The sequence below is a fragment of the Nicotiana tomentosiformis genome, chromosome 9 (assembly GCF_000390325.3).
Source record: "Nicotiana tomentosiformis chromosome 9, ASM39032v3, whole genome shotgun sequence".
Taxonomy (NCBI): domain Eukaryota; kingdom Viridiplantae; phylum Streptophyta; class Magnoliopsida; order Solanales; family Solanaceae; genus Nicotiana; species Nicotiana tomentosiformis.
Genome location: NC_090820.1, coordinates 20,428,388 through 20,500,476, shown reverse-complemented (window position 1 = coordinate 20,500,476; position 72,089 = coordinate 20,428,388). Strand labels below are relative to the sequence as shown.

The 72,089-nt window shown below is 38.4% G+C and overlaps 4 protein-coding genes across 5 annotated transcripts; 1 reads left to right on the top strand and 3 right to left on the bottom strand.

Moving 5' to 3' along the window:
• Positions 1 to 26,945: 26,945 nt before the first annotated feature.
• LOC104087735 (uncharacterized) lies at positions 26,946 to 29,991 on the bottom strand. Its single transcript, XM_009592292.4, has 2 exons — positions 29,384 to 29,991; positions 26,946 to 28,425 (listed from the first exon to the last, which is right to left on the bottom strand). Exons 1-2 carry the CDS (start codon positions 29,750 to 29,752, stop codon positions 27,187 to 27,189), a joined length of 1,608 nt encoding a protein of 535 aa, XP_009590587.1. The 5' UTR covers positions 29,753 to 29,991; the 3' UTR covers positions 26,946 to 27,186.
• Positions 29,992 to 48,337: 18,346 nt separating this feature from the next.
• Positions 48,338 to 51,760, top strand: LOC104087736 (uncharacterized). The gene is made up of 6 exons (XM_009592293.4): positions 48,338 to 49,027; positions 49,861 to 50,033; positions 50,112 to 50,202; positions 50,286 to 50,540; positions 51,003 to 51,175; positions 51,378 to 51,760. Exons 1-6 carry the CDS (start codon positions 48,587 to 48,589, stop codon positions 51,499 to 51,501), a joined length of 1,257 nt encoding a protein of 418 aa, XP_009590588.1. The 5' UTR covers positions 48,338 to 48,586; the 3' UTR covers positions 51,502 to 51,760.
• A 539-nt stretch (positions 51,761 to 52,299) lies between these two features.
• LOC104087737 (nuclear transport factor 2-like) lies at positions 52,300 to 61,183 on the bottom strand. Of its 2 annotated transcripts, none has more exons than XM_009592295.4 (9): positions 60,774 to 61,183; positions 59,008 to 59,142; positions 57,479 to 57,785; positions 55,892 to 56,157; positions 55,599 to 55,782; positions 55,354 to 55,475; positions 55,204 to 55,269; positions 53,737 to 53,815; positions 52,300 to 52,763 (listed from the first exon to the last, which is right to left on the bottom strand). In XM_009592295.4, exons 1-9 carry the CDS (start codon positions 60,810 to 60,812, stop codon positions 52,555 to 52,557), a joined length of 1,407 nt encoding a protein of 468 aa, XP_009590590.1. In that variant the 5' UTR covers positions 60,813 to 61,183; the 3' UTR covers positions 52,300 to 52,554. The 2 variants fall into 2 exon arrangements, with proteins under 2 accessions (XP_009590590.1, XP_009590589.1); XM_009592294.4 differs by having other exon boundaries at positions 55,599 to 55,788; positions 60,774 to 61,155.
• A 2,026-nt stretch (positions 61,184 to 63,209) lies between these two features.
• On the bottom strand, positions 63,210 to 66,465 carry LOC104087738 (28 kDa ribonucleoprotein, chloroplastic). Its single transcript, XM_009592296.4, has 4 exons — positions 65,812 to 66,465; positions 64,504 to 64,605; positions 64,120 to 64,392; positions 63,210 to 63,473 (listed from the first exon to the last, which is right to left on the bottom strand). Exons 1-4 carry the CDS (start codon positions 66,274 to 66,276, stop codon positions 63,420 to 63,422), a joined length of 894 nt encoding a protein of 297 aa, XP_009590591.1. The 5' UTR covers positions 66,277 to 66,465; the 3' UTR covers positions 63,210 to 63,419.
• Between the last annotated feature and the right edge of the window lie 5,624 nt (positions 66,466 to 72,089).

Sequence of the window (72,089 nt, the reverse complement as noted above, 5' to 3'; positions counted from 1 at the left end):
ATGAAGAAAAAGTATCCTTATTTGTTTGAATAGCCACGTATTTATAAAGTTGTGATCTATGAAAATTCTAAGAGTTACTTTCTATGAATTATGTATTATTTGTACAGTTGATGTTAAGGGTGTTCCTTTTCTGGTAATATATTGCTTATGAGGCCACTGTTGGTGTTGTTCTTGTTTTATATTGTATCGACGGTTATGTATATATTGTTAGGATTGGTTTCTGGGATTCTCTGATAGGTGGATAGGCCCAGTTACAGCGGAGACTCTAGCGAAATTTTGGAAATCTAGGGAGTTAGCCAAATTTTGAAACTACTGGTGTGTGTAAATTAACAGTCGGGCCACATTGAATGCTAATGACAGATTTTGACGCTCATTCGAGGACGAATGATCCTAAGTGGGGGGAGAATGTAAGGCCCCGTAGAATTTCGTAAAGGAATTTTAGGTTTTGTGGTGCCACTATGCGGTCGCAGAATCACTATGCGGACCGCAAAATGACCGCAGAGAGAGGCAGATGCGGGGAAAGATTTGGAGGAAGTCTGCGGTACATTATGCAACCACAGACCAGTTATGCGGTGCATTATGCGACCGCAGAACAGGTCTGCGGGCCGCATAATCACCGCAGACCCAGGCAGGTGACATCAGCTTTGGGGGCCAAATTGTGCGGTCAATATGCGGACCGCATATCCATTCTGCGATCACATATGCGACCGCATATCCTGTTCTGGAGCTTTATTTTTGGGTTTTTATAACCCGACCCTATTTCGTTAAATAGATGATTTGTACCATCCTTTGAGCAAAAAATTGATATTTTGAGGATTAGAGAGTGGGAGAGAGTTCTTCAACAATTTATTCTTCAATAATTTCTCGAATCTTGGATGATTAATAAGGAAAACTCGTTAGGTATTCATCCTAGAGGTAAGATTCTACACCCTAACCCTTCATTTGGAAAGATAACTAGAAATGGGTAATTAGTAAGATAAATTTTGGGTATGTGAGTTGGTTATTTTTGCATGCATGTGTTATCAAGGGGTGTAGGAAGATTGTTGAGCTATAAATGGTAAAGAATGGGTTATGGGATGATGGAATCCTCCATAAAAGGACCTTGAAACCTTAATGAACACCTAGTGTTTGATAAAATGCTCAAATGAGCTAGAACCATGATCATCTTCCTAATTTTGATTCAATTTGTTACATTTCTAAAATAGATTGAAGTTACTAACATTTACGAAACATTTTAGAGTTTAAAGAAGATCAATTGAGGTATGTTGGCTAAACTCTTCTTTAAGAATTGTAACCCCCAATATCCTTGTAAGTTCCAAGATATTTATTACAAAGCATATATTGGGGTGAGGTGGCATGACCGCTTTGTGTAGGTTTTTGGTGCTGTGATTATATGTCCACCCGCATACATTGGGGTGAAGCGGCAGGGCCGCTTGAGAAGAGTTTTGGTATTGTGCTTACACCTCCACCTGCATACATTGGGGTGAGGCGACGAGGCCTCTTTGTGTGAAAATGGTTACAGGGGATCTCATCTTAAATTCTATAAATGTTAATGGCAGCTCTTGATAAGCTTGCTTTTGTTTAAACGGCTATCTGTGCTATTCTATTGTCGCCTTGGTTCATCATATTCATATTGTATTTTCGAATTCTTAAATTGGTGTTTGTTTTTCATACTACTACTATTCGACATGTACTAACGTCTCTTTTTGCTTGGGGGGGGGTGCTGCATCTTTAATGGATGCAGGTGGTTCCACAGCGGAGGATATTGACCAGTGATAGCGGTGCTCATTCTTCCTAGCTGACTTGGTGAGCCTCATCTCATTCCGGGGTTGTGCATTTTTTTGTTTCATATGTGTTATCGTATTTTGAGGTATAGCCAGAGCCTTGTTATTGGCACTATCATTGTACTCTTTGGTATTTTTAGAGGCTCTGTAGACTTAGTGTGGGTTGTATATGGGTGTTGGGAATGATAAACAAGTTGTGTTGTGATTAAATCACTTGTTCCACTTTGAACCATGGAGGCGTGTGTGTGTTTTGAGACTTATTAAATGAAGTAACTAATGATAATGAATTGGTGTTGTAGACATGATCACCTTATTGTCTAATTGACAAAAATATGTATTCTCTTTATTCATGGATGAGTTTGGGTAGAAGGAAATCTAATAGGCTTGTTCGGCCGGGTTCACTAGGTTGAGCGCCGGTCGCGCTCCTTGAGTTTGGGGCATGACAGCATCGTAGTCTCAAATGTAAATACACGACAAGGGAGCTCTCGAGGTACTGTCTCGTTGTCCAAAAAATAAATATGTAACAGGGGAGCTCCCGAGGTGGCACCTCGTAGTCTCAAAGGTAAATATGCAACAGGGGAGCTCCCGAGGTACCGCCTCGTAGTCCTAAAAGTAAATATACAATAGGGGAGCTCCCGAGGTACCGTCTCGTAGTCCCAAAAGTAAATATGCAACATGGGAGCTCCTGAGGTACCGCCTCATAGTTCCAAAAGTAAATATGCAACATGGGAGCTCCCGAGGTACCGCTTTGTAGTCCCAAAAGTAAATATGCAACTCGTAACCGATGGAACAACAAATTTACAACAAGAAATCCTACAGTTAAAGACTGAATACAAATCAAGGAAGCAGGTAACTCAGCTAAGCATGTTGCACAGATTGCAAGTAAGAGTTAAGATACGTAGACATGCGATATTAGGCTAAACATGATAATTACACATGCTAAGACAACTCAGTTAAGGAATTAAAGAAGACTACTCAGCAAGAACCAGATATTTCAACATTTAACCCGAGTACGCACTCGTCACCTCGCGTACACGGCATTCACGTATTTCAAATATCATAACAATACCAAAACTTAAGGGGAATTTCCCCCATACAAGGTTAGACAAGTCACTTACCTCAAACCAAACTCAATCTGTCACTAAGAATGATTTCCCTCAATTTTTCAACTCTGATCTGCTCGAATCTAGACAAAAAATGTGACCGTAGAAGCGATTTCGCTGGGAAGAAAAGGGCCAATTACGAGGGTCTAAGTTCATTCTCCATTTTTTAACCTAGAAAGCTCGTATTGAGGCAAAATTTCGAGGGTGTTTAAGGGGAAACATTTGGGGTAAGGATTATTGACTTGTTTTTGATTAATTTCCACTAAGATATCATTTATTCTTCATTTAATTTAGGATTTAGGTTGAGAAATTTGTGAAAAAGGGGGAAAGAATCTTAGGCCAAATTTTGAGGTTTTGATCGGGAATTTTGTATCAGAATTGAGTAATTTTGGTGTGGGTGAACTCGATATTGAATGGGTGTTCATATTTTGTGACTTTTACCCGATTCCTAGACATGGGCTCGTGTCACGACCCAAACCGATAGGCCGCGTCGGGCACTCGGTACCCTACTCAACCGAGTACCAATGTAACGTATCTTTCATATCATACTATCATAGGTAAATGAGTCGGAGAGTCTGTCGTGAGACAAGTAGAATAAAACATGAGGAAGTACTCGACATGGGATGACCCAACATGTAATACAAACTTATACATACGACATACGGTATAAGACCAAAATGATCACTCGTATACTGAACATAGACCGACAAGGCCATACAATCTTTCACGTACATGACATATGTCTACAAGCCTCTAAGAGTAGATAAGTACCATAAAGGTTGGGACAATTCCCTACCATACTAATCATTACATGTCCAAATCATACTGACCAAATAAGCAACTCCGGAGTAAATGGAGCGCACTAACACCTTCCGCTGAGCTAATAGCCTACTTGGAGGACTCTCAACCTATCTATCGGGACCTGCGGGCATGAAACACAGTGTCCCCAGGTAAAAGGGACGTCAGTACAAATAATGTACCGAGTATGTAAGGAATAAAAATCAATAAATAATAAGACATATAGAAACATGGAGTAAATGACTCAACATGTAAGTCTGAATAGCTCTGTGAATCATTTCATATTTATAATGTCATGCATATGCGTATAAATGTCATACCATGCATAGGTGTATGCGTACATAACATCATCAACCCTCTTAGGGCATCCTATCATATCATCTCGGCCATTGTGGGCAAATCAAAAATGTATACCAGCTGATTAGGTGGTGATGCGTATATAACGCCGTAACCTTTTCCCAAATCCCATATACATATAATATACGCGTATATAACGCCATCTGGTCATGGGTCAATGTACATGTATAAATGCATGAAATGCATAAGAAGTGTGTTAATAAGATTTCTCGGAATGTCATAAAATCAATATGCCTTTCGGATAAACTTTATCAACTACGTATTTTTCTGAGACCCATGAACAAAAGATATAATAATAATTCACATGGGGAATCAAGAATATAGACACCCCTAGTACTTCTATGAATAGAGTCATTTATGAAAGTTGTGCGTTTACTCGTTTCGTTTGTATCGTATGGATCATGCCAAAATGAAATAAGGGATAGATTTAACATACCTGAACCGATTCTCTTGACAATCCCTCTAACACACGTCAATCATGACAAAACACGTAACAACGAGATTGAAGTAGGGAAAAATCCATATGATATTCTTGAGAAAGGTTATACCGGCCTCCCTTAGAATTGCAAATCCCGTTGCTATTATATTATGTAGTCTCATTTGAATTCCCAAATCCCCTCACCTTTTCGTTCTTGCCTTTTCCCTTTCTACGACTCCCCCAAATGAAATTATGGTATGGATTGAAGATAAGGTATAAGGATGACTCATATGCTGGTGATAATTCATGAATTCATGACTAATAAAGTGTAAGGATGACTAAAATAAACTTCCCTTTCTACATGTTTGCCATGTGCATATATGAATTGTCACCAAAGGATGACTAAGGATATTGTCCATGTGCCACCTAATTACCTAAAATTAAAGAGTTATCATGTAGTCTTGATCCATTTCCACTTGCTGCCACGTTATGTTTCCACCAAACTTATCCAAAGATCTTAACTACTTAATTAATCTCCCACTAAAAATCCATAATTACCCAATTATCCACATAATTAAGAATTATCTCAAATTACTTAAAATACTGCTCACTTTCAACACACTTTATACATCTTACTATAATGGTCGTGTGGTACCTTATATGGCACTAGTCCATAAATACGAGGTATTATATCTTGGACCGTATTTTATCTCAAAATAACAAACTTCGACGAAATTCATTTTCTTCGATTCGTTGACCCCCTCACCTTCACGAATTTACTTATCACTTGTTTGAAATAGAATAATAGTTATAATCTCAAAATAATCTCATTCCTGAGTTTACGTCGATTAACTTACGATAAAACTTTAACGTACGAAAATGCCGGATGTAACATCTCATTTCCGAACTTTCATCAATTTACTTATGGCGTACTTTCACGTATGAAAACATGGGGTGTAACATCATTCCCCCATTTGAAACATTCATCCTCGAATGGTGACTGATGCACTTATCATTTTCATAACCTATGTCTTCCGAATACTTTAGCACTCTCCCTGCCATATAGGCAATTGTTCTGTGAATAAATCCAAAGGCCAGGGCATTCCCCCCTTTAGGCCTCTTCTCACACCACGACTTGTGATCGGAATTATTCCAATTTCGTAACTAATGCTACCTTTTATCATGCAGTCTGTACGACTTTGTCCTTGTATGTGCTCCTATGCGACTCTTCCCTCCAGTTTTTAGCCAATCTCTAGGCCTCACTTTGTGAACATATACAGAATTTTGACAAGCTATCCCTCTGGGTGTCATTAGCTTTACTACATCTAAGTAGGCCATACTATACCATAACTCTTACTTCGATTTATCGTTACTGAGGTCTGCTACCAATCTCCAGGTTACTCTCGTTGCTTATCCTATATGCATAAAGTTAAGTCTTTTAACGCTTCTTCATTACTGTTCATCTTAAGACTGATGGCCTAATCTCATCTCATACTTTGTAACTTTTATCCATCCATTGTTGATTTACATTCTACCACTAATAACTTGAAACTTCTTACGTAATACATTGCCACTAGGGCTTACGTCTCATCGAGGGATATCTGAAGTGGCTTGCCTAATCCTCTTAGGGGCGATACTATATTTCAATGACCGTATTTCATAGCATGCCAACATGATTCATCTAATGGGTTGGGGTATTCTAATTCCGTGTCGTCCATGAAATCCTTTTTTTCTTCAAATCATTACTCAATCGAAGGACCAAACATCATCCTTTATCTATCACAATTACACCCTCATTCTACTATCAGGGCAGCATTCCATCTCTTCTAATTATTATTAGTCTTAGACTCCTTTGAGTTCATTCAAGCTATACTGAGCTTTTTATAACTTAAAGAAACCATTAGCCCTCTTGTTTTCATAGGCTTAATCTTGAGCACTTATCCATTCTCGTCACCTTCTCACTCGCCTTTTCTTATCCTTACTCCTGTTGTCCTAAAACCTTGTCGCTTTACCATACTTTAGCTTGCGACCTACACATATCTATTTATATTATTCACAACCTTCCTTCAACTTGCTTGGACCATAGATTTCCTTGTGTTATTTTGGAATTTCAAGCGAGACATCACCTCATCTCTAACTCTTCTTTGCTCTCTTAACTAGACCTCTTAGTACCTAGAAACCATGGGCTGGAATATATGCCACTGACGGTGCCGCTATCATTCGTGGATACTGAATCCCAGTGCTTCTAGCCTTCTATCCGAAGTATGGACTATTCACCACCTTCTGCATTTGAGTATCTCGTACGTTGTTCACCTTTACCTTACTTACCTTAAAATCTCGCATCACATCTTCTATCTCTTTCATGACCTCCCTTCCACATAAGTATAATTCACATTCACAACTTGAAGATCTATTATAATACTTGCACCTCTGGTGCATACACAATCCGGTGGGAGCTTCATACTGACTTCTTATGAGGCTGGTACTCTTCTAACTGGCTTTCTTGTAGAGCCGTTACAGAATATGGTTGATGTACTATTTCTCTTGTACCTCTAATATTAAGAGTGATTCTGTAATGTTCTCAATCACGATTTCTAATTTTCTGGGTCCAATAATCAGACTCCTGATTTACTTAGTTGATGTAACTCTTTAGTTTCCTCTTCCCTCTAACTTTATGTAGGCTTAAGCTATCTTCCAATCTGCGGCTCATGGTATTAGTTATTACTTTAGCCTTTCATGAATACTATGGAATATCCATGATACAATCTTCTAACAATTCAATCCTTTGTCTATGACCTGGACTCAATTCTTTCTTTTAACTTATACCGGAGTCTTCTACGGCTGTATGATTGTCAACATATATGTTGCATGGATAATACTCCAAAATCTTAAGTGCATTCATAACGTAACTAACTCTGGATCATTGATCGAATAATTCCTTTCGTACCTTCTCATATTTCTTTAAATGTAAGCTATTACTTTTCTTGGTCTTTCTGCCCCTTTGTTGTGTGCATACTTAGCTTATCTTAGTTCCCACGCACGCCGAAATTTTCATGCAACTCATATGATCTCGAGTATTACTTTTGATTTTACTTCTCGTTCACTAGCCACAGTAGGTGCCACTTTCTTATGGAGTGCATATAATGTTGTAGTGAGACTGTTGTTACAAGACCATTTCCTCTTTAGGTCACTGTGCTTAGGTTGAAGCCTTCTTCCTTATTTCCTCAGCTAGTCTTTCATTGTAGTAGTTAGGGAGGACCTTCTGACTCTTGTAAAGCTACGAGCTCATTACATCGTATACTCAACGGAATTTTTGATGTCCTTCCTCGCCTATAATTATCCGTAGTTACTTACCTCCATGCCCTTGTGCTTGTAGGGTTGCTTCTGAGCTGATATTTTGACTGTCTTCCCAGTGGCACTCTCTTTTGTTTCTGTAACACTCATACGGTTCCTTTAACTACCCCAACTCCTATCTGAATATTTCTCAAGGGTCACGATGTCATATTCGCGAGACAGAATTCCTCATGTTGGGGTTTACTATGTTTATCTTGCATGATCTGTTGATTTGTCTGTATCCTCTTGTCTAGCCATAACTAGGCTCTTCCTGAATCAACTTCTAACTATTCGTTGGCCCATTCTCATATCAATATTCTGTGTAATCTTTCTTGGTTTATTTCCTTTGTCTTAACTTACGTCTCGCATTGGCTCCTTATTTATCGATAACATCTCAGGCAGGAACCCTTACTTCCTCTCCTTGACGTCTAGTTTGCATAATGTTCTGGAATCGTAGCATATCTGTAGGATTTGGATAAGTGCAATCTCATTCATTTCTTATTATTATTTCATTCTTTCTTTATCATTCCATAGTTACTAGAACCACTTAATTCTGACTTAATGCCACATCACTCCATATTCCCCCCTCTAAGAGAGTACTAAGATTTAGTGCTACGATGATCTACGTATAAATATTTTACCTCTTCATCTTTGGCATCTTTTCGCATCATCGATGACCCTTACTCGCCTTACGGTGATCCTTCTGTACCAAGGAAAACAAAATCCCTTACTCACAAGGGTGACACCTAGTGTAACTAGCGCACATAATCCCTTAAGCTTAACTTTGCTCACATTGCTTACTTTAGGGAAGCGTCTTCCTGAATGACCTTTAAAGGTTATTCTTCTGCCGTCCATTCTATTATCGCTAGAACGCAATCTCTGAATTTCTCATGATGACGACTATTATCAAATCACTCAGTCCATAATTCATGTTTAGTTTATCTTGTTCACCAGTCCATACAGATTTCTATTACTCTAGGTCTAACTTTTTCTTTTGGTAATCGGGTTAGATCACGAACTTGTTTGTCGAAATGAGGATATGACTTTATGGCCTATACTCTTTTGTTGTCTCAAGGCTTATCACCTCTCGTCTTTTCTTTCCCTCGACTATAGACTCTGTAATACTGTCATTTTTTTTATCTACCGTTGTCATCCATGTATCACATCTTACTCATAATGCTTTATTATCTCTCTTCTTATTTCCCTACTAATATACTTTATTCTGAAAACTTCAACAAGACATTCTTTTGCTTTTAGCTCCCCTTGCTCCATCCACTGGCTCTTCGGGTTGCCTAACATTCTCTCTCTACTAGGGACGGGAGCTACACTAAGGTAATATTTATCCCTTCCAGGCTTCCAATGCTTGTCTTTGTAATAATCATATCTAGACGTACTATTTTAGAGTGCACCATTTGGGTGTCTCACAAGGAGATCTATTAGCACATTTGCAATATTCTTCGGAAATGTCAACTAACGCAAAAAATCCAACCACCATTTTGGGTTACTCTATCCCAGCTCGATCATGATATCCCATCCTTCTCTTAAGATCTGTCAGCTCTCATAGGCATAATTGAGATGGGTGTGGCTAATTGTACATATCTCTGTTACTTTTGAAAGTAACTCGGAATGCTTATATTTCTCTGCTTGAATTGTAAATACTGACAATCTTCATTAACTGGACCCTTCTTCACCTTGCTTCTTTTACTTGTTGAAACTTGTATCTACCTTCTAAATCTCTCATTTCTTTTTACCATATGGATGGATAGATATTCTTGCCTTAAGGCTCCTTATCAAGAAGCTTTACATGTCTTAGTACATACATGTTTTGTTGAAGACCTCACATTTATTCATCATAAGCATCAGGTAAAATCAAATTCCTCTAACTCAACTCTTCCACATCCCCATGCACTCTCTTACCAACTGTCTTTCTGGATGTATGTATCATTGTATTATGAATAAAATAGAGTTTAAGAGTTTGAATTCTTATAACCGAGCTCTACCACGCGATCTAGAGAAATAAGAAAGAGTGACAGTCCTAAATGCCCTGTAGCCTCCTGCTTATAAGTGTGATGCATGCCACATCCATAAACAAGACTCTACTAGACACGACTTGTAGACTCCCTAGGACAGAACTGCTCTGATACCACTTTTTTCACGACCCAAACCAATGGGCCGTAACGGGCACCCGGTACCCTACTCAACCGAGTACCAACGTAACGTATCTTTCATATCATACTATCATAGGTAAATGAGCCGGAGAGGCTATCGTGAGATAAGTAGAATAAAACATGAGGAAGTACTCGACATGGGACGACCCAACATGTAATACAAACTTATACATATGACATGCAGTATAAGACCAAAATGATCACTCGTTTACTGAACATAGGCCGACAAGGCCATACAATATTTCACGTACATAACATATGTCTACAAGCCTCTAAGAGTAGATAAGTACCATAAAGGTCGGGACAGCGCCCCGCCATACTAATCATTACATGTCCAAATCATACTGACCAAATAAGCAACTCCGAAGTAAATGGAGCGCACCAACACCTGTTGTTGAGTTGATAGCCTACTTGGAGGACTCTCAATCTGTCTATCGGGACCTACGGGCATGAAATACAGCGTCCCCAGGCAAAAGGAACGTCAGTACAAATAATGTACCGAGTATGTAAGGAATAAAAATCAATAAATAAAAGACATATAGAAACATGGAGTAAAAGACTCAACATGTAAGTCTGAATAGCTCTGTGAATCATTTCATATTTATAATGTCATGCATACAAACAAACAACAACAATAACAACCCAGTATAATCCCACTAGTGGGGTCTAGGGAGGGTAGTGTATACGCTGACCTTACCCCTACCCTGGGGTAGAGAGGCTGTTTCCGATAGACCCTCGGCTCCCTCCATCTAAAAACTCCCACCTTGTTCTTGGGGTGACTCGAACTCACAACCTCTTGGTTGGAAGTGGAGGGTGCTTATAACTAGAGCAACCCACTCTTGTCCATTTAAAATGTCATGCATATGCGTACAAAAGTCATACCATGCATAGGTGTATGCGTGCATAACATCATCAAGCCTCTGAGGGCATCCTATCATATCATCTCGGCCACTGTGGGCAAATCATCAACGTATATCAGCTGATCAGGTGGTGGTGCGTATATAATGCCGTAACCTTTTCCCATATCCCATATACATATAATATACGCATATATAATGCCATCTGGTCATGGGTCAATGTACATGTATAAATGTATGAAATGCATAAGAAGTGCATTAATAAGATTTCTCAGAATGTCATAAAATCAATATACCTTTCGGATAAACTTTATCAACTACGTATTTTTCTGAGACCCATGAACAGAAGATATAATAATAATTCATATGGGGAATCAAGAATATAGACACCCCTAATACTTCTATGAATAAAGTCATTTATGAAAGTTGTGCGTTTACTCATTTCGTTTGTATAGTATGTATCATGCCAAAAATAAAGAAGGGATAGCCTTAACATACCTGAACCGATTCTCTTGACAATCCCTCTAACACACGTCAATCGCGACAAAACACGTAATAGCGAGATTGAAGTAGGGAAAAATTTGTATGATATTCTTGAGAAAGGTTATACCGACCTCCCTTAGAATTGCAAATTCCGTTGCTATTATATTATGTAGTCTTGTATAAATTCCCAAATCCCCTCACCTTTTTCTTCTTGCCTTTTCCCTTTCTATAACTCCCCCAAATAAAATTATGGTATGGATTGAAGATAAGGTGTAAGGATAACTAATATGCTGGTGATAATTCATGAATTCATGACTAATAAAGTGTAAGGATAACTAAAATAAACTTCCCTTTCTACATGTTTGCCATGTGCATATATGAATTGTCACCAAAGGATGACTAAGGATATTGTCCATGTGCCACCTAATTACCTAAAATTAAAGAGTTATCATTTAGTTTTGATCCATTTCCACTTGCTTCCACGATATGTTTCCACCAAACTTATCCAAAGATCTTAACTACTTAATTAATCTCTCGCTAAAAATCCATAATTACCCAATTATCCACATAATTAAGAATTATCTCAAATTGCTCAAAATACTACTCACTTTTAACACACTTTATACATCTTATTATAATGGTCGTGTGGTACCTTGTATGGCACTAGTCCATAAATATGAGGTATTATAGCTTGGACCGTATTTTATCTCAAAATGACAAACTTCTACGAAACTCATTTATTCGTTCATCCTCTCACCTTCACGAATTTACTTATAATCTCAAAATAATCTCATTCCCGAGTTTACGTCGATTAACTTACGACAAAACTTTAACGTACGAAAATGAGGGATGTAACATCTCATTTTCGAGTTTTCATCAATTTACTTATGGCTTACTTTCACGTATGAAAACATGGGGTGTAACAACTCGGGTAGACTTTTTGGGCCGAATTTTCAATTCTTTGCTAATATCGTAGTTTCATTATTTAAATTAGTTTCTTGTAGTTATATTTATAGTATGTAATTGGCTACTTCTGTGGCACCGCATTTGCGGTCCACCCTTCGCATCTGCAGAGGCCACTAAGCCGTCCAACCGCTTTTACGGTCAAGTCCTCGCTTCTGTGGGCGCGCATCTGCGCAACCCAGTCTGCTTCTTCGGACCGGCCTCATCACCCATGCTTCTGCTTTTGCGACTCTCCAAGCGCAGGTGCGAGTCCGCACCTGCAGATTTCCTTCCGCATCTGTGCTCCACAGTCACCAGTCCAATCCTACACATCTGCGCCCAATTGCTCGCTTCTGCGAACTCGCACCTAAGGTCAATCTTGCGCAGGTGTTATTGCACCAGAACTGGTGCCTTCAGTCATTCTCATAAGTCTAAATTTAATTCGTTAACCATCCGGAATCCACCCAAGTCCCTCAGGACCTCTACCAAATATACCAACCAGTCCTAAAACATTATACGAACTTAGTCAAGCCTTTAAATCACATCAAAAGATGATAAAATAAGAATTGCACATCGATTCAAGCCTAATGAACTTTAAAATTTCAAACTTCTACATCTGATGCCGAAACCTATCAAATCAAGTCTGATTGACCTCAAATTTTGCACACAAGTCATAATTGACATTACAAACCTACTCCAACTTCCAGAATCGGAATCCAACCCCGATATCAAAAAGTCCACTTCCGGGCAAACTTTCCAAAAAAATCCAAATTTCGTCATTTCAAGCCTAATTCAACTACGAACCTCCAAATTACAGTCCGGACACGCTCCTAAGTCCAAAATCACCAACAGAGCTAACGGAACCCTCAAAACTCCATTCCGAAATCATTTACACATAAGTAAACATCTGGTCAACCATTTCAACTTAAGCTTTCAACCGTGAGACTAAGTGTCTCAATTCCTTCCGAAATCTCTTCGGACCCGAACCGACTACCCTGGCAAGTCACATAACAACTATAAATTACAAAATGAGTAGTAAATAGGGGAATAAGGCTCCCCCTCTTAAATAAATGTTCGTCCTGGAATGACAATAGAGACTTACCCGAAGTGGTGAAAAGATGAGGATAACAGCTATGCATACCATGCTCTGTCTCCCAAGTCGCCTCCTTGACCGGATGATCCCTCACAGAACTTTTACTGAAGCAATGTTCTTTGACCTCAACTTTCGAACATGTCTGTCCATGATGGCCACTGGCTCCTCAACATAAGATAGATCCTTGTCCAACTGGAATGAGTTGAAGTCTAACACATGAGACGGGTCACCGTGATACTTCCGGAGCATGAAAACGTGGAACACTGGATGAACTGCAGTTAGACTAGGTGGTAATGCAAGTCTGTAAGCCACCTCTCCTAGGGCTCAACTTGCCCTTTTTTTTCGAACCTCATAATACCCTTCATGGGCGAAACCCGGAGCAAGACCCGCTCCCTAACCATGAATGCAACATCGCGAGCCTTCCATTCCGCATAACTCTTCTATCTGGATTGGGCTGTACGGAGTTGATCCTGAATCAATTTAACCTTTTCCAAAGTATCCTGAACCAAATCTGTACCCAATAGCCTAGCCTCGCCCGGCTCGAAACAACCCACTGGAGACCGGCACCGTCTACCTTACAAAGCCTCATATGGCGTCATCAGAATGCTCTACTGATAACTGTTGTTGTAGGCAAACTCCGCAAGTGGCAAGAACTGATCCCAAGCACCCCCAAAATCCATCCCATAAGCACGAAGCATATCGTCCAATATCTGAATAGTGCACTCGGACTGTCCGTCTGTCTGAGGGTGAAATGTTATACTCAACTCCACCCGAGTACCCAACTCACATTGTACAGCTCTCCAAAACCGTGTTATAAACCGCGTATCCCGATCAGAGATGATATATACCGGTATGCCATGAAGCCTGAAAATCTCGCGAATGTAAACCTGAACCAGCTTCTCCGAGGAGTAAGTAGTATCCACAGGATTGAAATGAGCTGACTTGGTCAATCTATCCATAATCACCCAAACTGCATCGAACTTCCTCTGAGTCCGTGGGAGCCCAACAACAAAATCCATAGTGATCCGCTCCCATTTCCACTCTAGAATGTCTAACTTCTGGAGCAATCCACCCGGTTGCTGATGCTCATACTTCACATGCTGACAATTTAGGCACCGAGCTACATATTCCACTATGTCTTTCTTCATCCGCCTCTACCAATAGTGCTGCCTCAAGTCCTGATACATCTTCGCGGTACCTAGGTGAATGGAGTACCGCGAACTGTGAGCCTCCTGGAGAATCAACTCACGTAAACCATCTACATTGAGCATACATAGTCCGCATTGCATCCGTAATACACCGTCATCTCCAATAGTGACCTCCTTGGCATCATCGTGCTGAACCGTGTCCTTAAGGACAAGAATATAGGGGTCATCATACTGATCATAAAGAGAAGACTGAGAAACAACACAAGCTAAAACTCGGCTCGGCTCGGAAACATCCAACCTGACAAATTGGTTAGACAAGGCCTGAACATCTAAGGCTAAAGGCTTCTTTACTACCAGTAGATATGCTAAGCTGCCCAAACTCTCCGCCTTGCGACTCAAGGCATCATCCACTACATTGGCCTTCCCGAGATGATAGAGAATGGTGATATCATAATCTTTAAGTAACTCCAACCACCTCCACTGCCACAAGTTAAGATCCTTCTATATAAACAGATGATGTAGACTCTGTTGATCGGTGTAGACCTCACAAGGGACACCATACAAATAGTGCCGCTAGATCTTCAAGGCATGAACAATAGCTGCTAACTCAAGATCGTGGGCAGGATAGTTCTTCTCATGAACCTTGAGTTGTCTAGATGCGTAGGCAATCACCCTACCATCCTGCATCAACACTGCGTCGAGACCAATGTGCGACATATGACAATACACCGTCTAAGACCCCGAACTAGTAGGCAACACCAGCACTGGGGTTGTAGTCAAAGCAGTCCTGAGCTATTGAAAGCTCTCCTCACACTGCTCGATCCACCTAAACGGAGCACTCTTCTGGGTCAATATGGTCATAGGTGCTGCAATAGACGAGAAATCCTCTACAAATCAACGGTAATACCCTGCCAAGTAAACTCCGGATCTCCGTAGCTGAGGACGGTCTGGACCAACTCTGGACTCCCTTAATCTTCTTCGAATCTACCTTGATCCCCTCACTCGATACTATATGACCCAAGAATGCCACTGAATCTAGCTAGAATTCGCACTTTGAAAATTTTGCATATAACTTCTTTTCTCTCAAGGTTTGAAGCACAGTCCTCAGGTGTTGCTCATGATCCTCCCGACTTCGGGAGTACACCAAAATGTCGTCAATGAACACAATGACAAAGGAGTCAAGATAGGGTTGGAATACACTGTTCATCAAGTGCATGAATACTGCTGGGGCGTTGGTCAGCTCAAAAGATATCACAAGGAACTCGTAATGACCGTACCGAGTCCTGAAAACAGTTTTCGGGATATCTGGCTCCCAAAACTTCAACTGATGATAGCCTGAACGCAAGTCAATCTTAGAGAACACTCTGGCAGCCTGAAACTGATCAAATAGGTCACCAATACGTGGTAATGGATACTTGTTCTTCAATGTAACCTTGTTCAGCTGGCGATAATCAATACACATCCGCATAGAACCATCCTTCTTCTTTACAAATAACACTGGAGCACCCCAAGGCGACACACTGGGCCTAATGAATCCCTTATCAAGTAACTCCTACAATTGTTCCATTAACTCTTTCAACTCTGCTAGGGCCATACGATAGGGTGGAATAGAAATAGGTTGCGTGCCCGGTAACAGATCAATGCCAAAGCCGATATCTCTATCGGGCGGCATGTCCGAATGATCTGCCAGGAATACATCTGGAAAATCCCTTACTATTGGAACTGACTCAACGGTAGGAGTATTAATACTGACATCCCTCACATAAGCTATATACGCATCACACCACTTCTCAACCATTCGCTAAGCCTTTAAAAATGAAATAGATCTGCTAGGAACATAATCTAAGGTACCTCTCCACTCTAGCCACGGTAGACCTGGCATACCCAACATCACATTCTTGGCATGACAATCAAGGATAGCGTGATAGGGTGACTGATACACATGGTCAACAACAATAGAATCACCCACGGGTGTAGACACATAGAAAAGAGAACTCAAAGAATCACGGGATACACCCAAATACGGAGCAAAATAAGATGACACGTAGGAATAAGTGGAGCCTGGATCAAATAAGACCGATGCATCTCTATGAAATACCAGAACAGTACCTGTAATGACAGAGTCAGATGCAACTTCCTCTGTCCTAGTAGGAAGGGCATAATATCTGGCTTGTCCTCCCACTCTAGAGCGACCTCTACCTGCTCGACCTTCACCTCTAGTTAGCGATGCAGGTGGGGAGGTGCAGGTGGGGCAGGTAGATGGTGTTGTAACCATAGCCTGAGGACCCGGTGGAGCACACAGTGCCTGAGAAATCTGTGAAGGTGCACCCCTCCTAAGTCTGGGGCAATCCCTCACCATATGGCGAGTGTCACCACAGTCAAAACAAGCTCTCGGAGGATATGGCTATTGTGGCTAGCTCATGCCTGATCGACTGGAATGACCGCTGAAAGAACCCCGTACCGGAGATGTACTAGACACTGGTAGTGCATAATAGGGATCCTGGGGCCTAGGAGTGGCCGGAATACTGCTGGCGGATTGAAGTGCTGAATGAACAAGGTGACCCATATAACTGATGAGTGGGGATTTTGACTACTTATTAGTACCTTTTTGCTTTCGTTTTAGTCCAAAAATGTTGAATTGTGTTCCCAAAAACTGATGAAATATGCTTAATTACAGGAATAGTGAAAAATGAGCCCCAAAAGATGAAATCAACTCAAGAAGGAGTGATCTGAAATCAAGGACAAAAACAGGAATAGAAGCTCAAAATGCGGACGGCTGATTATCATCTGCGGCCGATTGTGAAGCAAATCCCATTAGATCCAAGTGCAAAGTGCGGTCTGCACATGAAATGAGCGGCCGCAGAACCTGGGCAAGAGCAAAAGTTCAGAGAACTTGTATTCAAGTTCAACAGAAGTGCAGACCGCATAATTATTGTGCGGCCTCAGTCATATTTATGTGGTCTACAGAAGAGCTATGTGCTGCCGCACTCAGAAATGTGCAGACCGCAGAAAGAGTGAAGTGCGGCCGCAATTCAGAATTATGCAGCCGCAAGTTTCCATTCCTACCAGGTTGAAGCATAATGCAGACCGCACATGGAATTGTGCGGTCGCAGAACCTGCGAAAGGGCATTTTTGTCCGAAAATTCTAATTCCAGCACTGTATAAATAGAAGAGATTCACTTTTTAGGTCAAGTTTTGACATCAGCAGCCACGCTAAACGTTTTACTTTGCTCTTTTTAGTAGTTTTTGCTATTTTGAGCTTTTTGAATATTACTTTTATCATCTTAATCATTAATATGGGTTTACTTATCACTTTTTCTTCTAATTTAAGCATGAGTAGCTAGATTTTAACTAGGGTTGTGACCTAACCCTTATGTGTAAACTTAATGGGTGTTTGGTTTATTGCTTGTTTATGGTTGAGTGTTGATTATATAGCTTTGTTCTTGCTTTTATTTGAAGATTTAATGGTTGCAAATATTATTTTATGCCTATTTGACTTGGTCTCTACTTGAGAAAGAGAGATTTAGTCTAGGAAAACTTTGCTAGAAAGAAATTGGGACAATCAAGAGATTGATAATCCCAATTAAAGAGTTGAACCTAGAGATAATAAAACTCGACTTGAACTTATTATCAACTACTTTGTTCAATACCCATTTGGACTTGAGAAAGCCAAATTGGGCAAAATCACTCTCTGACCGAGAGGTATTAAGTTGGTACTTGAGTGTTGATAGCTATAATACACCCCGACCAATAAAACAAGCTTTAAAGTTTACAATCCATTAAGCGAACACCTAGGTGAAGGTCATAGCCCTAGGCCTTTTATCAATTGAAAAACAACCAAAAACAACTTCCTAGTTTCGTTCTTTAAAATCGCACTCGTAATTTAAGTTAGATTTTCAAACAAAACCCAATATTGCGGAAGTGCAAATTAAGATATACAAATCCACGCACTAAGATATATACTACTAGCACCCATTCGCATAGCTCCCAGTGGAATTCGACCCCAACTCTGTTGGGTATTATTATTGTATCGACCGTTTTCATATCCGTAAATAGAGGAGTGAAATTGGATGAGATCAATAACCCCTGCCTTGACGAGCTGCAACTGGGGAACAAGTACCACTATAAGTGCCAGACTATCGATACATCTTGGCTTCTCTCTCCTCCTTATCCCAAGTCAACATACCCTCCAATCTCCTAACAATCCCCACTACCTGCTGGTACGCAATATCCATCTCCAACTCTCGGGCCATGCTAAATCTATTACTAGGTTGAGCCTCTCAATAAATCGACGAACCCGCTCTCGAACAGTAGCAACCAAGGCTGGTGCATGCCTAGACAAATCACTGAACCAGACCGCACACTCTGACATAATCATATAACCCTAGCGCAACTGCTTAAACTCTATGCGCCATGCATCTCTGCGACTCTAGGGAACATATTCCCTCAAGAACATATCCGAGAACTCAGTCCAAGTGAGTAAAGCTGCCTCGGCCGGACTATCCAACTCGTATGCTCGCACCACTGATAAGTCGCTCCTCTAAGCTGGAACGTAGTGAAGGAAACCCCACTAGCCTCTGCAACACCCATAGTACGGAGGATACAGTGGCACTCCTCAATAGAACCCTAGGCATCCTCTGACGCCAAGCCACTGAAGGTAGGAGAGTGGTACTTCTTGTACTTCTCGAGCCTGAGCTTCTCCGCCTCAGAACCTGATGCCCTAACTTCGGGCTGAACTAGAGCTACCTGCTGTATTGGTACGACCTCTGGAACCTGGTCGACCTGAACCTCCTACTCTGGGGTACCGGCGGCGGGAGTCTGTGCTACTCCACATGTCTGAGATATGGCGGGAGCAAGTGGAATCAATCCTGCCTGAGCCAAGGTATTGAACATGCTCAGAAACTGGGCTAAAGTCTCCTGGAGGGTTGGTGCAGTAATAGGCGTCTCAGGTGCCTGCCCTCCAACTAGAGCTACTAGTGGCTCATCTGTAGCAGCTCGTGCGGGTGTTCTGGCTGCACCACGTGGACGTCCTCGGCCTCTACTCCGGCCCCGGCCTCTCGCGGCTCTAGCAGGGGGCGCGGGTGTCTGGTTATCCGATCTAGTTGTACGTGTCCTCACCATCTGTGAGAGAATAGAAAGATAGAAATTTAGATTCGGAAGTCAAAATCACGCACGATAAGGAATCAAAGAAGTGAAGCTTTTCCTAACAGTTCCATAGCCTCCCGAAGATAAGTACAAGCGTCTCTGTACCGATCAGCGAGACTCTACTAAATCTGCTTGTAACTCATAACACCTATGAACCTAGAGCTTTGATACCAACTTGTCACGACCCCAATTTTCTTCCATAGGATATCGTGATGGCACCTAGTCTCTAAGACTAGGTAAGCCTAACAACTATGCGGAATAAAAGAATATAAAACTGAAACTCAAATCTCAACATATAAAATAAATCAAATTGCGATTAAAAATAGTTACAATTCCCAAAACCCGGTAGAAATAAGTCATAAACTTCTAAGAGAAATGCTAAGTGTATCAATACAACAGAGTCTAAAGAGAATAAGGAAAAACAACATAATAAGGATAGATGGGGACTTCGAGGTCTGCGGACGCTCGCAGATGTACCTTGAAGTCTTCACGTACAGGCTATCTCACCGGTATCTATCATGGTAGGAAGAACCTGGATTTGCACAAAAAGATGTGCAGAAGAGTAGCATGAGTACACCACAACAGTACCCAGTAAGTTCCAAGCCTAACCTCAGTAGAGTAGTGACGAGGTCAGGTCAGGGCCCTACTGTAATAAAAGAAACAAGGCAAAAGATATAATAATATAATGAAATGAATGAGAATTTAACAATGAGAAATTACAGAAAGGTAACTACATAGCAAATAGAGATAAACAATAGAGGCACTCTCGAGGTACCGCCTCGTAGTCCCAAATGCAAATACACGACATGGGAGCTCCCGAAGTACCGCCTTATTGTACCAAAAGTAAATATGCAACAAGGGAGCTCCCGATGTACCGCCTCGTAGTCACAAAAGTAAATATGCAACAAGGGAGCTCCCGCGGTACCGCCTCGTAATCCCAAAAGTAAATATGCAACATGGGAGCTCCCGAGATACCGTCTCGTAGTCCCAAAAGTAAATATACAACAGGGGAGCTCCCGAGGTACTGCCTCGTAGTCCCAAAAGTAAATATGCAACTCATACCCGATGGAACAACGAATTTACAGAAAGAAATCCTACAGTTAAAGACTGAATACAAATCAAAGAAGCAGGTAACTCAGCTAAGTATGTTGCACAGATTGCAAGTAAGAGTTAAGACACGTAGACATGCGATATTAGGCTAAATATGATAACTACATATGCTAAGACAACTAAGTTAAAGAATTAAAGAAGACTACTCAGCAAGAACCGTACTTTTCAACATTTAACCTGAGTACGCACTCGTCATTCGCGTACACGGCCTTCACGTATTTCAAATATCATAACAGTACCAAAACTTAAGGGGAATTTCCCCCACACAAGGTTAGACAAGTCACTTACCTCAAACCAAGTTTAATCAGTCACTAAGAATGCCTTTCCCTCGATTTTTCAACTCCGATCTGCTCGAATCTAGCCAGAATAATTACATACTATAAATATAACTACAAGAAACTAATTTAAATAATGAAACTCCGACTTTAGCAAAGAATTAAAAATTCACCCAACAAGTCGACCTGGGCCCACGTCTCGGAATAGGGTAAAAGTCACAAAATACGAATACTCATCCGATATCGAGTTCACCCACACCAAAATTACTCAAATCCGATACAAAATTCGCGATCAAAACCTCAAAATTGGGCCTAAGAATTTGTTTTCCACCTTTTTCACAATTTTCTCAACCCAAATCCTAAATTAAATGAAGAATAAATGATATCTTAGAGGAAATTAATCAAAAACAAGTCAAGAATCCATATCCAAATGTTTCCTCTAAAAAACCCTCAAAATATCGCCTTAATCCGAGCTCTCTAGGGTAAAAAATGGAGAATGAAATTAGACTCTCGAAATTAGCCCTTTTCTGCCTAGCGAAATCGCTTCTGCGGCCACATTAGCCGTTTCTCCGGCACCGCATTTGCGGTCCACCCTTCGCATCTGCGGAGACCACTAAGCCGCCCAACCATGTCTGTGGTCAAGTCCCCGATTCTGCAGGCGCGCATCTGCGCAACACAGCCCGCTTCTACGGACCGGTCTCATCACCCATGCTTCCGCTTCTGTGACCCTCCAAGCACAGGTGCGAGTCCGAGCCTGCGGAGTTCCTTCCGCATCTGCGCTCCACAGGCACCGGCTCAATCATCCGCATCTGCGCCTAATTGCTTGCTTCTGCAAACTCGCCCCTACGGTCAATCTTACGCAGGTGCGATTGCACTAGAACTAGTGCCTTCAACCATTCTCACAAGTCCAAATGTGACTCGTTAATCATCCGGAATCCACTCAAGGCCCTTGGGACCTCCACCAAATATACCAACCAGTCCTAAAACATCATACGAACTTATTCGAGCTTTTAAATAACATCAAATAATGCTAAAAATACGAATTGCACATCGATTCAAGCCTAATGATATTTAAAATTTCAAACTTCTACATCTGATGTCGAAACCTATCAAATCAAGTCCGATTGACCTCAAATTTTGCACATAAGTCATAATTGAAATTACGGACCTACTTCAATTTCTAAAATCGGAATCGGACCCCGATATCAAAAAGTCCACTCCGGATCAAACTTTTCAAAAAATCCAACTTTTCCATTTCAAGCCTAATTCAACTACGGACCTCCACATCACAGTCCGAACATGCTCCTAAATCCAAAATCACCCAACAGAGCTAACAAAACCCTCAAAACTCTATCCCGGAGTCATTTATACTTAAGTCAAAATCCGGTCAACTATTTCAACTTAAGCTTTCAACCATGAGACTAAGTGTCTCAATTCCTTCCGAAATCTCTCCGGACCCGAATCGACTACCTCGGCAAGTCACATAACAACTATAAAGTACAAAATGAGCAGTAAATGAGGAAACATGGCTACAACTCTCAAAATAACTGGTCGAGTCGTTATAAATAGGGGTGCCAATGGTTCGGTTCGGCCGATTATTTTATAAAATTTGTACCATACCAATTTTTCGATTATTCTATTATGTATAACCAAAAATCAGTTCGGTGCATTACGATTCGGTCGGTTTAATCGGTTTTTAAATTTTCATTGACACCCCTAGTTACAAATATTATAAATTATACTTGTAGAGATGAACTTTATTTATTATTTACTTTTAGGGAGATAAAATATGTACTTTGGTAACATAGTTAAAAAAATATAATTTTTAATTATTTGAAATTTAAGAGTTATAATATATTTATATTTTATAGTAACTTTAACACTATTGAATTATTTTATATATATACTTATAAAAGCATATTTATGAGTTTCTTTAATTGTTTTTAACTTTTTAAACTTTTAATTTATTTTCTAAATTTGTTTGTGTATTGAGTTGTATTATTAATTTATTAATTAAATTTTTTTAAAGATCCACAAGACTTCCGTCCCATGTATCGAAACTTACGCCTCGCCCTGTATCAAATAAAATATCCCGTCTCACGCTCCTGCCTTTTAAAACATTGGTTAGAATAGGCAACTTATATAAAGAAGCAAACACTAAAAGATTTAAGTGTGGAAATGGCGTTAGGTAACCACTTATAAACATGTTGTTTAAAATATATTCACATTTTATAATGTATTCAAAGATTAGTCAATTTCGCTCAAACTTCAGGACACGGCGTCCTAGAGTTTAAACCTCAAATTCAAACTTCAGGGCATCATATCCTAAAGTTCAAAAATTGTGTCTAGAAGTTCGGATCTTATGTCCTGAATTTTAAATTAGTAGTTCAGAAATTCACGACATTTAATCCTGAATTTCAAATTAGCAGCTCAAAAATTCAAGACACTAAGTCTTGAATTTCCAAATTCAAGATACTTAGTCCTGAAGTCCTAAAGTTTAAACCTCAAAATTCAAATTTCAGGACATTATGTCCTAAAGTTCGAAAATTGTGTCTAAAGGTTCAAATCTTATGTCCTAAATTTTAGATTAGCAGTTTAGAAATTCAGGACACTAAGTCCTGAATTTTCAAACTCAGGATACTTAGTTATGAAGTTTGGATGAATTGGCTAATCTTTAAATACATTGTAAATTGTGAAATATATTTTAAATAGCAGGCTTAAAAGTGACTATTGCTGCACAATTTTTAGATTTGTATTTTCTTTCCCTTTTTAAATAAAAACTTTTAAAAGTTCCTAATTTAATAGAACCTTTTTTTCCAACAAAAAGCTACAATTGAACTTTATCTTTTTGCACTTTTGCGACTCGCTTCAAATGTACTACATGAATTTCTCAGCTCAATCACTTCAGTACTTTTTATTTTACGAAAAATAAACTTGTGAGCGGAACTAACCGGAGAAAAGAGGTATAAGTGGTAAAGAAACTAATTATTTTTATTTTAAAAAATTATTCGCATTAGATTTATGCATCATATTATGTTGATTTACTATGATTATAAAGTGATAAGTAGTGATAAATATACATATTAATTAAAGATATTTAAGTAAAACTTATGCAAAAAAATCATATTAATATTCGCATGGCATGCACATATTAATTTGGTGTATGAATCGAACGCAAATAAATATTTCTTATTAGCATCATTCACATTATAGAAAACATAATAACACTCCTAAATAAGTATGCCAAGAGAGATGGTATCAAACCAATATTTTCTAAATGTTACGTTTTTTTTTATTTAAATTTTTCTTTTATTTAACTTGTAACAGTTCGTTTCCTTTTTCACCATTAATGGAAGGAACTATTCTTCAAACAGCTGCCAAACACCAAAAGTTGGCTAAAGGAATATATATTCTCTTTCAGCATCAACTTTACTTTTACATATCTAAAGGTTAACGCAATAATAACTTTAATCTGGATGATCTAGAGATTTTCCAATACAATGGGATGTGAGGTTTGTCGATTGGAAATAAGGTTGATACCTTTTCTTTAGTTTTTTTTATAACCATCCGATTTCAATATTAACGGTCTGACTAATTCAAATTTCGCACCATATAATGCCCACTAAAGATAAAAGTGTTCCCTACCAATAAATTTTTTATTCTTACAGCTTTAACTCGAGACCCTTATTAAGGATGAAAAGATCCCATTCATCTCTCCTTAGCAAAAATGTACAAGTGAGCATACCCTAAAGTTCTCCTCCCTCCCTTTTTAGCCAATACCATTAACCCATTCTCGCTAGACCAATGCTAAAAATCTTATCAATAGAAGTAAAGGAGATTAGAAAGATAAGCCAACAACTTGAATATAGTACGTATAGGTCAGATGTTTCTATAAACAGTAAGAAGTTGATCTCTCCTTACTTTGCGAAGCTAGTCATGGATAGATCCCATGTTAGGGTCCATTAGTGGTGACAATTGCCTCATAAGAACTCGTTTTCGCTACAGATCTCATGGGTTTCCTTAATTAAGCAATCGCCTATGAGTCGTCGACTTATTCTTCAATTGATATTTGAATCCAATTATTAAATGAAATTCAGTGTATTTTTAATTCGTGTAAGGTCATCACTGAATTATTTGCAGAAATTAGGAATTAAAGTTTAAAACATTAACAATCATCTAATTTTAAAAATAATGTTGATCAGCCTTATTGTTTCCTCATGCACTATTTTTTGGAAGTTGGAACCACCGAACCAATATAAGATAAAAATACGAATTTCTTTTCTAATTCTCTGTCTTTTTTATTTGAAGTTACTTTTTCAAAATAAAAAATTATAAAGACATAAAAAGTGAGTATGCAATAGACTTAGAAAAAGGGACCCAATAGAAGGAGGAGGATATTCCTCATAATTCGAGAGCTGAAATTTGAAGATACGAACCATCATTCTGTCACCACCATCTTCCACGCCTTCTTTCTTTTTCTTTTCTTTTTGTTTTCAAAATTCTTAAAATCTTTTTTTGTATTAAAAATACCACTACTATTTTTTGTTCATTTTTTCTTTTGCCATTCACCAACTTTTGCTGTTCTTTGAGCAACATTAAAGAATGATTTTCAAAACATGAATGGTGAATTAATTTTAAACCTCAAATTTGAAAGTCGTTTAAGTGATCTTATTCTTTGTTAATTGTGTGCAACTAGAGAGATTGTATTTTATATTATTCTTCGCATTCAGGATCACTATTAGTAGAGGCAAAGGCAGAATCTGGAGCTAATTCATATTGAGGTGTTTTATTATATTTTTATTTTTTAATGCTCTTATATTATATTTATATATAGCTCGATTTGAAATGGAAGATAATGGGTTTAGTTGAACCAATAACCGTCCACCGCTATATATTCGTATCTAATTTTTTGATATCCATAGTTGAGGAAAGAAACACAAAATGGCATATAATATGTCCTAAATTGTTCAAGAAAATTAATATTATTCCTAAACAATAGCGAAGTCAGAAATTTCCCCAAGAATATTCAAACTTAAAAGTAATGAAAAAAACTTCCTCACAAATAGTGTTTAATATATGGTATATACCTCTAAAACATAATATTTTACCTAATATACGTTATGTATTTTTTAGACAGATGGTGGTCAATTGACCACCCTTTAAGCCATGTAGCTTCGCCCATGTCCCTAAATAATAATACAGTCAAATTTCTCCATAACAACTTCATTTGTTTCCAGAGGCATATCTAGTGTAGAAGCTATGGGTTCAACTGAACCCATAACTTTTGCTCATACCCTATATTTTTGTCCAAAAATATTATTAAATATGTATAAATAATAAATTTTAAACCCATTAAATTAGATGGGATGTGGTAGAATTGTAAATCTGAACCCATAAAGTTTAAATTCTGAATCCGCCTCTGTTTGTTTCGATATTTTTTGGTTGTTATAGTGAAGTGCTGTTATAAAGAACAATTATATTAAAACATAAAGTGAAAAGTTGGTTCCAAAAAAATGCTATAAAGAGAGGTGTGACTGTCAATTTAAGATCTTCTAGATAGTAGTATTTGTATGACAGTTAATTTTCTCCTTATTGAAATATAATCAACTCGCGTTTTCAATTTGACACATTAATTGCTTCACTCTTCGTAGCATAAGCTAAATTAAAATCACAAAAAAAAAGAAGAAGCTAAATTTAGGATGGTGTTGATATGGTTGGTGGCGAACTTACTTTGGAAAAAGGCATTATCCAAAGAAAATTAACTCTTTCAGACATGACAATGGGTTTGTTTTTGGCAAAAACTCTGATCCAAAAACCAAATCCAATATTTAATAATGAAAAGAATCATACAAACCAGTGGCGTATTTTACAATTTCAGCAGAAAGAAGGGGGGGGGGGGGGGGGGTTGCAAGCTCAACTATATATTTAGTTAAAAAATACATTAAATAAAAATATTAGTGTTAAGTTTGAAATGCATTGAAACAGCAGTATTATATATTGACGAAAATTCTGAATCTGACCGAAAATAATAAACAAGTACATGCGAAAAGTGACCTGAGTAAGAATAGCCCAAGAATTCAAAAGCATGTTTGATCAGCAACTGGACGGAAATGGGCTTTGCTTCATAGTTATACAACTTGGGCCTTAAAAAATTGAGCTGGTTTGGGCTTTTTCAAAACCATGATCTGCTGCCAACTGATGGGCTATAGAACCTTGTGCTATATTTCCTTTTGGGCTTACCACAAATGCATTGACATTCATACCCCATTATGTTACCAAAACAAGAAAACAATCCACTTGACCCATGTGTGTGCCTTCTCGTGTGACGGCCGGTCGAATGGTAGCTACTCGAGGTGTGCCCACGGTCATATACTGGCGGCAACTCCATTCGCCACCTCTCGAGCTTAGACCTAAGCCCTTCAGTGCTCTCATCCAAACTCCAACCATCCAAAACTGAGCTCTTTTGATCCTCCAATGGATATTTCTTTTCAGCTACGGCTGCCGCGACCTCGGATGCTGAGGGCCCAATTTCTGAGTCAGTCCAATGATGAGTATTTCCTTTAATTGGGCCTCCAAATACAAATTTCCCATTGTGTCCTGACCCTTTTGGGCCTCCAAATTCATATCCACTATATTTTGGAATGGGCTTTCCTATTACTGTTATGGGCTCTTTGGGCTCATCTTGTTTACCACTAGCATCCAACCCTTTGGGCTTTGTAATAGATTTTTCATCAACTACTTTAGTTGTTGATGAGTCATTGGTAGGCTTCTTTTCATTTGTGGGCTTCTCTTTGTTCTCAAGCTCTAAAGCTATGAGTTTGAGTTTGGGCTTTTCTTCTTTGGACCCATTATAAATAGATGACTCTTTGCTCATAATTGAATCACTTAGAACTGAGCCTGCTTTACCTTTCTTACCTTTGGGCTTTGATTTCTCTTTTAACTCTGCACCACTAATCACAGAACTTGCCTTGCCTTTCTTTTTCACCATCATTTGAGGTGGAGGTTCCAAAGAAATACTAAGAATTGAGCTTTCTTTATCATATGCCCTCTTCACTTTTGAGGGAACTGCAACTACTGAACTATTAGCCTTTGAAACATCATCGAACTTGACACGTTCGCTACGTTCACTCTTTGTTCGTAGCAATATTGGTTTAATAGTAGTCACCTTGTTGTTGTTGTTGTTGTTATTGTTACTGTTACTATTATTGTTGTTGTTATTGTTGTTGTTGTTGCTTTTATCGCCATTTGGTTTTTGGTTATGTTGAGAGAGCTGTTCTTCTTCCATCAAATCTCGATATCCAACAGCTGACTTGTTTAGTTCAGTGTACAATGGCATACTTCTCATAGTACTATCTAGTAATGCAACACCAATGTTCAATATCCCCTGAGGTCGTCCAGATGGACGACGTACCTAAACCAAAAAAACGTTGACCTTTTAAATGTGAAGTTACAAAATACAAATTATCAAAGAAATACTTTTGAACCGTTTAGTTATAGCCACAAATTTTCACCAATTAATTAACATTTTCAAAAACTCTAACTAGACGACATTGTAAGTAACATCTGATATTCAATGAAATCTTCATTTATTTAAAGAGGGTAACAAAGCTATCTATTGGTATCTTGATTTTTAACTCGTGATAATAAATCTTTTAAGCATGAGCCTAACATTGGCGCGTACAGTAAAACCTATTAGAACAAAGCAAAAAATTCCTAACACCAAAGTATTAGAAGGAAATAAAAGGAGATAGAACTCCTTCCGTCCTAATTTATGTGATGATGTTTGATTAGGCACGGAATTTAAGAAAGAAAAAAGGTTTTTGAATCTTATGGTCTAAAACAAGTCATAAACATTTGTGTAGTCATAAATCATCTCATTAAGTAGGGTAAAATAAGAATTTTAAAATTAAATTTTTTAGAGATTACAAAAATATGATATTCTTTTCGGGACAACCTAAAAGAAAAGTATGACACATATACTGGGACACAAGGGCGTATCTACAGTATAGTGTATGGGTTCTCGGGAACCCAGTACCTTTTGCGTAGATCCTGTATTTTTATTAAAATATTTACTAAATATCTACAAATATCTAACTGTGAACCCAGTTATTATGGTATATTAATTTGAAATTACGACAGGAACCCATAAACTTCAAATTCTGAATCCGCCTCTGGTCTCTTCTGGTATAAAGGGAGTGCAAAAAAATTATAGTGAAATTAGACAAAAAGGTGAAGAATGGAATTGAAATTAAGCATGCAATTTTACGCATGCACGTACGTCAACAAAAACTCCTATATCACAAGAAAGGAGAAAACAGAAAAGCACAAAAAAGGGAATTTATAGAAATGAAGCAGGAAATGGACCGAACCTGAAGTGCAACAAAACGCATGCCAAAATGATGATGGTGATTATGGTGCGGCCGAGGCGGCGGAGGGATGAGATTTCCGACGAGGACACGAACGGAGCCGACAACAGAATCCTTAAACCAATGGACACAATGAATCTCAATTTGTACAGCTGAGGTGTCTTGCCGGAGAAATTCTTCATCTACCCGAAAAACAAATTTATCGTTCCACGTAGGGTTGTTGCCGCCTTCGACGTCAACGGCGGTGGTTAGTTTCCGTGTAGGGTGAACCCAAACGGTGGCGTAGGTTTTCATTTTCTTGGAAATAGGTTGCAAATCTTGGGCGGAAATAATGTTTATTTCCAAGAGTTGAAATGGTTTTAAGGCTCCCATTTTGAAAATTTGTGGAATTTAATAAAATGGTGACAAATCTTGATAGCGTATAGAGGAGATTTTGCTCGCCGTCGTTAACAGGACGGCGACGAGGGAAAGGTCGGGTTCAACGTGGAGAAGAACCCGAGTCAAATTGGGGAAGAAGAGGAGGAGGATGGTGTCCTCTTGTGGAGAGAACATTAAAGCATTGTGTACAAAGGAAGAAAATATGTTTGAATTAATTTTTTTTTTTTTTTAGCCATATAAGGTTCTTCAACCATATTTATTGAGAAAATTGAGCCTTTTGTTACGTTGATAAATTTTTTAGTTTGGTCTTTGTAGCGTGTTTTTAATCTTTAATTAATTAAAATGTATATTTTAATCTCGATCCATTTACTTGTGAAAATATCTCAGAATTAATGGATTATTATCTGCTAAAACCATGTAGTTATCCATGATTTTGCTAGTTAGTAAATATTTGGTAATTGTACTTCACATTGAGGGTATTTAATACAGTTATAAAAATAATCCCACTATAATATAGCTCATTAATGTAAAGGGATTAAAAATATACACTTTGATTAATTGAAGTTCTTAACTTCTTATGCGTATGTCATGATTCATGAAACCAAATAAAAACATATCAATTATTGAGGAACCAAAAATGCAAGTAAACGCTTTTTTATTAGTGAATACTTTCAAATTGATAAGTAAGAAAATAAAGAACGTTGACCTTTCTATTAGGCAAAAATCTTGGTCATACATGCAACTTTCATATATACAACCTACTATATTTTATGAAAGAACCGAATGGTGAAAAATTGACTCACCTTTTATCTTATACATAAGTTATGTAACATAACAGTGTGAGATCCAAATATCATGGCGTGCAAAGGAAATTTTTAATTTTATCATGTTTGGTTGGGTTAAATTAAATATTTTTCTATGAACTCATTTTTCTTCAATTCCAAACTCTCTCAACCTTTCCCACCATATTCTTCACCCTCACCCTCCCTCCCTCCCCCCACCCCACCCCCCACCCTTACACCCCCTTCCCCAACATCGTTACCGCCACTCCGGCCCTCATAAACCCCGACCTACCACCTTCCTCCGCCTTTACCCATTTCATCTCATATAGTGTTTAGCTAATTTATATATTTTTTAAAAATATTTTCTGCTATCTGACCAAATACAAGAAAATAAGTAATAAAATCATTTATTTTCCAAAAATATATTTTTCAAGGAAAACATATTCCTTCGTACCAAACACACCCTCAATGTATGAATTTTTTCTCCATGATAGTTTCACTTATAATGTGGGGTTCAATTCTTGATTTTCTCTTTTTCCCTTTCCTCTTCCCTTATCCCGTAATAAATAAAAAAAAGTTAAAAATAACTAGAAATAACTTGTCTCAGATAGCTTGTGAGGTTGACTGGTTAAAAAAGAGTTCACAAGCATCATGTTGATTTCCAGAACCTTAGTTTTTAGCAGCTCAGTGGATGCATCATGCATGTGAGTGTTAATGACATTCTTTTTGTTCAAATCAGTTCAGATGCATCTTTAATAGTTGTCTTGTCAAACTTATTTTGGGTAGTTATTGCTATGCACCTTTTCTCCTAACCGGATCCACGATTTTAAAGTCGCAGGTACTCGTCGATAAAAATTCTAAAAAAAGAGGAAAAATAAGTTTAGTTATAAATACTCACTCCAATATTTATCAAAATATTCTTATAATTGCTTATACAAATTTACTAAATCTTGTTAAAGATAATGGGCGCTTGACCACCCACAAGTGACCATGTAGATCCATCACAGCCTTTCCCCCCTTCCTATTAGTGAAGGAAATTAAAGACACTTGCGTGCAAATGTTACATGCACAACACATAGTACTTGCAGAGCTATGATTTAAAGAGCTTATGAATTCAAGATTTTAATTTTTTAAAGTTATTGATTTTAAATTAATATTTTATACATATTTACTATCTTTGTTATTTTTATTCTGCTTTTATATGGTTTTGTGGTACTGTCCCTTCTTGTTTATATTTTTATTAATGTGGTGCTTATATTTTTCTGAGCCGAGAGTCTATTGAAAACAACCTCTCTATCCTCACAAGGTAGGGGTAAGGTTTACGTACACACTACCCTCCCCAGACCCCATGGTGTGGGATAATACTGGGTATGTTGTTGTTATTGTTGTTGTTGTATTTTGTACATATTTAATAAGTTTTTAAATAAATACAAAATTTGGAGCAAGGCAACCGTAATCAATATTCTAGCTCCGTCCCAGATACTTATTGTCATTTATCATTGGCCAAATAGCCTAAATGACAATTATACTTATACCACTTTGTCATGCCGGTCCCCAAACTTATCATTTTGCCAATTGAACACTTACACTCATTCAAACCGTGTATAATATATTCTTATGATAGGAGGCTGCCAGTGCGTGTAATATAATCTCCTACACGTAGGACGCCACGTCATTACTAGCGCCACATAGGAAAATAAACTATTAAAAAATAGGACTAACCGCCCAAACCTAATATTTCCTGTCATTTTACACTTTATCGATTATTCCACGCCATTTTTTATTTTCTCGAAAAGTATTTTATTTTTAAAATTGATAAAAAAAATAATCCAAAATGCCTCAATAAACCAACCCATAGCCACCATTACAACCTTTTTCTGTATCTCACCACCGTGAACCATTCCCTAACCACCAACAAAGATCATCCTTTCAAAATCTCACCCAATAGAACCCTATTTTCATCCGTAAGACTATCCTCACACATTGACATCTCACCACTATTCTACAATTACTGGTAGCCATACAAAATAGAAACAAGAGAAATTCAACCGCTACAAAATTTTCTTCACTATAACCAAACAACCAGAAGTCACTACCTTCCTTTAAAAACCACTACACAAAAGCTCCATTAAATACCCATCTTATCCTCATTTCATTTTAAAAAAAACAAATGGAACCCATTATCTCGAAATTACTTGAAGAGTCGATTAATTAAAATTTTATTGCCTCCGCCATTTTTTCTAGTGAAGAACTAGTGTAACGATCCGACCGGCCGTTTCGAGAGTTATAACCCCGTTTTTCCCATTCCTACTTTTTTTTGTGTTATTCAGCTATATTATGTTATATCGGGTTAGTTGGTTCGAGTCCGGAAGGAACTCGGAGTGAAATAAGATACTTAGTCTCATAATTAAAAATTTTGAGTTAGAAAAGTAGATCGGATATGGACCTATATATAAACGTCCTTGAATTTGAATTTTGATGATTCCAATAGCTCCGTATGGTAATTATGGGCTTAAGATCATGTCCGGAATGTTATTTGAAAGTCTATAGAGGAATTAGGCTTGAAATGCCGAAAGTTTTATTTTTGAGAAGTTTGACCGGGGGTTGACTTTTTGATATCGGGGTTGAAATCCGATTCTGAAAATTAGAATACCTCTATTATGTCATTTAGGACTTGTGTGCAAAATTTGAGGTCAATCGGACGTGATTTGATAGGTTCCGAAATTGTTTGTAGAAATTAAAAATTTTAAAGTACATTAGGCTTGAATTGGGGGTGTAATTCATGGTTTTAGCGTTGTTTGAAGTAATTTGAGGATTCAACTAAGTTCGTATGATGTTTTAGAACTTGTTGGTATATTTGGTTGAGGTCCCGAGGGCCTCGGGTGAGTTTCGGATGGTTAACAGATCAAAATTTGAACTAGAACAACTGCTGCAATTTTCTTCTGTTGGAAATTTGCTTCTGCCAGAAATCGAGCCCAGATGTGAGCCCAGATCGAGCCCAGAGTCGAGGGCCACGATCGAAGGCATGATCGAGCCCAGGGTCGAGGGTCACGGTCGAAGGCCGGGTCGAAGACATAATCGAAGGCCTAAGATCGAAAACCAGGATCGAGGGCCAGAATCGAGAACCAGGATCGAGGGCCAGAATATAGAACCAGGATCGAGAACCAGGATCGAGGACCTCGATCGAAGGCCAAGATCGAGGCAGAACCGAGGATGTCTGGGCAGAATTATAAAAATAGGGACTTCGTCCCATTTGCCATTTTTGACAAATTGGAGCTTAAGGAGAGGCGATTTTTGATATATTTTCAAGAAAAATTTGAGGTAAGTCCCTTGTGATCATTTCTACTCCATAATATTGAATTATCATCGAATAATCCGACTAGATTACATGATTTTGAGGTGTAAATTGGAGATTGGAACTTAGAAATTTGGAAATAAGATTTGTAGATTTGAGGGTCGAGTTGAGGTCGGATTTTGGTAAAATTGGTATGGGTAGACTCATGGTTGAATGGGCTTTTGGATTTGGTAACTTTTGTCGGATTTCGAGACGTGGGCCCCACAGGCGATTTTGAGCCAATTTCGGGTTTTGGTCTAATTTTATAGTTTTTCTTGTGGAATTCATCCCATTGGCGCGTATTGGTAGTATTGTGCTAATTGTGAATAGATTCGGAGCATTTGGAGGCCGAGTCCAGAGGCAAGATCATTGCGGGATAGAGGTTTGACCGGTTTGAGGTAAGTAACGATTGTAAATCTAGTCCTGAGGGTATGAAACCCCGGATTTTGTATCATTCTACTATTTTTAGTGACGCACATCCTAGGTGACGGGCGTGTGGGCATGCACTGTTGGGGATTCGTGACTTGGTCCGCTCCGTAGCAACTGTAAAGTTGCATACTTTGTTGAAACCATTGATACTTATATGTTTTAGAAAGAATTTCTGTAAATTGGGCTGAATGCCATGTTTGGGCCTTGCGCCAATGCTGTTTGGACCCTTAGGGGCTGTTTCTTACCATCCTCTCACTGTTTTTAATTGAAAATCTATACTCAGTCATGTTTATACTTGTTTACCGCATAACTCAATTTTATGACTCTATTTTGATGCATATAAATGTTTTGGGCCGAATGCCCTGTTTTACTGAAATGCCCGAGTGGCTTGATTTGTGAAGATGAGTGTGGATCGGGGCTGCCCGCCTGCAGCATACTTTATGACTGAGTGAGGCCGAGGGCCTGATTTGTGAGGATGAGTGTGGATCGGGGCTGCCCGCCTGCAGCATACTTTATGACTGAGTGAGGCCGAGGGCCTGATTTGTGAGGATGAGTGTGGATCGAGGCTGCCCGCCTGTAGCATACTTTATTATTATCGCACGTGAGTTGTCCGTGCAAATTATAGTGCTTGGGCTAACGGAGCCCCTCTGGAGTCTGTACACACCCCCAGTGAGCGCAGGCACCTACTGAGTGCGAGCGCCGAGTGCCGAGTGCCGAGTGTTGAGTGACTGGGAGGCAAGAGTGATTGTGAGGTATGCCCGAGTGGCAAGAGTAATTGTGAGGTATGCCCGAGTGGCACGAGTGACTATGAGGTTTGCCCGATGGGCTGTATATGAGTGATTTTTTGCCCGAGGGGATGTCTATAATTTTATCATTTTTTCTCACCTTTGCATTGAGCCTTTGTTTGAAAAACTGTTGGACAAATATCTTTAAATGATTTTTTTACTGGAACCGGGTTTAAACGAGAGTATTTGATTCAAACACTAATTTTTAAATCATGTTGTGCTTTACTGAGATTTCATGATATGAATATTATATGCTTTATTGCTCGTCACTACTGCTCAGTCTTTATTTATTGTTGTTACTTACTGAGTTGGCGTACTCACGTTACTCTCTGCACCTTGTGTGCAGATTCAGGTGTAGCTGGACACGGTAGCGATTATTGAGTGTTTTGGTTGCAGATTTTCTTGGAGATAGCAAGGTAGCTGTTTGGCGATCGCAGCCCCTGCTCTTCTCCCTCTTATCTTCCTCTAGTTGTATTTAGCTATTTTTCGGGCTGAGTTAGCCTTGATATTGTTAGACAGATTGTAGTATATGCTCATGACTAGTGACACCCCGATGTCGGGCTTTTCTTTTCCGCACTTCTGTTTTTCTTTGATTTGAACTCTTTAAATGAAGGTTTATGTTAAATAACCTTGAAATTATCTTTAAAATAAAAATATCGGTTTATTTTGGAAATGAGTTAGCTTGCCTAGTTCCACGATAGGCGCCATCACGAAAGGGATTAGTTTTGGGTCATGACAACTAGATATTGGTTTGAGTTAACAGCAAAAAAGGTTCTTTTTAGAAGTTCAGTTGGGAGAAATCAATTGGGTTTTGATTAAACAGAAAAAGAAAAAAGAAATGTAAAAGATTCTTTTGTTAAAGAAATAGAGAAAAATAGTATACTTCTGCCTCATTTTGTGATTTTGAAGGCTCATCCATTGTTTATAGTAGTATGGAGGGGAAAAGAGGGATTGAGGGCGAGAAGAAAGATGGGAGAAACTAAGAAAGAGAAGAAAATTGGGAGGGTGAGGGGGTAATTTCCATTAACTTATTTTTTAGTTTAATTCATTTTTAATCAAAGTCACTAGTATCACTCTCTTTACACGCGTGTGTTACACATAATTTGTCCACCTCAGCTATGTCAATGCCACATAAGCTCGGTCAATGGTCAGAGGGATTTAAAAAATAATTTTGAACAGATAGAGGTGTCTGAATAAAAATTCGTAAAGTCTGAGGAGCGGGATGTCAAAACGATATAAATACGAGTGTCTCTTAGGCTATTCTGCCTTTATCAATTAAGATGCAGAGGATTGGATTTTATGAAACTAGCAACTTTGTCGTATTATTGTATAGGGTAAAATATGATATGACATGTGGCTGACTAAAAGGAAGACACGTGGAATCCAAAATGGAATGACTGAAGACCGAACGTGGCCACTGCGTTTGTCACCGGAATGGATAACGTTCATAAAAATATATTAGATGCCCTGCGCCTGATAGCATTTACTGAGAAATATTCTATAACATTAAGAGCGACAGTCCGTTACAGAGAATTTGGCATTTATGCTTAACGCTACATCTTCATCAATAACCCTCATAATAGGCATTTAAGGAGGGAACGATCCTAGGACCTCTCCCTATGCATAACTATAAATAGTGAGTTGAGTTACCATTGTAAAGGACCCTGGCAAGAACATATGCTATATTTTATACAATGCTTTATACAATTTCACTCTCTTGCTTTTTGATTTCATCATTGTCGCGTTCGGAAATCGTGCTCACGGATTCACCATCTTTGCTATTTTATCTACATTCTAAGGCTAAGTATTGTGTATTTCCTCGCTTATTATATTATTTCAGGATCAAATTAATTCACTTGTCCAGAAACTACATATAAATTCAATTGTACCATTTTACGGGTAAACAATTTGGCACCCACCGTGGGGCCTAGACAGTCGTGCAATTAAATTGATCCTTGCCTTTTTTGCTAACGTGTTTTGACTATTTTGTCTTTAAAAAATCATAAAAAATGCCAGATAACATTGTTAACGATGCACACAACCCTGAAATTCGAGGGGATCAACCTCATTTCGAGGACTCAGTCAGTGACACCCGCAATTAGGGGAATAACGCCACGCTGGCGCATAACAGACGGTACCCTCGACAGGTTTGGGAAAGAACCCCCGATGATGCTGACGAGGAGCAAGTAGCGGATGCTGTGAGGATAATGCAAGAGCAACAAGCAATCATTCTAGTCCATCTCACGCGGTAGGATCAGGTTATGATGAAACTGAAGCAGGCGCTATCAGGCGTTTCAAATAATGCAAACATGCGCGATCTGATTCCTCCCGTTGTTCCCGCAGACCAAACAACACAGAGAGTCGATAACAACACTCTCAGGGGTGAAGTTGGCTCTGATAGGGCTGGGGGAGCAGATCAGGTCTTAATAACGAGAACGATTCATTCAAAGATGAGCTTTTACGCTTCATGAGGGAAGTAAACACCCACATGGATCAAATTCCGGGCGCACCACCAGTATTGAAATGCCCGAACTCGAAGAAGTATGTTCAATTACCGTACAAGCCAAGTGCGGCACCAGTACTGATCCCGAAGCATTTCAAAATGCCTGAAGTTCCAAAGTATGATGGAACTTCAGACCCACAGGAACATATTACCACCTACACAACGACGGTGAAAGGAAATGATCTAGCTCCTCACAAAATTGAATCTGTGTTGCTAAAGAAATTCGGCGAAACTCTCACGAGGGGAGCCCTAACGTGGTATTCATTACTGCCCGAGTATTCCATAGATTCTTTTGAGATACTCGCAAATTATTTCATTAAATCTCATGACGGGGCCAGAAAGGTGTAAGCCCGGAAGGCCGACATATTCAGAATCACACAAGGAGAATCAAAATTGTTACGAGAGTTTGTCACCCGATTCTAGAAAGAAAGAATGTTGCTCCCGGCCATTCCGGATGAATGGGAAGCTGAAGCATTCACCAAATGATTGAATCCAAGAAGTTCAGACGCTTCCCAGAAGCTAAAGGAAAGCCTGCTTGAGTTTTAAGTAACAAACTGGGCAGATGTTCACAACTGGTATGAGTCAAAGATAAGAATCGAAGATGACCAGGTCGATTCTACATTATTAGCCAAAGGAGGAGAGAAGAACAGAGAAAAATCAAAGGATGACTACGATGCGGATAGGAGGACTTCGAGGGGTCGATTTTTTCCCTGCGAGCATACCGAAGGCCGTGGCAGAAATTTTCGAGCAGCAAACAAGTTCACCGCTGACGGAGGGATTGATCGTGGTCGAAACAATAGATTGCTTCAAGATAAACAAACGTCGGGGCCTCGAGACCTTTCTTACCCCAGGTTGTCGGAATATAACTTCAACGTCAGTGTAATGTAACTAGTGTGAGCCATGAGGAAAATTAATTAAGCACGATTCCGAGACCTATGGGGTCAGATTCCATCCAGAGGGATCCCAATTTATGGTGTGAATACTATGGAATGAACGGTCGCCAGACATGGGACTGTCGACATCTTCGGGAGGAGGTGACAATGCTATTAAATAATGGTCATCTCCGAGAGTTCTTGAGTGATCGAACTAAGAACAATTACGGTCGCAACAATGCGGAATCTTCGAAAGCAGGAGAAGAAGCCCCACGCCAGACGATCAACATGATCTTTAGGGGGAACGAAATTAATTGGGTCACCTTTTCTGCGGCAAAGAAGACTAAAGTATCGATAACTCACAACAAAAGATTCCGAGAGGACGATATCCCTTTCACGGAGGAAGATGCAGACGGATTACTGGTAATCTCTTTAAATGTGTTAGATTTTAAAATTAAGCGTGTTCTAGTGGATCCAGGAAGTTCGGCTAATATCATACAATTGAGGGTATTAGAATAAGCTAAACTCATTGGAAGCATTATTCCGGCAACGAAACTCCTCGCTGGATGCAACCTTGCGAGCGTGACGACCCGAGGAGAGATCCTGCTGCTCACGAACGCTGAAGAAGTAATGAAAATAACTCTCTTCGAAGTAGTGGACGGTGATATGGAATACAACATCATCTTAGGAAGACCATGGTTACACGAGATGAAAGTCGTACCTTCGACGTATCACCAATTACTGAAGTTTTCGACGCCCGAAGGAATCAAACAGATAAGAGGTGACCAACTGGCAGCAAGGGAGATGAATGCAATCTCAGTTTCCAGCAGCAAAGGGAAGGAGTGCACGACATAGCAATTACAGGAACCGACACCTAATCTTGAGTTAGAAGAGGTTATTCCAGGGGAAGAATCATAAGAATAATATCAGGTGCCGAGATATTTCCAAGTTCCAGAAGAAATGGACGTAACGAAATCCATGACAGAGGAACTAGAGCAAGTGTCATTGTTCGAAGAATTTTAGAAAGAAAATTTTACTTGGGAACAGGACTGCACCCCGAGCTCAGGTCTGGTTTTATTGAATTCCTTAAAATTAACGCTGATTGTTTTGCATGGTCGCACGAGGATATGATAGGTATCCCAACGAAAATAGCCATGCACAAGCTGAGTTTAGATCCCAACGTACCATCGGTACGACAGAAGAAGTGCCCTATTGCCGAGGTCGGGAATAAATTTGTCAAAGAAGAGGCAACCTGCTTGCTTAAAATTGGTTCAGTCAGAGAGGTAAGGTATTCAGACTGGCTAGTCAATGTAGTAGTAGTTCCTAAGAAGAGTAATAAATTTCGTATGTGTGTAGACTATAAAGATCTTAATAACGCGTGCCCGAAAGATTCGTTTCCACTGCCAAATATTGATCAAATGATTGATGCCGTGGACGAACACAAGTTAATAAGTTTCCTTTATGCTTATTTCGGGTACAACCAAATTAAGATAAACCCGGAAGATCAAGAAAAGACTTCATTTATAACAAATTTTGGTACATATTGTTACAATGTAATTCCCTTCGGGTTGAAGAACGCCGGAGGCACTTATTAACGGCTCGTAAATAAGATGTTTGAAAAGCAAATAGGAAAAACCATAGAAGTTTATATAGACGATATGCTCGTTAAGTCTTTGAATGCAGGTGACCACCTTAAGCATTTGCAAGAAACATTCGATATCCTGAGGATGCATAACATGAAACTTAACCCCAAAAAGTGCATGTTCGGGGTCAGCTTTGGTAAGTTCCTGGGGTTTCTGGTCTCATAAAGGGGAATTGAGGTAAACCCCGATAAAATCAAGGGCATAGATGATATCCCGGATCAATTATCAACCATGAAGGAAGTCTAAAGACTCTAAGGAAGGTTAGCATCTTTGAGCAAGTTCATTTCCCGGTCGTCGGAAAAGTGTCATCGCTTCTTTACATTGCTCAAAAAGAAGAACAATTCCGAATGGACGCCGGAGTGCCAACAGGCTTTGAGGGACCTGAAGAATTACTTATCAAGCCCTTCATTGCTCTCAAAATCAAAAGAAGGCAAAATATTGGTAGTCTACCTCGCGGTTTCAGAAGTTGCGGTAAGTGCGGTTTTAATTCGGGAGGATGAAGGTACGCAGTTTCCTATTTATTACGTTCGCAAAATTTTAACGGGAGCAGAGACTCGCTACCCACATTTGGAAAAACTGGCCTTAGCTCTCGTAGTCGACGCTCGGAAGTTGAGGCCCTATTTTCAATGCCACCCAATAGTTGTGGTGAGTACTTTCCCTTTGCGGAACATCCTTTACAAACCCGAGCTCTCGGGCAGATTGGCCAAGTGGGCTGTCAAAATGAATGAATTCGACATAAAATATAAGTCAGGGACTGCAATCAAGTAACAAGTCTTGGCTAACTTCGTGGCTGATTTTAGTCCGGGACTGCTACCTCTGGCAACCAAAGAGGCAATAATGGTGTCGGAACCAACGAATTGGCTCGGGGACTTGATTCCGAGATTATCGAAATCAAATGCGACTCACAGTTGGTGGTAAATCAGGTTTACGGGATCTTTGATACCAAAGAAGGACGTATGCAGCAATACGTGATAAAGGTCCAGGCTCTTTAGGCATAATTCCGTGAGTGGTCAATCACTCATATCCAGAGAGAGGATAATGCAGAAGCGGATGCATTAGAAAACTTAGGTTCATCGACGACAATAAAGGGATCGGAGCCCGAAACGGTGGTACAACTGATGAGTTCAGTCCTTGATGTTGATGGTTACTATGAAGTGAATTCGGTTAGTCTGGGACTGGAGAAACTAAATAATCAACTACCTTGAGCACAGAAAGTTGTCCGACGGTCCCAAAGCATCACGGGCGTTACGCACCAAAGCTGCACGTTATATCTTTAGGAAAGGCCAATTATATAGGAAATCTTTCCAAGACCCGCTGGCCTGGTGTTTAAGAGCGTCAGAAGCTGATTATGTAATGAGAGAAATCCACGAAAAGATATGCGAAAATCACTCAGGCGCAGAGTCTTTGGTGCTGAAATTGATAAGGGAAGGATATTACTGGCCTCGCATAGAACAAGTCGCCAAAGATTTCATATTAAAATGTGATAAGTGCCAACGCTACGCATCACTAGTACATCAACCAGCAGAACCCTTACATTCGATTCTATCCCCGTGGTCGTTCAAGAAATGGGGATGGACATCGTCGGACCGCTGCCATCGGTTCCCGGAAAGGTAAGGTTTCTTTTAATTTTGACTGATTATTTTTTTAAATGGGTGGAAGCAGGTTCTTATCAGAAGATCGAAGAACACAAAGTGGTCGATTTCCTGTGGGAAAATATAATTTCTAGGTTCATAATACCAAAAGAGATAGCATGCGACAATGGGCCACAGTTTATCGGTGCAAAAGTTATAAAGTTCCTCGAATACTTAAAAATTAAAAGAATAACATCTTCTCCTTATCACCCGAGCGCAAACGGTCAAGCGGAGTCAACAAACAAAGTGATCATTCAAAACCTCAAAAAAAAGGTTAGAAGCAGCAAAAGGCAAATGGCCCGAAGAGTTGCCCGGAGTTCTATGGGCCTATCGAACAACTGCCAAATAAAGTATAGGAGAAACTCCTTTCCCTGGTATATGGTGTTGAAGTCGTAATCCCGGTTGAAGTGGGCGAACCCACCTTGAGATATTCTCAGACAAATGAAGAATCAAATAATGAAGCAATGCTAATCAACTTGGAACTGCTCGAGGTACGCAGGGACTTGGCGCATGCAAGAATAGCATCTCAAAAGTAGAGGATGGAGTGATATTACAATCGAAGAGCCAATTTCTGTTTTGTCAAAGTAGGAGACTTAGTTCTAAGGAAAGTAACACAAAATACCCGGGAGCTCAACGCGGGAAAGCTAGGTCCAACATGGGAAGGTCCCTACCAGATTTCAGCTGTCACTGTGAAAGGTTCATACGAATTGGAGAACCAGAATGGGGACAAGTTGCCCAACAACTGGAATGTGGCACACCTTAAAATATATTATTGCTGATGAACAACACTCAAACAGAAAGTATATGCTGCACTTTTTTTCCCTTCGTCCAGTTTTTGTCCCAATTGGGTTTTTCTGGCAAGGTTTTTAATGAGGCAGCGACAGAAAGCATACTACGAAGACAACAACAATAAGACCTTTGATAAAAAGGCAAACGAACAAGCTTCCACTCAGGGACGATTAGGTAATCTTTGGTTCGATAGAAAATTTCCACCGGGAAGTTAAGTTTGCTACCGAACAGAGGTTACCCGACCATTCACGAGCACAAACCACCAGAGAACTGTTAGGTATTCTTTCGATCGGTAGCATGGATTCCTAAGGGGAAACAAGATATGTTGCCGAGTAAAGGATTACCTAGCAATTCATTGGTGGGACCTTCGAAGATACAAGACTTCCAATGTTTCAATTTGCATCCTTCGCATTCAAACACTGGGGGGAATGATATGAGGATACGACAACAATGACTGTCACGTCAACCGGGAATGAAAATCCGAAAACAAAATGCATCATCAGAACCGGGGACTGTGCAACCAGCCCCGTAGAAAAAAGTTGTACAAGATAGCTACAAGTAATGGAAATTTATTTTCTGCATAGCAAAATGCTTATGTAATTTCTTAAAATAGAAGGAATAAAATGAAATACTTTTGCTTTTATCTTTTTTCTTGTCTGAATGATGAGCTAGTTTTGTCATTTGAAAGTTAAACAAGTACTTCAAATGTTAGTACCGTAATAAACAGGAGACGTCCTCTTCAAGAGCACCGTAAATATAAGAGGGTCCTCTCTTACAAAAATCCTCACGTTAAAGGGTTGGTTCTCGAAGAATCAATGTCCGGAATCCAAAATGCCATCGGGGAAAAAATACACCCGAAGTCGCATATGAAAAGGACGCAAAATGCGCAAATATTCATAGAAATCCTCATATAAAAAGGAAACTTGCACAAATATTCATAGAAACCCTCATGTAAAAGGGAAACTTGCGCAAATATTCATAAAAACCGTCACGTAAAAGGGATAATACTCGGAAGTCGGAACGAAAATACTTCGAAGAAAAGGCATCTGAGACTACACATAGTAAAGCGCGAATTGAATAACATGCGTAGAATGCTCGAGCAAATGAAAAAGTTAAAGGCTTGCATGGATATTCAAACGAAAGTAAGACTCAAATGACACTTGAACAAAAATACAATATGTCTTTATTTACGAGAACGGGCCAAAATGTTACAAGTACAAAATAAGCAAAGAAAGGAAAAGCTAAACTGTAACGCCTCCGGGAACAGGAGGAAGAAAAGTATCTACATTGCCGGAAATAGTATTTGGTTCAGCCGATAGCTCAACTCTTTCCCTAGTTTGGCCTTCGGCCTCATCGCCTTCCGACCCTTTTTCAGTTTTCGAAAACTCGGAATCAGAATCAGAAGAACCTGGAGCATGAGACTGCACCAGGAGTCCATTTTTTGTAGCCAACTCAAGCTCTCGGGCCTTAGCAATTTCGACATCAACATCAATGATACCAATTTTAGCCTCTTCTAAGGTTTTTCTCCTTATGCTATACATGGAATAAGTTTTTTCAACAATGAGGGAAGCCACACAACGCTTAAGTTCTTCTTTGAGTTGAGTGACCTCGGCGGAAAGATTTTCCCGGGTGGATCTAACAGACTGGAGGCTGACGTCGAGCTCACGGACAGTTGAACTAAAGAGCCTATTATGCTCAATAGTTTTCCTGTACTTCTCTTCCAGCTGGGCATGTTTCGCCTCCACGACAGCAAGCTCTTCACTTTTGGAGTTTAAGGTTGCTTCTAAGTTAATCACTCTTTCAGCAAAGGTAGCCTCGCAGTCGGTTGCAGCAAGAACAGTGTTCTGGACTTCTGCCCATTTGGCCTTGGCCTCATCAAATCTAACCCTCAGCGGCCCAATTTCTTGGCTATGGGTTACCACTTCTTGCTCGCTTTGCTGCAAACGAGCCTCCAAAACAACGACCTCAGCATCTCTGGTTTCCAGTTCCAAGAGGCGGAGAACAGTCTGGTCCCGTTCCGCCAAAAGTTGATCCCGTTCAGAAGTAAGTTTTTCCTTCTCACGAATCAACCTTTGAAGACCCTCGAAAGAAAGAAAGTTGACATATAAAATAAGAAAAGGTAAAATTTAGAATACATTCGTTCAAAGTAGAAGAAATAACAGAGGAAGGAAAGAGCATACCGCTGCGGCACTATGCATGGCATTGTTCAACAAGCACTCTCCCGAGAGTGCCTGAATCTTTTCCCCTTCCTTTTCTGAAGCCAAAGGCTTCAAATAATTAGCTAGCTCCACCTGTCGGGACAACAAGTTACACCCGATAGAGGCCGAAAGAGTAATGTTCCTCCTCCTTTGTGGATCTTCAGAAGGGGCGGCATAATTTTGTTCCAAACTCCCATGAACTGGGGACTGTGGAAGAGGAACACCTTATTCATGGCCGATGAAGGTGATATAGCAACTGCTGGTGGAAGAGTGGATGAAGATGGAAGTGATGTATCAGTTGATGGTGTTGGTAAAAGTGGAGATGAAGCTGATTGAGTTTAAGAGTGAGAAGCAGCTGCATCCAATGCAGTGCTGGTTGTTTGATGCTAGCCAACCAAATATGGCAGCGAGTCGGTACTCAGCCTCGCAACACCGATTACAGCAATTGGGGCCCGGAAGCCGGAGTTGGCATATTCTACTAAATCAGATTCTCCCTAAAGTATTGAGACATCGTCTTCAGTCGGTGCAACTATTTCAATATGTTAAGCATCATGTTGAGATGATGAGGATCACCGCCTTCTGTGTAAAGAAGCTCCCTCATCAGCAACTTCTTCATCACCATCAATCATCACGGTGTCTACGACCGACACAGGAGAAGGACCAGTCATCATCGCCACCGGTAATAATTCGGGGGCATCGAGGAGCGTCTTCTCTTTGTTTGTTTATCCTCCAGCCGAGGACTCCGTAAAGAAATATTTACACCCGAAACAAGCTCGGAGATACCTGTTCGAGTAAGTGCTTTCTGAAGCAGCCTCGCTGTATCAGGAGGATAAGCCAGAACGTCATCCTCGGGGATAGCAACAGAGCCCGCAGGTAGACCTAATTCTATGAACAAAGTTAGAAGGGTTCAACCAAAATTTTCATATACAAAAATAGAAGCAAGGTAAATTAGAGTTACCATGATTTTTGGTCTTCCACCCGTATTTAAGGGCCAGTTTTTTTCACGAACGAGTTTCGGGCGTTGTGACGTCCAAAATCTTCTGAACCCATCAGTTCAAACCTTTCACCACCGGTGGGAGACATCGAGTTGCTAAAACATACGTAGAATGAAGAGATGATACGACCATAGAAGAATATATAGTAAGAGGAATATTATACAAAGAACTTACGAATGCGGTTCCACAACCGAAAAGGATGAAACCGTTGTCGGAATGATGTCGTTGGTAGCAATTGCAATGAACCGTTCCATCCACCCACGGTCATTGTCATCATCCATGCTAGACAACAAAGCATGGTGGCCACGCTGCAAAAAATTTAACATTCCCCCGCGGAAGATTTTAGGGGAATAGAGATTCATCATATGAGCTAAGGTTAGCTCCTCTCCAGTTTCTAGGCACAAGCGTCGGAGGCAGGCGATCGTCCTCCATACTGAAGGACTTACCTGTGCCAATCTTACTTGGTAGTGAAGGAAAAACTCTGTAATTACGGAATCAAGCTCTCCGCTCAAAGAAACTGCACCCAAAGTAAAGGGATACATGAAAAAGTATGTAAAATCTTCCTTGGGAAGGGTCACTCGCTCCGATAGATCAGGAGTGATAATTTTCAACTCATTACAGCGACAGTCCTCCTTCACAGCAGGAATACTGGAAGGACGAATGGAAGAAGAGTACCTACTAACAGTCCATGTACAAGGGTTAATAGTAGGAAATTTCTCTTCAAAATCCTTCGAAGTGCTAAGCCTTCTAGGGATGATGGAATCCACTGTTGAAGGAACGGAATCCTCGGTTTTGTTCTTATTCTTTGTAGAACTACCACGTTTGGAGGAAGAAGCCATTGGAAAAGAAGAAGGTAAAAAGTTTATGTTTAGAGAAAATTAGAAAAAGGATGGAAAACAAAGATGCAAATTAGAAGCTTAAGCAATTGTGAAACGCTAAGGAAAAGAAAGTTGCCTATAAGTAAAATTTTGGCGGCTAAATTCATGGCCATGATTACCTCGATAATCGGTAAAAATTGTGCTGAATCATGGGATGACGCGTGTTCGGGGCATTAAATGCGGGGAGACGTGCGAGACCTTCAGAGGGAATTATAGTAATTCCTGCCAAAAAAGTGTCTCTTCCAACTTCCCGGTAACACAAAGTTATGTCACCGGAAAGCAGAGGGACTACCTGTATAGAGTAAAATATGATATGACCTGTGGCTGACTAAAAGGACACGTGGAATCCAAGATGGAATGGCTGAAGACCGAACGCGGCCACTGCACTTGTCACCGGAACGGATAACGTTCATAAAAGTGTATTAGATACCCTGCGCCCGGGAGCATTTTACTGAGGAATATTCTACAACATTAAGAGCGACGGTCTGTTACAGAGAATTTGGCATTTATGCTAAATGTTACATCTTCATCAATGGCCCTCATAATTGGCATTAAAGGAGGGCACGCTCCTAGGACCTCTCCCTAGGCATAACTATAAATAGTGAGCTCAGTTACCATTGTAAAGGACATGAAATTTCTCGCAATAACATATGTTATATTTTATACAAAATTTTATATAATTTCACTCTCTTACTTTTTGATTTCATCATTGTTGTGTTTGGAAACCGTACTCACGAAATCACCATCTTTGCTATTTCATTTACATTCTAAGGTTAAGTATTGTGTATTTTCTCGTTTATTATATTATTTCCGGATCAAACTAATTCACTTATCTAGAAACCAGATATAAATTGATAAACAATTATATCCACAAGTTTCTTTTAAAAAATATACTCTACATAAGATCTTAGATTATTGATACATGACAACGATGCAAATTACTTTATTAAATAGAGCACGAAAGTAGGAATCAATGGATATCTAACTTATTTAATTATTGCATTTATTATCAGTCAACCTCTATCCCACCTCAAAATATCTCCACTTGTCCAGATTGGGTCCATAAAGTATCACTTTCTTAATAGAAGATCCAAAATGGTATTATCTTTTATTTATTTTCACTTCAATCACTTATATTTAAACTAAAACAAAAAAAGTCAAAGTACAGTATGGTAGCCACACAACTACACGTGAACGCTTTTAATTACAAAAATCTTTATTTATTAGTTTAACTTCCTATTCTTTTTTTAATATAGGATCTCCTCAAAAATTATTTCAATCAAGCTTCGGAAAACCAAACCAACCATCTATAGAGATCCAACAACTAGCTGTGGTACTGTGGTCATTATTGATAGGAAGCTTTATTTCTAAAATAAGATTTTTCGTGACGAATTCATATTAATACGGCCCAACACTGTACTGAACATTAGGTTAAAAATAAAAAATAAAAAATAAAAAAGAAGCCCAACAAATGCTAATGCTACTTTAGAAGCTCACCAAATACAAATTTCTCAGACCCCCTTTTCAGAAGAAAAATTAACCTAACAGCATTCAATTTGTATAATTCATGTATAATCATCATAATCGGGATATAATTTATATTTATCGATTAAGAAAAATAAATACGGAGTCTGACAAGCTATTTCAGTAAACATCCTTTTCAGAAAGTACACAAAAAAATAATAATAATAATACACTGGTAATTGTTCATAAGATATTAGGAGTATATTTTATCACTCCACTGTTAAAGTCTCCTCCTTTAATGGTGTTACACTCCAAAATTTGAGTTCTTTTCTTGCAAGTTGAAACTCCTCACCTGCACATTTTTTCCTTTGTGGGGTCATCTGAATTCAGTCCAAAATCCCCCCAAAAGAGCTCAATCTGCAGGAAATTTAAAAGGGTCATCTTCAAATACTTCAATTTCTTATAATCTTGAAGTCTATAGCTCAAAGGTAACCTCTTCATCTTCCCATAACCAAGAAATTTCAAATGTTGCATACAGAACCATCATTTTGTATATATAATTCTGAAGAAAATCAAGATTTGTTGGGAAGTGATGGGCAGATAATAAGGTCTGTGACAATAGGGGATAATATATCAGATATAGGTGGTAGTGATTTCAGCTTTGGGGAAAAGGGAATGGGTTTGATTGAGGAAGGTGAAAATGAAGAAGTTGAAAAAGAAGATGAAAAAGAAAGGGTTTTTGATGGGGTTAATGAACTTGGAATTGAAGAGAGTGGAACAGTAATTAGTTCAAAGTACCTTGCTACTGGATTTGGGGTTGATGGCAATAGTGTAAATAGTGGTGGGGTTGACTTTGCACCTTCAGATTTTGATGGAATTGGAGATGTTGAGGAATATTATAAAAGGGTTCTTAAAGAAGAGCCTTCCAACCCTTTGTTTTTAAGGAATTATGCTCAACTTTTGCAGGTCAGTGTTTGTTTCTTGTTCTTTTCAGAAAATCTTTTTTTTTGCCCTTTTATTTAAATTTAGTCGAAATGTTTGATTCTATGTGTAAGTTCCTTTAGAGTTTGTAACTTTGTATAACCGTGTTGTTTGGCCAATTTGTGCGCACCTCGACTAATTTGAGGGGTACCTGGTACCTCCCACCAGCACACGTACCGGATAACTGTGTTCGCCAAGGCTTAGAAAGATGGAAAGAAACCATCTAAGTTACTTTAAGGGTTCTATAAACTGCAAAGTTGGTATTCTAATTGGTAAACTAGAAGTCACCTCTCTCGATTTGATCTCATCATTGACTTCTAGTTCTTGCTGTTAAGTTGCCCCTTAATAAAGTAGGCTTGTTGGACAAGTACCTTAGGATAGTAACAGTAGTTTGAGTTACTTCTAACAAATTGGGATCTAATTTGGAAGCTTCTATAACCAATTGACTCGTTTTGAAGCTTAAATCCTCTACTAAGTATGGATTAGCGGTTGCATAACCAAGTCATGAAAAGGGAAAGTAAGTTCTGCTTTCTTGATGTCTTGGCAATGTATCTCCATGATAAATTTAGTGGTTTTGAAGTGTAAAAAGCATACAAAATATCGCCTATTCCATTCTGCATATCATAGGAGTAACAGATTTTGTTATGGTTTGGCTGGAAAAGCACAGAAAACATTACATGCTTTAGTTGCTATTTGGTTTTAGAAATTTCCCCATCTTTATTCTTGTCCTTTTCTTGAGATCTAGTCCTAGTCTTGGTTTTGTTTATGTGGTGACGCCTTTTTCTAGAGTATGTAACTCACTGCATTCTGGTGTATAGTCAAAGGGAGATCTTTCTGGAGCTGAGCGCTCTTACTTTCAAGCTACACTAGCAGATCCAAAAGATGGAGATACCTTGTCACAGTATGCTAAATTGGTATGGGAGGTGCACCGTGATAAAGATATTGCATCGGATTGCTTTGAACGTGCAGTTCATGCTGCTCCTGAAAACAGGTTATAATTGACTTACACCTTTCGTCTAATGAGAGAATGAGTAAATATCCCTTGTTTGAAATCTATTATTGTTTCCAGCGATGTTCTTGCAGCATATGCCAGTTTTCTTTGGGATATCAATGATGACGAAAGTGAGGACGAAATGAACATGCAGAGTGATAAGACTAAGGTTTTTTTGCCTTCCTTTCTGCTTGGCGACAAGTATATAAGTGTAAACTCTTTTTGACTGAATGTTTCTTCTGGATGTCCCAGATTGAGGTGACTGAGGAAGCTACTGCATCACGAGACCTGGATTACGAAGAAGATAACAGACCTGTTAGCTCTCCCTTACATCTTGCAGCAGGACTTGGAATTGGGGATAATAGAGTTGGTGGTGACTCCCCCGTTGATTATACTGCAGCTGTATCTGATATGGACGGAAATGCTGAGGAGTATTACAGGAGAATGATCAAAGAAAATCCTCATAACCCTGTGCTTTTAAGAAACTATGCGCAGTTTCTTTGTCAGGTGAATGTTTCTTGTTTTCTGCCTCAAATATTCTGTATTATCACGTAATTAAGCAGTGCCCACTTGAATCCAAAGCTGCATCCATCGACATAGTCAGTCTCCTTAAGAGTGTCTCAGATGGTAGATACTTTATTTTCCGGAACAAGCTCCCCCGAGACATGCTTTTTAAGATTTCAACTATTTCTCCAAATTGTACAAAATAACCACCGTTTTACCATAACTCTATACAATTGGAATATGGAGAAACACAACCACCTGCTTTAATATGAAAATTTTGTTTGTGTATTATCAATTATGTCATTCCTGTCACTCAAGATCTTTACAAATGCTACAACAGTTTAGGGTGTACTTACCAGATTTTGATATTGGAAGGAAAATCCCGTCTCCTGTTATTGTTGCTACTTTGAAATGAATTTATTGGATGGGTTTTTACCTTTCTCATGTTTGTTGTTGGACCAGCAGACCAAGGGAGACCTACTAAGTGCTGAAGAATATTACTCGCGTGCAATAGTAGCGGATCCTACTGATGGAGAAACTATTTCACATTATGCCATGTTGATATGGCAACTTCATCGTGACAAATCTAAAGCCTCATCCTACTTTAAGAGGGCAGTTGAAGCTTCTCCAGAAAATAGGTAATGTTGAATTGAGGCCCCCATCCTTTAAAACTACTTTAAAAATATAAGTTCGATGGTATTATGCGAAATATATTCATGGAAAAATATGAAGATTTTTGGCAATCTTTGGTATGACGTTAAATGGTTTGCACTTTGCATTTTACATAAGAAAACATGTCGTTGCTACTTGTACCTGAACTACTTGTTTTTTGCTTTTCAGCGATGCGCTTGCTGCATATGCTAGATTTCTCTGGGAAACAGAGGAAGATGAAGACGAAGATGAAACATTAGGCAATCACAATGGAGCACCACTTCTTCAAGGAGTTGTGGCTGCAAATGCCTAAATCCTTAAGACAATGGATTCACAATCAGCTTCCGATTTCTCTTCTTGGCCAATTTTAACCATAATAATAGTTTTTCATCAAATCTAAAGACTTGTATCTTCCTCTTGTTGTGGAGATGATGCATTTAAGGTTGAAACAATTTTTAAATGGTAAATGTGGTATAGTGAGCAATAAATACGTGAACACACTAATATCAGGCACTCTAGTGTTGCAACGACCAGAATTTCTGATATGAAATCATGTTATTGCGTTTCCATCACCTTACCCTTCCATTTTAGTTTACAGCCATACGACCTTCATAGTTCATAGCATACAAGAAGTTAAGTTTTACCTCTCAAGTATTAGTCAAGGGCGAGGGCGTGATCTAACGGTCGATGAAGTATAAATCCTCACTAGATTATTTAACTTGGTTTTCCTTTTTTCTTCTCTTTCATTTTTGACGAGCTAAGTTGGCCCTGTCTAGGATAGACTCCAAGCCATACTTACACAACCCGGATGAAAATTCACATCGTCAATATCTCATTTTTCTCTATAACATAGCTAGGCATGATTTATCCAATAACTCACAATGCTTCTCAAGGCCAAAACAACTGTTGACAAATGACAAATGACAAATCTTTGAACAAGTGCTGATCCCAATACCATTTAAAACCTGTAGCAATGCATCAAGAAGCCAAAATACTAAATAACACACAAATAAGGAGGGGGCTGTTAACCCTGTTTAGGATTTATAGTTTGCATTAGGCCGGAGATATTCATGCTGGTGAGAGGAGTAAAGGAAAACATCTAATGGACAACTTGTGCAAAACATCCAGTAGCAGGCCAAAACTGCATTGAAACTCCTTTTCGGTAAGTCAGTTCATGTAAGTTAAAAAAACACTTGCTATTTCTGCCAAAAAATATATGTATTTGGGATGATTCCTTCCAACAAATCTAAATTTTGATGCTTCTCAAAGTATACTAATTTTTTTTGGATAACTTAGAAGATGAATAAGCAGATCGCAAAATGGCTTGTAGGGAAGGAAGGTATTGTCCTTCAAAAATTCAACTTGCTTATTCCCATGAGTACTGCTCATTTCTCAAGCTTTGCTGATTGCCAGTGTAAGCTCTTTCTTGCCGAGGAGCTTGTCTATAGTAACCATTTCCTCTTGATCTTCCGTAGTCACGGTCACCTCCATCTTGACCAGCTCTGCCAAACCCACGGCTGCCATAGCGTCCCCTCCCGTCCATGGAGTAGCTAACTCTGCCTCTACCCCTTCCTCCTGGGTCCCCATTTTAAAGACAAACCAAAAAGAATCTCAACATTTGTGGAAGCAGAGCAAAATAAATTTTCATGACATCAGATTTTAGTAAAGAAACTTATGAAACGAAAGAAATGAAGTAGGAAGCCACCAGAAGGACCAGGCTTAGTGATTCCCTAAGCAGTCCAATTTCGGCTCTTACAAGCACATAAGAATCTAATATAGGCCCTATTTACTTGTGAGTATTAAAAAAGGGCCTACTTCAACTGATAACAAACACTAACTATTTACTAGAAATCAACGAGGTCCTAAGTAAGTTCTGTTGATACCAGCATATGAATTGTTTTGAGACCAATACCATGGTGAAGAAGTGGGAGCCAAATATTTACAATTGCAGCCTGACGAGAATGCAAGTGAACTAGTGCGTTTATAATCCCACTGAGCATATTATTCTTCTCTACTCCCTGTTTTTCATCATTCGTGATACCACTGTCATTTCGAGATCGGGTTACTGAAAGTACTCCCAGGAAGTAGTGATGTTCATTGTTCATTTTATACTGAATTTTCACATGGAGACACAGCTAGCTCCAGAGTTAAAATTTTACTCCAAGAAAGGAAGGGTAATTTAAGAGGATGGTTTGGTTGATCCACGTTCTTTTACGTCCCTTATCTTCCACTAAGTAGGGAACTAAAGTCACTGCCATGACACCGCCAAAACAAAAGTAGAAAAGCTGTCCTGCTTACCCTCCAAATAGGCTGAAAGATGAGTATTTAATTTGATAGGGTAAACATTTGTGGACTATAGAAGAGTGCCAAAAGCACCTTCTTGAATTGCTAAAATTGTGCTTAGTGATCACCTGGTAGAAAAATATTGTGCTCAGAGAATCTTAGAAAGAAAACGAGAAACAATTTAGCTTAAAGATATGCTGGATTTCATGAATGAGAAAATGTAATAGCTTATTCATTGGCCTACAATTGAGAAGAAAACACATACTTCCTCGAATTAAGTTGTTTCTGTTTGGTCTCCTCCCTTCAATGTACAACTGGTGTCCACCAATCTGAACAGTAGATGCCTGCAACAAAGTTTACTTAATTGTCAATACCTATTCTGAATGTAAATGCAGTAATTAGTCTTAGTTGACAGTATTAATTACAATGAAATGAAAGGGAGAAAAATAAGAGATACAAGATACTCTCTCTGTCTCATATTATATGTCATGATTCTCTTGTACACGCCCTTAAGAAAAATTAATTACGATGAGATTTTGACTATTTTACCGTTATTCATGTCTTAGTATTTAATCTTTCATCATTGATATTTGAACAAAGTTAATCATAATTGAGGTGTTTGCAATCTTCAAGGATAATTATTACTAAGGGTAAAAAGTACTAAGGGTAATCATGTCTTGGTATTTAATCTTCAAGGATAATTATTACTAAGGGTAAAAAAGGAAAAGGATAATCAATTTTGTCTTGAACTTCTAAAGTGACAAATAATTTGAGACAACTATTTTTAGTAACCACGACTGATAATATGAAACGGAGGGAGTAATACACAACTTCCACACCATTATACTTGGATTACTTCCATCTTGTGCCAATTCATTTGACCCATTCACAAAATAGCACCATTTTCAATTATTCAAATTAAGAAAAGATAGGATGTCAATCCATCACAGCCTTCCTAGCAGTGTCTTGTTTGACTTTCGTACTCTTTGGAAGATGAAGAGTTTAACTAAGAATAATTTTAGCAAGTCTAAGCATTCTAAATACTTATCACAAGCTAGTCCAAATGCGAGGTAATCAGGTAATAGTTTAGTTTTTATTTCTTTTGGTTTTGAGGGGGGGAAGGGGGATTGTTAAAGTTAATCCCAATAAACTTTGGGTTAAACTACTGCAGGTTTTTACATATTCCCCTTGTAACCTGACTTTACTTTAGCACGGCAGAAGGCAATCACGATGCTCAATTAGCAATGGAAATTACCGAACAAAGTCATGCTTATCCCGGTTCTGCCCATTGGTAATATTTGTACTTTTATTTCCTAATTATCGTGGTATTCAAATCGCATCATTAAAATCAAGACGGAGGGAGTAATAATAGCAACATAACTGGCGAGGAACACATCTAGAAGCACCAGGCAGAAATGAAGAACTTATGGCTAGAGTATTGAAACCTAAACACAACAACAACCCAGTATAATTCCACTAGTGGGGTCTGGGGAGGGTAGTGTGTACGCAGACCTTACCCCTACCCTGGGGTAGAGAGGCTGTTTCCGATAGACCCTCGGCTCCCTCCCTCCAAGAACTCCTCACCTTACTCTTGGGGTGACTCGAACTCACAACCTCTTGGTTGGAAGTGGAGGGTACTTACCACTAGAGCAACCCACTCTTGTCTATTGAAACCTAATACACAAAAGGTATAATTAAATATTAGATCAAATTTTGAAATGTTAGTTCAAACCTCAATTGCATTCTGAACACCAGTTACATCTTCAAATTCGACAAATGCATAGCACACATCAATGTCCTGCATCACATCAAACTCCAGATGAGCTTTATATTGACCTAACCTAGATTCAGGAGTAGACAAAAGAAAGATGATAGAACAAACCTTTCGCGTTCTAATGGCAACAGCATCAGGTTTTAGTTTACCAAACTTTTTGAATTCCTCCTCGATTTCATAAGCTGCCATCGTTGTAGGCACATTTTTGACATATACAGACTTGACTTCAACTGCGGAAAGTTCGAAAAGGAAAATCATGTAAGCATATCACTCAAATGAGATCCCTTAAGAAAAGAATACACATTCCTGAGAAGATAGGATGAGCACATTGTACCAAGGTACGAGAAACTAACCTTCATCTTCCACAGCTGAAGCCTCTTCTGTTGCCTCTGTTATAGACCTCTCAATAGCATTAGTCAATGGAACCGATGACAGAGCAGGAGGCTCTGGCACATGTTGCCACTCTGAAGGAGGGGGTGTAGGTTTGTTGAAAGAAAACTGGGCTGGTCCTCCTTGTGCAGACTGCCCTTTAGTAACCTGTAACTTCCAATTTAGAATCAGGCAAATAAAATTAGTTCATAGCAAAAGCATACTCAAGACAATAAGAGAATGTAACTGTCAGAAGAAGGTAAAGGTAATGGCATACAATAGAAGCATAAGTGTGCTTTTGGGGCTCTGCAACTGGTTCCTCAATAGGACTGGATAAATGTTCTTGTACTGCATTAATTGTACTTTGTAATGAGCCGTTTGACTGTGCTGCAAAATTATCTTCAAGGATCTTCTCGGCTTCAGGGACATGTTGTAGCCGTTCGTCCGGAAAACTGTAGTTATTGACAGGCCCATTATCTTGAATTTTAGGAGGAGCAGCAAACTCCCTTGCCTGGATTTCTCCACCAAGCATGTAGTTGGGTACTGCAGAATCCACCATTAATCTTTTAAATATGGACATTTTCTTTTTCACAAGTTATATTATAGTACTGCAGCATTAGTGCACAAAATTGCAGAGAAACAGACTTCCAAGTCTTTTTTCAGTTGCATCGACATTTAAGAACCTAACAAAAAGCGGACAGGATATTTCCTCAGCATAGAATGTGAGATTATGACATAGACAAACTATAAACAACGCTCAACATGCTGATGTGATACCTTTCCTGTTCGGTAGGACGCAAATGTTTAGTGATTAGTGCATAATTACAACCTGTACAAGCAACTAGAGCTTTAGCTTTAAGCATCTATTTATTGGAACACTTCTTGAAGGTGCTTGACAAGAGTGGGTTGCTCTAGTGGTAAGCACCCTCCACTTTCAATCAAGAGGTTGTGAGTTCGAGTCACCCCAGGAGCAAGGTGGGTAGCTCTTGGAGGGAAGGAGCCGAGGGTCTATCGGAAACAGCCTCTCTACCCCAGGTAGGGGTAAGGTCTGCGTACACACTACCCTCCCCAGACCCCACTAGTGGGATTATATTGGGTTGTTGTTGTTGTTGTACTTCTTGAAGGTGCTTCAAAGGGAAGCCTATCTGGAAAGCTCCAGTTCGGTGCTTTCCTGTCATCATTATTCGCTAGGATTAGGACCATCTCCACACATCTTTTTGTCTTTCTATTTAATATTTTCTAGACAAACTACTTCAAAGAAGTACAAAAACCTTTTGGGATATCTTTACTTCTACCCTGTGTACTAAACACATTAAAGATGTTAAACTTTACCATTTCAAAAAAATAGAGATGTTTCAGAGTGTAATCTTTTTGCCAAGTTATCGCTGTTGAAAAACGAGGAGTATTTTTCTTCAACTTTTCCTTCAAGTTAATCACCTATGAGTGTGGGTTACATAAAGAAACAACACCAATTAATAGCATATCACTAAAACTTCTCACCAGGAAGAAAAATATGACAATTGGGAAATTAGTGAGCTTTGGCTTTCGGAGCAACTAGAAGTATTCTCCCCTACTTCATCAAAAGAAGTATCCTTCCCTAACGACAACTTACATAGGGTGAATCATTTACCATGCTCCCCCTTGCCGCATGGTTCTGCTCCTACTTACACACCCCAACACTCTCGCTCTCCTCCTCCGAAAAAGCTAAGAAAGAGAAAGACCTTAACAGTACACTAAATAATTTCTTCTTTTTATTGAAGGGGGGGGGGGGGGGGGGGGGAGGAGTAATAGAAGCACCACTAAGTGAGAGGATCTACCCATCAGACATATCTTAGGATGAAAAGCTTGAAGATTGAACTCATACCTTGCTCTTGAATTGTAGTGGAGACATTCAGCTTGGAATCGAGGCTAGTCTGCCCTAGATAGGGCACCGGATGCTGAAGAACTTGTTCCTCATCAACATAGTGAAAGATATCATTGAGGACAAAGTATCCCTTTTCCTGGGGTGCAAGGAAAAATGTTTGTACGAACTTCCTACTCCTGTTGATACCTTTCACGTGGACAGAACCTGAAACCATCACTAGGACACCACCATTCCATGATTCCAAGGAATGCAGTGTTTTAATCTCTATCCCAGTATAATGGAGCGACATGACGAGGGTGTGGATTTGCTGCACAAAATCACAGAAAGAAAAATGAAAAAGAGCAGAATAAATCATATTGGGGCCAAAGGCACATGACAGATCATGAACCATTTTATTAGCTAGTTGAAAATGACCTGAAGTTTTATTATACTGGAATAGAAGTTGTTCAACGATAAAGCTTTTCTTTTTGAACAGGCGTTCAAAGATATAGCTTTTCTCTTTTGTCTATTTGAAAATCTTTTACTTTTATTAGTAATAGAATCAACTCACTGGTACTTATGATTCTTTTTATGAAGTAACTCACTGGTAGTTATGATACTAAGAAGGAACTCAAGACACCAGCGAAATGGAGTTCCTTTGATAGAAGTGTACATTATGGGACTCACTTGACAGAAAAGGGGAGTGGTGGGGGATTGAGCAATATACACAATGCCACTTCTTTCAGCTTTCAACTTCTAGAGGACAGAGAAAAACCACTGATGCAGCTCACTGGGGAAACAGAGAACTTGATGGACATAGCTTCTATATTTGTGTTTCAGAAAGACTGACTTTAACCTAAACACCTAGAACATGGAAGAGTGAAAGCTGCACTCAGCAGATAGTTTTCCATATTAGAGCTTTGTTTTAGAACAGGGGTTAACTTCATGGAAGAAAAAGCTAATCTGGAACTTAAGGACATCATAGAGATGACCACAGAACCATGCTCCAGTTAAGAACATGTATCGAGCAAGATCAATCAATCATTGGTTAGCCCAATTATATCCCATACAGTACTAATAATGAGTGAATTACTCTAAACAATAATTAGTCATACATTAGTAATAAGCTTTAATTAGCACATGACAACTGAAACAGCTAAACAAAATCAAAAGGGTGCTGGTCCAATGTTAAAGTCAGCCCTGTACAACACATCTAGAGCAACAAAATCAAGAATATTAATCATCTAAGTCATTTATGTGTATTTAATGTCCAACTCAATGGATGGACAACTTGGAGAGTACTTTAGTTTAATGTTTTGGCTTCTGCTGTTTATCTATTTGAAGCCAAACAAACTGTAAAAGCACAAGAATAAGAGATTTCAACTTGGTTTTCACCAGTGTAAATTGAATAAACTTGGATCAGCCAAACTCTGGCATAAATTAAACAAATTCCAAGGCAAACAACCAAAAACACTTAATTGAGAAGCAACTAGAAAGAAGGTTTTACTCATAAGCAAGTACAAAGAAGTAAGGCACTTTAGATAAAATACCAGCATCCCTGAAGCAGTCTCCCTGGTGCTGGAATCAATTCGAAGCACGGTACTAGCATCACTGTAAAACTGGTGAACAAAATCGGGTTGGGTCTGTAACATCTGATAATACTGGCCCACGAAGTACGTCCCGACCTGAAACATTACAGAAACCCCAAACAAATGAAATTCAAATCCCAGCCATTAAAAACAATAAATCAATCAGAATCCTTCAATCCCAAACTAGTTGGGATCAACAATATGAGTCCACCATATATTGTGCTCTATTTAGGCTCATTTCATTCGAGCACTGATAAGTAATTTACCTTCTAAGACAAAGTAGGGCTCTATACAGCTAAAGGTTCTCTAAATCTCACACATCCTTACCTAATCTAATGTAAGTGCAACAAAAACAACTAACCCTTAATTGGTTACTCCGAAACAAGTTTTTCTTTTTTGGGACAATTTATCCTTATCTAGTTGGTATTGCCTATATATCGTGTTTGTTTCCATTGCATTATATTCTCAAATGTTCGCATTGAATATTAGAGATTGCAGCTCTTTTCAGAAAATTTGTCCCTTTTTAGGACATTCAATCACTATAGTATTCCAACTATATACAGGTGCATTTAAAGAGAAAATAAACAAAACAAAAATATTTACCTCTAGTAGTTTCTATATCTCTTAAAAGTGGATGTAGATACGCATATCCATATAGAATTTAACTTCATACATTGACATTGTAAAAAACTTTTACACTGTCAAGTCACTTAAAAGCCAATTCAACGTGGATTGATAACTAGCAAAACAGGGCACCTCATGTTTAACAGCAGATAAAACTAAAATGAATGTGTAAATTAATCTACAACGTCAGGAGTCGTATTGTTTGGAAAAAGGTTATACCGGGATTATACTGAGGGGATTATAATGTACGGATTAAACAATAATGGGATTATTTAGTGGATATACTTTTTTGGTATATGTTTGACTTATTGGATTAAAAATGGGATATACGGGGTATAACATAAAACGTGTATTTGGTCACAATAGATAAACTTGGATAGACTTTAATTTCCAATTTTAACTTTAAAGAAGGGCACTTTTGTCATTTGATGTTTTATCCCGTGATTAGCTCGTCAGATATCATTGAGAAAGAAATAGGAAAAAGTGTTATCAAACGGTTTCCTGCAATTCTTCCCAGTATGGAATGAGTAAGGAATCAAGCTACAAGTCTCGATCTATACAAAAAGCTCTCGTTTTTTTCTTTCTTTCGGTTTCATTAATAACAGAAAAGATTTAATTTATCTCGAGATTGTTATGCCACATTAAATATGGTATAAAAATAATACCAAAATTGTGATATAGCTAATCCCGGATTTACTTGTAACGGAAATTAAAATTCATTGGGATTACTTGTAACGGAAATAATAATTCAACCGAACATGAAATTACATAATCCAACAATGTATCTCGGGATTATTATCCTTATCCTTTTAACGAGCTGCATACAAGTTAAATCCATCTATATATAACCACATATATCAAAAATCCAAACAGCAAAAGCTAAAGCTACACACAAACAAACAAACAAACAAACAAACGTTCCTCCGCTCTACTCAACTGCTTTACAAATGAATAAACACACACGGAGGCAACGGTTATAACGAAAGGAATGCCTTGACACTCTATTCAACTGCTCTACGAATGAATTACACAGACAGGGAAGAAACGGTAAAAACTTAAATAGTTTTTCATCAGTCAAGTGACTGGCAAGTGAAAAGAGGGACCTGAGCAGCAGTGACTGGCAAGTGAAAAGGCGTCGCCATTGAGTAAAACGCGGGGGCAACGGCGGCAGCAGAAACGAACTAACCAAATCCAATGAAATGGGAATCCAAAACCCTAGATCTGCAAAAGATCTAAAATCCACAATCCAAAAACCCTAGATTTCACACATTCAACATTCACATTGCCGCAAGCAAAATAGCAGCAGCAGAAGAAGAGTGTGTGTGTGTATATATATATATATATTCCGTTACTTTCCACTAACAGCAGCAATAGGCACTGAGTTCGTCAGTCACAGCTAATCACTTTCTAGAGAGAGAAAAAAATGGAGTGAAGAAGTGAGGGCTCGTGACCACTGGTCTAAAATGCTTAGAGAGAGAAAGAGCTGCTTACGCGTTAGAATAAGGAGGATTTTGTAGGTTGGTGAGAAAACATGCGCATCTTAATAAACAGCTGTGTTTTGCACGGTTTTGGTGCTGGTTTTTTATTGGTTGGGTAAATGTCCGCACGTTTTCAACCGTTGATTTAGACCTCATTGATAGGGCTTCTTTTTATTTATTTTTTAGTATTTGTTTTGCTTAGGATTATCTAATAGTGTGAAGTTCGTCCTAGTTGCCTAGTTGGTAGAGATGGCAATGGGGCGAGGAGTAAAACGGAGTAAGGTGTGAGTAAGTTCGGACAACTATGATATTTATTAGTAGTAATGTATTGTTCTTAACGAGGTGAAATAAGGAAACACGTAAATGAATAGATAATGGAGTGAGACGAAGGCAAAACAAGGTAAGCTATGAATAAGATCGGACAACTATCGATATTTATTAATAATTTATTGCTCGTAGCGGGGTGGAACAAGGAAGCACTTGAGTAAAGTGGGCAATGGAGCGAGACAAAGACAAAACGAGGTAAGGTATGAGTAAGATCGAATAACTATTGATATCTATTAGTAATGTATTGTTCTTAGCGGGGTGGAATAAGAAAGTACTTAAATGAAGTGGCAATGGGGCGAGAAGAAGGCAAAACGGGATAAGGCTTGAGTGAGATTGGGCAACTATCGATATCTATTAGTAATGTATCGCTCTTAGCGGGGTGGAACGGGGAAGCATTTAACTTATGTGGGCAATGGGGGTGAGACGAAGGCAAAACGTGGTAAGGTATGAGTAGGATCAGACAATATCTATCGATGTCTATCTTTGCAGGATAAAGCAAGGAAGCACTTAAATGAAGTGATACGAGATAAAATAGAATTTATTTTTTGAAAATAAATAACATGGCACGACGCGAGCGGGGCAGGGGAGAGAGGAAGCAAGGTAGGAAGCGATCTTAGTTCTCTTGAACCATATCGGATATATACATTATTAACAAGGAGTACAAAAAGTTTAATTACGAAAAAATTAGAGTATAAAGCGTCCATTATCTAATGAATAACGGTATTGGAGGATTTCATTTTGTTTCATTTGGATTTGCTTCATACTTAATTATTCGAGCATCATTCATATTAAATGTTTTTTATTTTCGTTTATCGACATACAAATCTCTAAGTATATTTTGAAAATTCTTTAAATGCGATGCTTGAAGAATCTACGATATAAATGACAAAAGTATAGCACAGACTTTTTGTTCCTCTAGCCCAATTTTATGTTATAGATATATATAAATCTTCAATAGGAACTAAGATTTATTCATTATTTAGGATATATGTAAGTTTGATATAATCTAATAAGCTTTAGCAAACTAATAATGTTTTGTTAGTGTAGTTACTTAATTGTTAATTTGAAGTGAATCTAATTGTGTGAATCAATTCTAAATTGTTATAGGATAAAATCTAAACTTGCGTATTTAGATAAACATATCACTTAAATAATAAGATGATGAATAAACGTTGAATACTACTTTTAATGCGGAAGAATTACTAAAATTAATTCTTACGAGTATCAAAATCTCAGAGTTTATTATTTAGATTAAGTTTAAAGTCAAATTAATACGTCCATCGTTTATTATGTTCTATTTAACTGTCTATCTTTTTGAAGGACAATCGCAAATTTCTTTCGCATCATTGATCATTTGATTGTTACAACCAAGATGCAATCAAATTGCGTATCTCTTATCCTTTTCAATGTGTCCACATTACTTTTCCAAAAGTACAGTGCAAGAATTTAAGCATTTTAGTTGTTAAAATGCGATGATGACACCATAGCAACTCTCATTAATCTGCCACCTCAATTTGAGAATCATAGTTAATTAATAAAGAAAAAATAGAAAATAAAGCATGTTTAGTCGAACACATGTTTTTGGTGTGTTTATTTTCCCAACTTTTGTGGAATAATTATGCACGTCGGTATTTATACAAGAAAAGAAACTAATCCCAAGCATTATTTAGTGCATTTGCTTGTGCTAATAAGATGCCAATTAGTTTGAGTCACATTAATAGCTCCTCTAAAATATGAAAGGAACAATGATATCTCTAAATTATGAAAGGCAGTAAAGAAACAAAGATAGAAAGCTCAACCTATGGAAGATGTAATTCAAATGGTACATCTCCCTTTGTCCTAGTTAAAAGCCTTTAGCCATCTTAATCCATGAATAAAACATTGTTCTTCTATTGATGATAAATTTTCAACTTTTACAACTAATATACAAGAATCTTGTCCATCTTATTGTTTCTTCCCTTGTGCTAAGCTAATGCGCATTGCCCTTCCATCCAGTTCCTGAAATGCAGACACAAAAGGGGCATAAATAATAGTTCATTTATTTTCTCAAGAAATGACAACCAGGTTTCGAAGCAAAAGCGGATCCATGATTTTAATTCTACGGGTTCAAGATTTTGGTTTCAACTATTGAACCCATCATCTTGTTTGAATTATGAGTTCATAGCTTAATTTTTAAAGCAATTTTGGTGAATTTTATACTGAAAATCCAGGTATAACTGTTGGATTTGCCCCTACTTGGAAGCAGCAAATCATACAGGCTTTCAAATAGTTTCTTTTGAAAAAGCCAGTCCAAAGTATGACCCTGAAGCGATCTTCTAGTTGGGGGATAAAATCCGACATGTGCTGGGTTCGGAGAAGGCCCGGACAGCAAGGGTATATTGTACGCAGTCTTACCCTGCATTTTTACAAAAGGCTGTTTCCACGGCGTGAGCCCGTGACCTCCTGGTCACATGTCAACAACATTACCAGTTACGCCAAAACTCCCCTAATAATAGCGGTAACCAACTTGTTATAATATATTAAATTCCACTTACTACTAGTATAAAAAAATCTTTACACGAATAGTGTATATAACTTAATCCTTTCTCAAGAAGTGATCTAAACCAATAAAATGCTTCAAAAAGTGAGTTCAAGAAATGCATACCACTCCATTAAGATTTTGAAGGGCATTCTCCAATTGTTCTCTATTCTCATAGCTCACAAAACCATAGCCACGAGATCTCCCAGTCTCACCATCATATAGTACCCTAGCTCCAACAACAGTTCCATATTCTTGAAATGCTTGTACCAAACTTTCAGATGTGACTGACCAGGCCAAATTACCAACAAAGAGTTTGTGTTCAGTTTCTGGGTAAAGTGGTTCTTTTGGTTTAGGCTTGTCTGAGAAATTCACCCTTAAGGTTCTTCCACCATACTCCTGAAATCAGTAAATCTTGCTTCAATTTATAGCCTCAAATCAGCTCAATGACAGAAATATTTTTGTTAAACAAACATCGATTCGCGAAAGGAAATTGAATTAATTTCTTACTCTTCCGTCTAGATTTTCGATTACTGTTTTGCAATCTTCAAGAGAACTCATTGTCACAAATGCAAATCCTCTGCTTTTACCTGTTTCCCTATCATAAAGAACCTGAACAAATTGAATAAATTAGCAAGGAAATCCATTTAGGATAGGAGTGACATTTTGGTTTTGTTTAGGAGGAAGTTTTTCATAGCACTAAAGAGACATTCAAATAGCAGCATACATGTTTCTCAACATTTGACTACAAATGTATTCCACTTTAGGTTAAGTTCAAACCAAGCTTCAAACTTTTCTGCACAGTAGTGATCTTCTTGTTCTGATTACTCTGTCTCACCCTTAACTAACTCATGTAAAATTGGAAAGTACATTTTCTAAATACAATGTTATACTCCTTATTTTGAAATTCGAGTTTCAATTTGTGTTGGATTAAGCCAATCCAAAATACTTTTATCATGTTGTGATATTGCCTAGTTTAACCTAAATTCACCCCAGTTTCTCCAAAAGGTCTTACAAAATTAAAGATATTTCATCTTGTATTGGTAAAAAAATAGATTCGCCACATGAACCAGTTAAGCTTCAACACGGGTCCATCAAGTTGCGAAGGAAGTGGAGAATGGCGTGGACAGTGTGTAAAGAACACTCGAAACTAAAATATGTTGGTATTGTAACTACTAACTAATAGTCTCGGAACTGATCATAACAGAATGCCACCAAATCAGGTAGAAGAATCACTCATAATCCCGAATGAGAAGAGAATCAACTAAATTCCGGATTACACAGGATTTGACATTATTATGCTATCAGTTACGAATCAATTATGTAACGTACAATAAATGTAATAAATGATTGTAACGGGCAGGTATTGAACGAGACAATCAGTTACGAATAGGATTACTATTTAAACCCATATTCCCTACATTGTATCTCGTATGAGAAATCACTTTACTATTCTCGTAATCTTAGCATATTATTTCTGGCAATTCAAGATCCAAGTGATATAATAGAGGAGCTATTTCCATCAATAAGAATACTCTTTCCTCTTATACAATTTCTTTAGTATTTTGCTCATTTGTTTGTTCTCTTACTGTTCTTATTTGAAAAAGTCAATCCAATCGGTTATTAGTGCCCTAAAATACAAATTTAATTATTTTGACCTTCAAAATTTTCGGGTTCACACATATATGTACCTTTTTGCTAATCAAATTGTTAACACAAGACTTTGTTTGAACACACACGCCATATCTTGTAGATTAAGGCATTAATCTATTAACCAATCACAAGCTGAAAATTGAACATAAAAGTGAAAGTGTATACCTCAACAAGCTCAGGAGTAGCATAATCTTGAACAATCCCAGCAAGTTGTGCACTATCACAAAGATACGGCAAATTCCCAAAATAAAGCTTAGTATTTACACCTTCACCTTCACTACTACTCTCTTCAGAACCCTCTCCTCCTTTTTCCTCCACCACCACTTCCTCTTCAACCGCCACCGCCTCGGCCTCTTCCTCCTCCACCGTCACCGCCTCGGCCTCCTCTTGCGCCACCGCAGCCGCCAACCTCGGCACCACCCTCCACTTCTTAGCAACTGATGTCACTTCACTTCCAAATAAATGAACTGATGCTGTTGCTGCTGATGAAATTAATGCAATATTTGGTGTTCTAGTGGATGGAACTTTGAGGAGATGATCAGAGTTATAATTAGGCCATGTTTTAGAACGTATAGAATGAAGAGTACTGGAGAATGAAGAAGCTACTGCTGTGGCAGCTGCGGCCGCCATGTTTCGCCGCCGGAATCTTGGTTGAAATGCGGTGGTGATTTGATCGGAGATTTTACAAAAGTGTAGAGAAGTATGGGGTTATTACAGTGTGTTTTGAGTGCTGATGTGTGGAAATGAAATCCAAAGAGATAGGAGAAATATACATGAGGTGGATATAACTGATAAGGTTTTTAGATTTTTGCTTTTCTTGTCATGTTGAAAATTGAAGCTCTATTTTATTGGTCTTTTTTGTAACGTTGGTGTTTTCTTAGCCACAATTTCTTTTCCATGTTTAAAAGCTTCTAAAGAGAAAAGGGAAAAAATTGAACAATAAATATAATTAGAGATGCAGTCAAATTATAGCAGCTCTGTCATGTCTAGGAGCTGCACGTACAGTGTTTATGTACCCAATTACTTTCCCTTAGTCCAAAAAAATATATAATATTTTTCGAATTTCGAAATTTTTTTGCCATAATTTTTTTTATATGCTTTAAAAATATCATTAATTATTATGACTTGTAATACTTTTTTTTTATAGATTTCAAATATATAGATTTTATTTTTAAAAAATTTAAAAATTCTTATATGAATTCGTAATTAAAGGTAAGAAGTATGACTCTCGAAATCATAAAAGTATCATTCTGTTAATATTTTTTTTTAGATATGCTGTTGCATTCTACAATTGTCACACGAGTACTAAATATAGTTACACTCATATTAACTAACTTAAAATTGAAAAATTTATGTATAAGCTTAAAAATTCACTTTCATAGTTTTTTTTCCGTTTCTTTATATTCACGAGACGACGACGACGACGACGACAACAACATTAACAATAATAATAATAATAATAATAATAATAATAATAATAATAATAATAATAATAATAATAATACGGTATATTAAAAAAGATTGCTAGTGTCTAATTGTCTGCAAAAACAAAGTTACATCGAAGTCCTTTATTCTTTTAGTATTTATCTAATTTATAACTCTTCCTTGTTTTTTTTTTGTTGTATAATTTGCCTTGTTTATGTAAAATTTGCCTTTTCTTTGCTATGCCATGGAAAAAGGAGCAAAAACAAAAAATGCTAAGAGAAATATTAAAGAGGCCGTTTTGGACTTTGGTGGTTATAATAATGAATACAAGAGGATTAAATTGTAAAGAGAGATCACGAATTAGACTAAAGTCTATTATGTTGCATTTATTAAAAGAGTTAGTGGTATATTCATTTCGGTTTGGATGTTATTTTTATTACAAACTCATATTTATTGTAACACTTGACCATTAATTAGTTTGTCTTTTGGAGAACCGGGCGGTTCAACTAACAGAAACGGTTCAGTTTTCTGCTTATCTAATCTTCCTCTTTGAACTCCTTCAGCTGATAAATTAATTTTTCATTGCATTCATTTTATCAAACAAACGCATATTCATTTTGTTAAGCTACATTGAGAACGCAATGTACAATAACACCACCCAACTTGAAACCCATAAACTCAAATTGCGAAGTTACATGTGAAATAGCCCTGCTGAAGAAGCTCAAAAGGTGTTTGATGAAATGCCTGAGAGAAACACAGTCTCATGGAAATGTTGAAAAAGCTGTGTGTTAGTACAATGAAATGCCTCCCCGTGATTTTTTTTTGTATAACACTATGATTTCAGGGTTGATGCAGGCACGGAATGTTGAAAGTGCTAAAGGGAATTTTGAATCTATGGAGCATCGAGATGTCGTGACATCGAGATCCCGACAGGTAATGCCACTAACAGGTTTTTGGATGAAGCACTTGAGGTATTTGCGGGTATGCCTATAAAAGATGTTTCTTGGAATCTTATTATTGTTGGTTTGGTAGAGTTCACAAAGCTTAGAATTGGCTAAAGAGCTATTCAGACATATGAGGGACCTGGAATTCTCGTCTTGGATTATTATGATGAGGGGGTTGATTATTGTGACTCTTGGAATGAAATGATAAATGGATTGGTGGATAATGGGGAAATACTCGAAGCTATGAGGCTTTCTAGTGAGATGCCGCAGAAAACAGGGATTTATAACGAATGGAATAGTGAAAGAAGCTCACACACTTCTATAGGAAAACCCGTTTAGTGTTTTTGTGTCACAGATTAATGTAGTCATGAGGTTTTTCAATGAGAGTGATATCGAGAGTGCCATAGAACTTTTTGATCAGTTGCCATATCGTGATACAACTGCAAGGAATGCTACAATATTTGGACTAGGAAAAAAGGACCATGGTCAAGATGCAATCAATTTGTTTATTACAATGAAAGATAAAGGAGTATTATAGGAAGAAGCAACTCTTTGGGGTATTCCATCTTTTGGGTGGGAAAAGACCCAAATTGGGACTAAATATGGCACTTTGAAAATCTTGGAACTAGGATTTGTGATATATCCTGCATCAACTGCACATACTTTCCCACCTTCTACAGTGAATTTCGAGAGCTTTTCTACAACTCGAAGATAATTGTCTTTAGAAATTTGACAATTTTTTTCTTCAAGTCTGTTTTCTTCACGCATCATAGCACAACTTTCAGTCTTTTTCATGAATTTCTCTAACATTGACAGGTTACTGTTCAGGCTGATATCGATATCTAATCAATGGAATGAGGTATTTTTTTCAAGAACTAAAGTTTCAGCCCCATGATAAGTTTGTTTGTTTCAATCCATAAGATTAGGATAACCTGTCATCATAAGTTTATTTCCACCAAATAAAGGAGAGAATAGCATAAGTAGTTTAATTAATCCTTTACAAAAACAGTCTAATTTGCTTCACTTGAATTTCCAGACTACCTTCGAGATGAATCAAGTGTTGAGGTTTTTGTTATTTATGATGAAATAGTCTTAAAATGAGGGTGAATGAGAAATGCAGGAAAAAATAAAATTTTTGAGTAAAATTTTAAGTTTCCCCCTCTTGACAATGAGACATTGTCCCATATTGGAAGAGGAAAAGATTTTTGGTGGGTATATATATAATTGCTCTTCTTGTAGCTCTTAAAGAGTTAAGAAGAAAGCAAGCCTCGCGCCGTCGTCGTCGTCGCTCGCGAAGCTCGGCTTCGGCTCGGCTTCGGTTAAGATTATCCGCATTTGTAACGGATATGTTCCAATCCGTGTATTGACCACCAGCTGCAATAGCAGCCGCCTAATGCTCTTCCCACCATGGCCAAGTGCTTGCTCCACAAACAAGCTAGTGCATGCTCCACCATGGAGGGTGGAGGGTCGTTCATCTTCAAAGCTGACTGCTATAAATATGTGCAGCAGCTGTTGAAGAAAGATACACCAAACTGAAAACGCTCAACTTTGGCTATACATTGCACTCCTTTCTCTCAGCATTTCCATACTATTTTCTGAGTTTCTACTCCTTTGTTCTGCATTGTTTTAACTTCAAACAAAGCAACTGTAAGTATGATTTGCTACCAAACTTTGTGTTCGCTGAAACACTGGGTTTGAAGTACCGCTACACCAGTGTGTGATTTGTTATATCCTAGGAGGAAATAATCCATAACCTTGGGTACTAGGAGGGGATTAAATTCTTTAAGGAAACACTGTGAATTCAGTGGGCTCGAATTAATTACTGTTTCATTACGATAGCTTATATTTTTCAGAATTATTATTTACAAATACAGCAATATTGGCGGGACTAACAATCTTAAGGAATTTAATATTTATTTCTGTATTTGTGTTATTCTTATTATTCTGCAAACTAAAACCTTTGTGGTTTTGTGTACTCCCGTTTTGGAGAGTAAAGCCTTCGTGGCGTTTTGTTGGAGATTAAAATCTACGTGATTTTTACTCCAGTTTGAAAACGTTTATTAAACGTTTGTTTGTGTCATTCTTTTACAGAAAAAATGACGACTGAAAGCGAAAACCAAGCTGTTCCGATGGTGACTGCCAACGCATCGACAAGCCGAACACCGGCGTTGGCACCGGCAGAAAAACCCGAAAAATTTTTCGGGATTGATTTCAAGCGCTGGCAGCAGAAGATGTTCTTCTACTTAACTACGTTATGTCTACAGAAGTTCATCAAGGAAGATGTTCCTGATCTGCCAGATAAAACTCCAGAGAATGAACGCTTTGTCATGATTGAAGCATGGAAGCATTCTGATTTTTTATGCAAGAATTATATTCTTAGCGGACTGGATGATAATCTGTATAATGTATACAGTGGCGTGGAGACGTCAAAAGAATTGTGGAATGCGCTTGAAAAGAAATATAAAACTGAAGATGTCGGGATGAAGAAATTCGTTGCCGCAAAATTTTTGGACTACAAAAATGGTAGATAGCAAGTCTGTTATTACCCAAGTCTAGGAATTGCAAGTGATTATTCATGATCTACTTGCTGAAGGTCTTGTCATCAATGAAGCATTCCAAGTAGCAGCAATGATTGAGAAGTTGCCTCCGTTGTGGAAGGACTTCAAAAATTATTTGAAATACAAACGAAAGGAAATGTCCCTTGAAGATTTCATTGTTCGGTTGAGAATCGAAGAGGACAATAAAGCTGCTGAAAGGAGAGGCCGTAGAAATTCAACAATAATGGGAGCAAATATTGTTGAAGATAACAAAAAGAGGAAGAAGGCTTCTGTTCCGAAATACAACCCAAGCAAGAAGCGGTTCAGTGGAAACTGCTACAACTGTGGGAAAATCGGACACAAATCTACGGAGTGTCGTGCTCCGAAGAAAGACAAGAAAAGGGGTCAAGCAAACATGGTAGTAAAGCATGATGATGTTGATAACTTGTGTGCCATGCTTTCTGAATGTAACTTGGTGGGAAATCCTAAACAGTGGTGGTTTGATTCTGGAGCCACTCGCCATATTTGTGCAGTTAGAGAAGCTTTTGCTACTTATGCTCCTGCTGGACCCGGAGAGACAGTTTATATGGGAAATGTTTCAACAGCAAAAGTTGAAGGATATGGAAAGATATTTCTGAAAATGACTTCTGGCAAGGTCATGACTTTGAACAATGTCCTTCATGTTTCCGAAATGAGAAAGAATTTAGTCTCTACTGGACTTCTTGTTAAACACAGTTTTAAGTGCGTATTTGTGTCCGACAAGGTTGTCATAAGTAAGAATAAAATATTTGTAGGAAAAGGTTACCTCACCGAGGGCCTTTTCAATCTAAATGTAATGGTTGTGGAAAACAATAATAATATCTCAGCTTCTTCTTACTTACTTGAGTCAAATGATTTATGGCATGTACGTTTGGGTCATGTCAATTATAAAACCTTACGGAAAATGATTAACTTGGAAGTACTGCCTGAGTTTGAATGCGAAAAATCAAAATGTGAAACATGTGTGGAATCTAAGTATGTTAAACATCCTTATAAGTCAGTTGAAAGGAATTCAAATCCTTTAGACTTAATTCACACAGATATTTGTGACATGAAGTCAATACCATTTCGCGGTGGAAAGAAGTATTTCATAACTTTTATTGACGATGGTACTCGATATTGCTATATTTACTTACTGAATAGTAAAGATGAAGCAATAGACGCATTCAGGCAATACAAAAATGAAGTTGAAACGCAACTTAACAAGAAAGTAAAAATGATAAGAAATGATAGGGGTGGTGAATATGAATCTCCTTTTGAAGAAATATGTTTAGAATATGGAATTATTCATCAAACAACAGCCCATTACACGCCCCAATCTAATGGGATTGCGGAAAGAAAGAATCGCACATTAAAGGAGATGATGAACGCGTTGTTGATAATTGTTGATAAGTTCTGGTTTGCCACAGAACTTGTGGGGGGAAGCCATTCTTACGGCTAATCGAATATTAAATCGAGTGCCCCATAGCAAAACACAATCCATTCCATATGAAAAATG

Bases quoted from the DNA above. Each gene is read 5' to 3' on its own strand.
- LOC104087738 (XM_009592296.4), bottom strand. From the start codon at position 66,276: ATGGCGGCCGCAGCTGCCACAGCAGTAGCTTCTTCATTCTCCAGTACT. The intron at 64,606-65,811 runs GTATACACTTTC...CAATTTGTTCAG, and splicing joins CTACTCCTGAGCTTGTTGAG to GTTCTTTATGATAGGGAAAC. The intron at 64,393-64,503 runs GTAAGAAATTAA...TACTGATTTCAG, and splicing joins TCGAAAATCTAGACGGAAGA to GAGTATGGTGGAAGAACCTT.
- LOC104087735 (XM_009592292.4), bottom strand. From the start codon at position 29,752: ATGGGAGCCTTAAAACCATTTCAACTCTTGGAAATAAACATTATTTCC. The intron at 28,426-29,383 runs GTTCGGTCCATT...TTTTTGGTTTAG, and splicing joins TGCGTTTTGTTGCACTTCAG to GTACGTCGTCCATCTGGACG.
- LOC104087737 (XM_009592294.4), bottom strand. From the start codon at position 60,812: ATGGCGACGCCTTTTCACTTGCCAGTCACTGCTGCTCAG. The intron at 57,786-59,007 runs GTATTTTATCTA...GATTTTGTGCAG, and splicing joins AGACTGCTTCAGGGATGCTG to CAAATCCACACCCTCGTCAT. The intron at 55,270-55,353 runs GTTTGTTCTATC...GATGTGATGCAG, and splicing joins TTGCCATTAGAACGCGAAAG to GACATTGATGTGTGCTATGC.
- LOC104087736 (XM_009592293.4), top strand. From the start codon at position 48,587: ATGTTGCATACAGAACCATCATTTTGTATATATAATTCTGAAGAAAAT. The intron at 49,028-49,860 runs GTCAGTGTTTGT...TCTGGTGTATAG, and splicing joins ATTATGCTCAACTTTTGCAG to TCAAAGGGAGATCTTTCTGG. The intron at 50,034-50,111 runs GTTATAATTGAC...TATTGTTTCCAG, and splicing joins CATGCTGCTCCTGAAAACAG to CGATGTTCTTGCAGCATATG.